This window comes from Uloborus diversus, chromosome 3 (assembly GCF_026930045.1).
Source record: "Uloborus diversus isolate 005 chromosome 3, Udiv.v.3.1, whole genome shotgun sequence".
NCBI lineage: Eukaryota > Metazoa > Arthropoda > Arachnida > Araneae > Uloboridae > Uloborus > Uloborus diversus.
Genome location: NC_072733.1, coordinates 139,253,085 through 139,325,173, shown reverse-complemented (window position 1 = coordinate 139,325,173; position 72,089 = coordinate 139,253,085). Strand labels below are relative to the sequence as shown.

Sequence of the window (72,089 nt, the reverse complement as noted above, 5' to 3'; positions counted from 1 at the left end):
TTTAACTCGATTACTTACTTTTGACAAAAGTTAATCCATTACTGTGTTCTTTAATCTTCAAAGAAACATCCAATTTTACAGAATTTTATGTATTCGAACGAAGAGAAGATTCCAAGGAAACTTCTAGCTCATTATACTATTCCGAGGTAAACACAGATAGAGGGCGCTCGAATTAGATGGCATTAGCACTAAAATTGAACGGTAAAATTAACACCGGTTTGATGCCGTGAAATATTACGTTATATTAGCACGGGAACGGCACCGTGATAATATTACTGTTTTTGTACGGCGACTATAGCACAAGTGACACTTAACACCGTCATTTGACCAATAACACGATTTCTGTACCGAATTTGAACGTTCTGGTGCTACTGGGGTAATAACATCTTGGTCTTGGAAGCAAAATGTATTTATTCAATTGCTTTTAACACATGATTTATTCATTTGTTCAATTATGATTTTTGCAAAAGGTTCGCCCCCCCTCCCCCAGACCTTTTTTTCAAAAAGAACCCAAACCCGCTGCGTTACCGACCCGATATTTAGTATATCCAATGATTGTTTTCATTCTGCTTCATTTCCAGATCCAGCAAAACTATTATGCAGCCTACAAACAGGATCAATATAAGGTTTTGAGAAAAATGTATTCAAAATTTTATACATCTATTCGCTTTTATTATATTAGTCCAAAGAAGTCCTTTCCTGCGTTTAGCATTTGGCGACATGACGTCATTACACCAAAAATTTAAGACATTAAATCAACACTAGTACACTTCCTTGGATAAGGTAAAAGGATCGTTTCTCGACGATATGTTTTGTTCCAGAATAATCCAACAATAATCAGATAAATTGTAAATTACCAGAGTAATAGCTTACTTGCAACTTTTGAGTGAAAATAAAAGATAATGTTGCAGTTATTTACCCAGAGAAGTACTTTTGACATGCTGAAGCTGTTTAGCGGAATATAATAGAAAAGGAAAAAATCTCCGATGCATGTTTTTTCTTTGATTACCCCGATACGTATCTGTCCCGATAACCAAATGACGACACCTTAGGTCTGACTGGTAATCACCACTACTGTAGTCCAGGACTATAGAAGTTTATAAGGGCTAGGTCATTGCTTTGTAGTAAGCGTTTCGCCGCCGATGTGGTGACAAGAAGGAGAAACTCGTTTTTGACGTCATCGGGTACACTTCGTCCAGAGATTTCTGCAGCTTTGAGTATTCAAGCTGAAATCTCTTGAGAATGTTTACTCTGCACAAGGGTTATTTTAAAGGGCAGTTAAAGGGACCTGGGCCCCTCCCAGATATGATTAAAATCCACTCATTATGAATAAGGATATTAATATTATTTTCAAGCTTTTATTTGGGAATGTCTCATAAAACTTGACTTGGGGCCTCTCCAGAAAAAAGTTCTTTTTCTTGTTGTACGTTATTTTTGCTTCTAGTTCTGCTTGCTGATGTAGACATAAAGGTCACATTTTTTTTAAATCGAAAAAAAAAATGTGTAATTATATTTGTAAGTATTAAAAATGCCATCGTGAGACGGAGGATTTTGAAACTGAAGAAGTTTTGGAAACTTGAGCTCCCCTTCAAGATTTTCAGGGGCCCAAAACACACCAAAAAATTAGGAATACAACCTTCTTTTCATTTTTTAAAAAATGGAACGCTAAATTTAAAGCCGGGCAGCAAACAATTTAGGAAAGAATTTAAAAAGTGAAGACAAAGAGAAAGAAAATTTTCTTAAAATGTGGTGCACGCAAGGTATTTTTTAATGTAGGATTTCTCTCTCAACTTTTTGCAACGTACTTTTATGATTTTTTTTTCAGTAAGGGCACTGTGAGACCTAAATAAATTTTATTCAACAACTAAACGTAGAATTACAATGCATCTAGATGTAATGCACGGAATTTCTGTGTAAATATTATTCAATACGTCTAATTAAAAAATTTCTTTAACACGCTATCCACTTGTGTGAAATAATTAAATAATTAATAAATCGCATTGATGTGACAATGACTTAAAGGTGGGGATAGGGGGATGGAAAATGAACACAATACATTTATAACTACCTTAAACTGTGATTATTTAAATCGGGTATCTTTTTTTTAATGGGGGTTATTGTTTTTAGGATTGTACAAAAGGAAGGCCGTTTAATCGTTCTTCTTAAACTGTTTTCTAGAATTCTCATTAGGGGCCCAGCATTTTTTACAAAGTAAATAAACTTACAAACACGGGTACATATTACTGTTGCAGGTTAATTTTATTGCGTGATTTTGTTTGAGTTAAAACTGTAACTACTTCAGAAAAAATGCATTTTTTTTTTCAATATCTTGTATCTAAGTCTTTTGTCCAAGTGCTTTACTGAAAACAATTCTTTGTTGATTTTAATTTAAATGTATCGTCAATTTGTGCAACAAAACTCACAATTTCCTTGAATCAAATAAAAAACGTTTAACACTGGTATCATTTAGAATTAAGGTAAAGATTCATAATTCAGAGATTTTCAATAATAATGTTTGCGATAAAACGTACTTCTTTGGCACTCTCACAACGATAGGAATATTTTCAAGTTTTAACGTGTGGGAGAAAAAATACATTATTTTCCCAAGCAGCACAAAGGAGCTCAAAGCTCGTTCTATAACACGTTCAGGGCACACCAACCGACACGTTCAAATTACGTTCTCTCAGAACGGTCTAAAAAGCGTCTATGTGTCTCGTCGATCGATGTCGTATAGCACGTCGAAATCTGGTGCTGTACCACCGCTTTTGCACCAATTTTGAACGTGGATTATTACGTTATATTAAAGTGGTAGGATGACGTTTCATTTTGGTGTTAACAAGACAATACTAAATATTTTGCTTTCACAGGTAAAAAAATTCGAAAAAATGAAGGGTGTACCCCATAAGGGGGTTTTCCACTTACAAATTCAGTTTTCGTCAGATCTCTGCTGAATCGTACTGAAAACTTTTGATGATCGAAAATTCCTCATAGAAAGACCCCCCCCCCCACCCTCAAAGAACACCACAGAGGATTTTTCTTTACAAAAAAATCCAGTTTATGTCGGATGTTTGACAAATTTGGCACACTCAATTTTGTCAAGTCATTTGATGATCAAGAAGTATCATAGGGGAGTCTTCGCCCCATTTCTATAGTGTGCAGATGCCCACATACAGGACTTTTCCTTTTACAAATCGAGTTTAACAAATCTGACCCGTAGATACTTTGATGCTCAAGAACTCCCTTGGGGTTTTCGTCCCTGCCGATGGTAAACAATATATAGAGGGTTTTTCTTTGTACACATTCAGTTTGCGTCGGATCTTTGTTAAATTTGGTTCATAGGTCTTTTGATGCTCAATAATTCACATAGAGGGTTTTCCTTCTTACAAAAATCTAGTTTACACTGGACCTTTGACAGATTTTGCACATTTCTTTGATGCTGAAAAATCCACATAGGGGAGTTTTCGCCTCCCTATGGAGGTGGAAATTCCCCCAAAGAAGATTTGCCCTTATGCAAAATTCAGTTTATGTTGGATCGTTTAAGAGGTCCTTTGATGTTCAGGAATTCACATAGGGGAGTTTTCTTCCCAACCTGAGGGAGGAAAAAGCCCATAGAGCGTTTTCCTTTTTACAAATCAAGTTTATATTTGCCAAATTTGGCACATAGTTCCTTTGATGCGCAAAAATTTACAAGAGGGGGGGGGGTTTGGCCTCCCTTCATAAAGAGTTTTTCCTCTGACAATTCTAGTTTATGACGGATCTTTTTCAAATTTAGTACAGAAGTGTTCTGATGCTCGAAAACTCAAGTAGAGGAGTTTTCGCCCCTCTAGTAAAATGCAAAAATATCTTCTACAAAAATCCAGGTAATATCAAAGCTTTGCCAAATTTGGAAAATATAAATTTAACGTTTTGCAAAATTTGGCACATTGAGGGGGGTCAGGGTCCTTCGACTCCTCCCGTAATTACTACCTTGAATTATAATACTCAGTGCACTTTTTCCTACACGTCGTTTTTTTTAACCTTTTGTTTACAATATCTGTTAAATGTGTACAATTTTTGTAAATTAGGGTTTTATTTTTTCTGTTCTGCAGATTTAAATAATAACACAAAATTTACAAAAATACCGATTAATTTACAGATTTTGATGAAATGACACTTGTAGAGGCTTTACTGTCTTTAAAATGCAACTCCCTAGAGCAGTTAATAACAGTGCGTCTTGCAGCCACACCACAATTTCGAGGTTCGACTCTTGGGCTTATTCAAGGTGTATTACAACATAACTTCAGAGGTAATTTCGGATGAATACATGAACAGGGTTTGAGGAAAAACCGGGGTAATTTAAAAAACCTTAGCTACCCTGGATTTTTTTTATCAAGTACCCTGGTCATTGTTGAAAATTGCGGACTTTTTTACAAAAAAAAAAAAAATCTTGATCACTATTTTAACATTGTTTAAACTGTACTACTTTGTTACTTTTTTTTCATAGAGATATGAATAATTTTAAATCCTGAATTTATTTCTACTCAAATTTATTACAAAAATCGTCAAAATTGAAGAAAAAAAATGAATTTGAAAACCGTGTAGCATTTACATAAAATACATAAAATACACCGCTAGCTAACTTCTAAAAAACCTACTGAAAATATTTAGCATTTAGGTGAAATATTATCAAATTTAATTTTCTGAAACATGACCACACCATAAATAGAAAACAGATTCATCCATACAGAAGCAAGTATGTCACATTTTGAGAAAAGCTTTCCTTTTAGTCCCAAAAGGCATTTAGTAGTATTTTATTTTTTCAGTTTGTTTAAAAAAAAAAAAAAACTCTGACTAAATTTTGCCTTAAAAAGAGCCGCATGAACCATAACCATGAATCATATCAAGTATTTTATATATCCTTCCACACGAGAAGTTGGAAATAAAAATTTGAACTGTATTAAAAAATATTAAAATTAGTAACTATAAAGTCACAAAATAATTTTGCACACAGTAATTCAGAATATGTGAGAAAATTTTCAGGCATGATTACAGTTTATGGAATCTGGAATAGTCATCACACAGGTTGGTTAATTTTATGTGATTATTGTAATCTACCTTTACACTTTGCAATCTTGCATTAAACATCTATTTAAAAAAGAGATTTCCTGATGTAGTTAATCAAATCATTTTTTTTTCAACAATACAAAAAAAAAAAAAAAAAAAGAAAGGAAATAAAATAAAATCTTCAAAAGTGATTGAAATAAATTAAGTAAATTGCTTAGTTTCGCTTCCCAGCAAAAATATATTTTTTAATTAGTCGTGGAATCCGTATGCAGTTTTAATTCCTAAAACTTAAGAAGTTGTTCAGAAAGGCAGATGCCAATTTTCATACTTGGTATTATTTATTTTAGATCTAATATGTAGTTTGTTTCTGAAGTAAATGTTTCAATATGCGGTAAATTTTGAAAAAAAAAATCCACTTTATCGAGATAGTTTATTTTTTTGAAATGGCCCGTGTTAACAAACCCACGGGTTTTTTTTTTTTTTTTTTTTCGTGCTGTGCCCAGTTTGAGGAATCCTGTACGTTAATAAGTTAAAATAATTCAATAAATAAAATATATATTTTAAGGGGAGTTAGTACCCCCTATACCGTCAATGTTAATTTCCACATGTTCATGTACCTTTTTCTGAAAATCTATTAAAGATACAATTATGATTTTTTTCTTTTCCTTAAGTAGACTTTTTTCTCTATACTGAAGTAAAATTTTGCAGAAAGAAAGCTTTTTTTAAAATATTCTAATTAGATGTATGGAATTGGTGGCAAAATTTTCAAAGCCTAACACAATCTAGGTTCTTAGAAAAGGAACATTTAGTTTCAAAAATACCATTTCTCGATAAAGCAATTTAAAGAAGAAAATCATACCTTATCAAAATATATTTACATTTTTTAAAGCTTATTTTAACATTCTTCTCATATGAGCACAATCAAAAAGTTTGTATCATTAAAAAGGTTTTTAAATGGAGTATTAAAATATATAGAAATCAAAAAATCGAATTTTTGAAAGTATTTAGGTTACTGACTCCCCTAAAATTTCTTACAATTTTCAAATGATGCACTATAATGGCTAAGATGTGTCTACTACATATATGGAGATATAAATTTTAAAAATAAAATACAGCGATATTAGTAAAACTATCACAAATGTAAAAATTTGCTAGGGATTTTTTTTTTTTGAAGTGCCTGCTTCTTTTTAGTTGGTCTGTGATGAATAATATTAGGATGATAAAAAAAAAAATACTTGAGTTGAATCATTTTATGATTCTACTTGAAAAGGGTCGCAAATTTTCAATGGACTTCCCTAGTAAAGCCATTTTACGGCATTAACTTTTTGATTGATTAAAGAGTTTTATGGTTAAAACCCTGAATTTCCTTTACTCCCTCTTTTCTCTTTCACTAAAATGCAAGATGTTTCTTAGCCCTCACAAAAACTCATGTGAATTACATTCTTATATTCCTTAGTTAATTGCAAAAGAATCACGTAAGTCACACAGAAAATCAATGAAGTAATACATACAAGTTAATAAAAAATTTAACCACAAAATACCCTTAATTTTACATGATAAACTCTTACACATGTTTTGATTTTAGGAACAACAAAAAAGGAATTAAAAAGAAAGGCGTTGATCGTTTTTTCCCATTAATGACCTTGGCTGCCTGAAATTAAAATACAAATAAAAATACAAAAATTGCAGCTTATAATAAGATTAAGTGCGTAAAAAATTTGAAGTACAGTCAGAAATCACCTGACGTAAACACTCTTATTTTTTGAATGATACAAATTAAACTAAATAAGTTGGAAAAAAATGTAACCCAAAGTGTTCAAATCCAATAGTACAATACAACCGTTGATCATACCTTGGGAGCCCAGTGTGTTCATCATTTTTTAGAAATAGAATAGTCATAGAGAGGCAATACATTCTTTTAACATTAGAGACAATTTGACTTTGATTTTCTTTAATGAAAAAAATTACATAATAATGTATGTGAAAAAAAACATAAAGGATGATTCTAATTTTAATCACGGAAAAACCATGCTGCTTTTAAAGGAATTTCAGAATCCAACTCGAGTATCCATGTTTGTGACTTGTGTGCTATATATCGAGCAAGACCCTTAATTTGTGCAAATGGGGAAAAAAATCACTAAGAAAGTTCTATGAGTTTTCTATGATAGTACTTTTTTTCCCACCATTTCATATTGCAAAAAACATATTTTCATTATTTTAAAAATAGATACTCTTTATTTCTGCATTTATGCATCATTTTCGCGTGTTTATTTGTTGTTTGATTGGGAACCTAAGTTGTTTAATATTTTTAGTCTAATTGGGCAATAATTTTAGGTGTCATAATTTGATTCTACTTCTACACAGTAAAACTAGTTTGCACACATATAAAACATGGCCTGCTGCTTTCAGGAGAAGATGCTAGTTGCATTACTTAAATTATCTATTTTGTGCACATCTCAGTAATAATGGAGAAAGGTAATGATAAAGAAATAATGAAGAAAGGTAAGAATCAATGTACCACACATATATTTAGAGATATTACTAGAATTATTTCAAGATATGAAAATATTCATTAATATTTTTCCAAAATCGCGTTTATTAAGACTTATAACAAAGGATGAAATGGAAGTTGTCGGACAAAGAAGAGATGTGCACTAATTTGTTTTTTGCATTGTAAAAAAACCCCCGAAATGTTCCTAGAAAATAACGGACAGCTAAAGTATCTTATTCCTGCCGGTAACATATAATGCGAAAAACAGAAAAGTTTTGTCCCTATCAGAATCTTCCCAAAATTAACCTGGTATTTTTTGGAAGAATTAAAAACCTTTCCACCTTTCCAAAACAGACAAACAAAGCCTCTTCACTAAAAATGTTCATGATTGGATGAAGTTTTTTCTCTTTCTGATACTATTCACTATTTTGAGGTTGTAGAAGACCCATTATGTATAGAAAAGCACATGCTGTATCTTTTATATTGAGAATACGTGGGGTTTAATGGGAAAATGTCATTTGATTATTTGGTGTGACATATAATTGTTTTGATTATTTTGTATGCATCTTACTTTCATGTTTTCAAGAAACAAAATTATATGCGAGGATCACATGTCTAATTTTAGTTGTTTTTTTCCCCAAATTTATACTATAAAGTATGTAATTTAACACGCTTGTCTTCCAATAATTTTATAATTACGTAACGAATTATAACAAGTGTATTAATGAGTGCTTAGATGCTTTTACCTGTTATTTATTTTGCAATACATGTACTTCCTTCAACTATTTTATTTTGTTTATAATTCGAAAGATGCAAAGATTTGTCATTGACTTTAATGTCTAGGAGTTGTAGACAATATAATTCAAAACATATTAATAAGCTTATTTCATTTGTTACTGTTTTAATTTCATTGTGTTCTATTTTGTATTGGGTGACTTCATGTAAAATCAGGTGGGCACTGAACCTGACCATTTCATACTAACATAAAACTTTCAGAAATTTTGCTCTTTTATATCATAAAGATACATATGGTTTTAAAAAAATCTTTCATAAATCATCCTACATAATTAAAATCTGAGCGTCTGTACCTATCAATCTATTATTAAGCTATATACATATGTCCGAGTAACTTCTCCCGAACGCCAGTAAACTGACCATGAAACCAGGTACAATTGGAATCGTAATTTTCCCGTCTTATGTTTGGCTGTTTAACATAATCCTCCAATAATAATTAGCAGAGATGTCAATTGAAAACTATTTATTACTAGAATGTCACCCATCACTGTATGACAGGTGAAAATTTGCTTCTACATTTGAACGCAGCCATTGCCTGTTTGGTGATATTTTGGTACATCAGTTTCCAATTCATTAGTTGATTTTTGTCAGTTTTTTTTGTTTGTTAAATCTGTGAAGAAATAATAAACGCAGAAAACTTTCAAGCACCAGGTGATGACAATCAACAGCTGGTAGCCGCTCGCCATTTTGTTTTGTTGCAATAAAATAAACAAGCAATACGCATTCTGCATGGAATAACTAAAACAACCCCTTTTACGGAAATAAATGTAGCAATCATTTCGGATTCAGATCAGAAATGAAAATTTCACAAAGAAATGTTAGCAAAAAATGTATCCGCGAAATAGTCATTGATAGTAAGTTATACAAATGGAACAATTAAGTTCTGCAGAATGTTCGAAGCTAAGAAAAAAACCCAATTAACTCAAAATTTAAATGAAATTCGACTTATAAGCAAAATTTACATGTGAAAGATTTAAAAATAATTATAATTAAATTAATCACTTACTTTTGATAAAAGAATATCCTTTGCTCCGATTGTTTTTGAGCAGTTGCTCCGAAAGCTGTTGAAGTTGGCAAGCAAAGAAAGTTTCTGAAACTATTCCAAGGTAAACAGATATAGACCCAAGCAGCACAAAGGAGTTCAAAGCTCGTTCTATAACACGTTCAGAGCACACCAGCCGACACGTTCAAATTACGTTCTCTCAGAACGGTCTAAAAAGCGTCTATGTGTCTCGTCGATCGATGTCGTATAGCACGTCGAAATATTATGTTGTACCACCGCTTTTGCACCAATTTTGAACGTGGAATATTACGTTATGTTAAAGTGGTAGGATGACGTTTCATTTTGGTGTTAGCAAAACAATACTGAATATTCTGCTTTCACAGGTAGAAAAAAATCGAAAAAAATACTTGTGTACCTCATAAGAGGATTTTCCATTGACAAATTCAGTTTTCGTCAGATCTCTGCCGAATTTCGAGCTGAAGCCTTTTGATGATCGAAAATTCCTCATAGAAAGACACCCCCCCCCTCCAAAGAACACCACAATGAGGATTTTTCTTTTAAAAAAAAATCCAGTTTATGTGGGATGTTTGACAAACTTGGCACAGTCAATTTTGTTAAATCATTTGATGGTCGAGAAGTGTCATAGGGGAGTCTTCGCCCCCCTTCTATGGTGTGCAGATGCTCACATTCAGGACTTTTCCTTTTACAAAGTGAGTTTACCAAATCTGACCCGTAGATACTTTGATGCTCAAGAATTCCCTTGGGGTTTTCGCCCCCTGCCGATGGGAAACGATGTATAGAGGGTTTTTCCTTGTACACATTCAGTTTACGTCGGATCTTTGCCAAATTTGGCTCATAGGTCTTTTGATGCTCAATAATTCACATTGAGGCTTTCGCCCCTCTCTATAGGGGCGAAACTCTCCATAGAGGGTTTTCCTTCTTACAAAAATCTAGTTTACACTGGGCCTTTGATAGAATTTGCACATAACTTTCTTTGATGCTAAAAAATCCACATAGGGGAGTTTTCGCCTCCCTATGGGGGTGGAAATTCCCCCAAAGAAGATTTGCCCTTATGCAAAATTCAGTTTATGTTGGATCGTTTAAGAGATCCTTTGATGTTCAGGAATTCACATAGGGGAGTTTTCTCCCCACCCCTGAGGGAAGAAAAACCCCATAGAGTGTTTTTCTTTTAATAAATCGAGTTTATGATCTTTGCCAAATTTGGCACACAGTTCCTTTGATGCGCAAAAATTTACAAAGGGGGGGGGGGAGTTTGGCCTTCCTTCATAAAGGGTTTTTCCTCTGACAATTCAAGTTCACGACGGATCTTTTCCAAATTTAGTACATAAGTGTTTTGATGCTCGAAAACTCAAGTAGAGGAGTTTTCGCTTCTCTAGTAAAATGCAAAAATATCTTATACAAAATCCAGGTAATATCAAAGCTTAGCCAAATTTAGCACACATAAATTTAACGTTTTGCAAAATTTTGGCACATTGAGAGGAGACACGGTTCTTCGATTCCTCCCGTAAATACTACCTTGAATTACAATACTCAAATTTTGTGCACTTTTTACTAAAAGTAGGTTTTTTTTAACCTTTTGCTTACAATATCTGCTAAATGTGTACAGTTTTTGTAAATTAGGGTTTTATATTTTTTGTTATGCAGACTAAAAAATAACACAAAATTTACAAAAATACCGATTAATTTACAGATTTTGATGAAATAAACACTTGTAGAGGCTTTACTGTCCTGAAATGCAACTCCATAGAGTAGTTTATAGCAGTGCGTCTTGCAGCCACACCACAATTTCGAGGTTCGACTCTTAGGCTTATTCAAGGTGTATTACAACATAACTTCAAAAGTAATTTCCCATGAATACATGAACAGGGTTTGAAGAAATACCGGGGTAATTTAAAAAACCTTAGTTACCCTGGATTTTTTTTTAATGAAGTACCCTGGTCATTGTTGATAATTACGGACTTTTGCGGACAAGAAAAAAAATTAATCTTGATCACTATTTTAACATTGTTTAAACTGTACTACTTTGTTACTTTTTTTTCATAGAGATATGAATAATTTTAAATCCTGAATTTATTTCTACTCAAATTTATTACAAAAATCGTCAAAATTGAAGAAAAAAATGAATTTGAAAACCATGTGCATTTACATAAAATACATAAAATACACCGCTAGCTAACTTCTGAAAAACTTACTGAAAATATTTAGCATTTAGGTGAAATATTAACAAAATTATTTTTTCTGAAACATGACCACACCATAAATAGAAAACAGATTCATCCATAGAGAAGCAAGTATGTCACATTTTGAGAAAAGCTTTCCTTTTAGTCCCAAAAGGCATTTAGTAGTATTTTATTTCTTCAGTTTGTTTAAAAATAAACCTCTGACTAAATTTTGCGTTAAAAAGAGCCGCATGAACCATAACTATGAATCATATCAAGTATTTTATATATCCTTCCACACAAGAAGTTGGAAATAAAAATTTGAACTGTATAAAATATTAAAATTAGTAACTATAAAGTCACAAAATAATTTTGCACACAATAATTCAGAATATGTGAGAAAATTTTCAGGTATGATTACAGTTTATGGAATCTGGAATAGTCATCACACAGGTTGGTTAATTTTATGTGATCATTGTAATCTACCTTTACACTTTGCAATCCTGCATTAAACATCTATTAAAAAAAGAGATTTCCTGTTGCAGTTAATCAAATCATTTTTTTTTCAACAATACAAAAAAAAAAAAAAAGGAAATAAAATAAAATCTTCAAAACTGATTGAAATAAATTAAGTAAATTGCTTAGTTTGGCTTCCCAGCAAAAATATATTTTTTTAATTAATCGTGAAATCCATATGCAGTTTAAATTCCTAAAACTTAAGAAATTGTTCAGAAAAGCAGATGCCAATTTTCATACTTGGTATTATTTATTTTAGATCTAATATGTAGTTTGTTTCTGAAGTAAATGCTTCAATATGCGGTAAATTTTGAAAAAAAAAATCCACTTTATCGAGATAGTTTATTTTTTTCAAGTGGCCCGTGTTAACAAACCCACGAGTTTTTTTTTTCGTGCTGTGCGCGGTTTGACGAATCCTGTACGTTAATAAATTTAAAAAATTCAATAAATAAAATACATATTTTAAGGGGAGTTAGTACCCCCTATACCGTCAATGTTAATTTCCACATGTTCATGTACCTTTTTCTGAAAATCTATTAAAGATACAATTATGAATTTTTTCTTTTCCTTAAGTAGACTTTTTTCTCTATACTGAAGTAAAATTTTACAGAAAGAAAGCTTTTTTAAAATATTCTTATTAGATGTATGGAATTGGTGGCAAAAATTTCAAAGCCTAACACAATCTAGGTTCTGAGAAAAGGAACATTTAGTTTCAAAAATACCATTTCTCGATATAGCAATTTAAAGAAGAAAATCATACCTTATCAAAATATATTTACATTTTTTTAAAGCTTATTTTAACTTACTTCTCATATGAGCACAATCAAAAAGTTTGTATCATTAAAAAGGTATTTAAATGGAGTATCAAAATATCTAGAAATAAAAAAAATCGAATTTTTGAAAGTATTTAGGGTATTGACTCCCCTAAAAGTTCTTACAATTTTCAAATAATGCACTATAATGGCTAAGATGTGTCTACTACATATATGGAGATATAAATTTTAAAAATGAAATACAGCGATATTAGTTAAACTATCACAAATGTAAAAATTTGCTAGGGAATTTTTTTTTTGAAGTGCCTGCTTTTTTTTAGTTGGTCTGTGATGAATAACATTTCGATGATAAAAAAATTACTTTAGTTGAATCATTTTATGATTCTACTTGAAAAGGGTCTCAAATTTTCAATGGACTTCCCTATTAAAGCTATTTTACGCCATTAACTTTTTGATTGATTAAAGAATTTTATGGTTAAAACTCTGAATTTCCTCTACTCCCCCTTTTCTCTCTCACTAAAATGCAAGATGTTCCTTAGACCTCAGAAAAACTCATGTGAATTATATTCTTCTATTCCTTAGTTAATTGCAAAAGAATCACGTAAGTCACTCAGAAAATCAATGAAGTAATACATACAAGTTAATAAAAAATTTAATCACAAAATACCCTTCATTTTACATGATAAACTCTTACACATATTTTGATTTTAGGAACAACCGAAAAGGAATTAAATGAAATGCGTTGATCGTTTCGTCCCATTAATGACCTTGGCTGCCTGAAATTAAAATACAAATAAAAAGACAAAAATTGCAGCTTATAATAAGATTAAGTGCGTAAAAAATTTGAAGTACAGTCAGAAATCACCTGACGTAAACATTCTTATTTTTTGAATGATAACAAATTAAACTAAATAAGTTGGAAAAAAATGTAACCCGAAATGTTCAAATCCAATAGTACAATACAACCGTTGATCATACCTTGGGAGCCCAGTATGTTTATCATTTTTTAGAAATAGTCATAGAGAGGCAATACATTATTTAACAAAAGAGACAATTTGACTTTGATTTTCTTTGATGAAAAAAATTACATAATAATGTATGTGAAAGAAAAAAAATAAAGGATGATTCTAATTTTAATCATGGAAAAACCATGCTGCTTTTAAAGGAATTTCAAAATCCAACTCGAGTATCCATGTTTGTGACTTGTGTGCTATATATCGGTCAAGACCCTTAATTTGTCCAAATGGGGAAAAAAATCACTAAGAAAGTTCGATGCGTTTCCTATGATAGTACTTTTTTCCCACCATTTCATACTGCAAAAAACATATTTTCATTATTTTAAAAATAGATACTCTTTATTTCTGCATTTATGCATCATTTTCGCGTGTTTATTTGTTGTTTGATTTGGAACCTAAGTTGGTTAGTATTTTTAGTCTGATTGGGTAAAAATTTTAGGTGTCATAACTTGATTCTACTTCTACACAGTAAAACTAGTTTGCACACATAAAAAACATGGCTTGCTGCTTTCAGGAGAAGATGCTAGTTGCATTACTTAAATTATCTATTTTGTGCACATCTCAGAGTAAATAATGAAGAAAGGTAAGAATAAATGTACCACACATATATTCAGAGATATTACTAGAATTATTTTCAAGATATGAAAATATTCATTGATATTTTTCCAAAATCGCGTTTATTAAGACTTATAACAAAGGATGAAATGGAAGTTGTCGGACAAAGAAGAGATGTGCACTAATTTGTTTTTTTCATTGTAAAAAAAACCCCGAAATGTTCCTAGAAAATAACGGACAGCTAAAGTATCTTATTCCTGCCGGTAACATATCCTGCGAAAAACAGAAAAGTTTTTGTCCCTATCAGAATCTTCCCAAAATTAAGCTGGTATATTTTGGAGGAATTAAAAACCTTTCCACCTTTCCAATACAGACAAACAAAGCCTCTTCACTAAAAATGTTCATGATTGGATGAAGTAATTTTCTCTTTCTGATACTATTCACTATTTTGAGGTTGTAGAAGACCCATTATGTATAGAAAAGCACATGCTGTATCTTTTATATTGAGAATACGTGGGGTTTAATGGGAAAATGTCATTTAATTATTTGGTGTGACATATAGTTGTTTTGATTATTTTGTATGCATCTTACTTTCATGTTTTCAAGAAACAAAATTATATGCGAGGATCACATGTCTAATTTTAGTTGTTTTTTTCCCCAAATTCATGCTATAAAGTATGTAATTTAACACACTTGTCTTCCAATAATTTTATAATTACGTAACGAATTATAACAAGTGTATTAATGAGTGCTTAGATGCTTTTACCTGTTATTTATTTTGCAATACATGTACTTCCTTCAACTATTTTATTTTGTTTATAATTCGAAAGATGCAAAGATTTGTCATTGACTTTAATGTCTAGGAGTTGTAGACAGTATAATTCAAAACGTATTAATAAGCTTATTTCATTTGTTACTGTATTAATTTCATTGTGTTCTATTTCGTATTGGGTGACTTCATGTTAAATCAGGTGGGCACTGAACCTGACCGTTTCATACTAACATAAAACTTTCAGAAATATTGCTCTTTTATATCATAAAGATACATATGGTTTTAAAAAAATCTTTCCTAAATCATCCTACATAATTAAAATCTGAGCGTCTGTACCTATCAATCTATTATTAATCTATATACATATGTCCGAGTAACTTCTCCCGAACGCCAGTAAACTGACCATCAAACCAGGTACAATTGGATTCGTAATTTTCCCGTCTTATGTTTGGCTGTTTAACATAATCCTCCGATAATAATTAGCAGAGATGTCAATTGAAAACTATTTATTACTAGAATGTCATCCGTCATGGTATGACAGGTGAAAATTTGCTTCTACATTTGAACGCAGCCATTGCCTCTTTGGTGATATTTTGGTACTTTTAAATTTTAACCCTAACTCCAGTGGATTAAACATTAACTCCAGTAGATAGTGGTCATTGTTGACCACTTTTACGTTTCTTTATTCTCCTAAAATGAGTCTTAGTACCAGTAAAACAGTTAAGTCATCGGATCGAGTTCAGCCTTGTCACGATTAAGCACTTCCCTGCATGTTAAACATTACCAAAACATTCTCAGAGTTTCATTGTTGAAACACGCGGGTTACTTGATCACCGACTATTATTTATATGAGGATAATACATAGGATAATACTTAGATTTCTCGACATGAAATCTCTATTTTTCGATGACTTTCATCCATTCAAGTTATCAGTGCTTCATCCCAACTTTCCTTAACAATGCTTTTATTGAAATTTATAGCGTGAAGAAAACCAAGGAAGATCTGTTGCCATTTTATTTCTTGAACATAAACAAATAAAATTCTGGGTTTTGCTTTGAGGCTTTTCCTGCAATCGGTAGACTTAAAACGTTTCCTTTTCGGTTATTTTTCCGGAATTTGTCGCAAAATTTTACTGTGTGTGTGTTTTTTTTTTGAGCAATCACGATTGCTTATTGTTCTCATTTGACTGTTTTTGATGTTCCGTGCCTTTTCAGCTTGGACCAGAAGCCTCTGCAGCACCACCGCCCACCCTCCTCTGCAGGCGGCGCGACGCGGCTGCTCCGGTCCTGAGCTATCCGCTTCTCCTGGTCGAAGGCGTCCATGTCTTACACACACACGTACACTCACACACACACGCCTACGTGCATACACACAGGTCTACGCACACACACACAAGCCTACACACTTACACACACAACTATGCACACGTAACCGCCCAGGAGGAGAGGCAGGCTTGGGGGGGGGGACGGAGCTGTTTCTAGAAACAATAACTCCAATGAGGAGGGTCCTGTCTCAGTTCGTGATTGCGAAAAACATAATTTGAATTCAAAATTTCAAAATTCAAATTAATTTTTTTTTTTTGTTTTGTTCAAACGTGATTGTTGAACACGCGTCACTTGTCACAACTTTCATTTTCGAGGTAGCCCGTGCAAAGCCGGGAGAGCAGCTAATGCGTAATGAAGTTTTGAGGTTTGTTAATGTACCTTCCTTCGGTGCTTTTGAAATCATATCTCAAAGCTATGGGAGCATCATGATTGTGTAATAGCTGACAATTACATGCACTTTTATTTGTGTGTGGTAGTCAGTAACTTAAATACTCTGCAAAAAAATTTTTTTCACATAATTTAATATTTAGAAAAAAAAAAAAAAATTCTCAATTTTAAGATATTGTCTTTTTGAGATTTTGAAAAAAAAAAAAGGATTTTCACTGGAACTATTGAGAGATTAGCACCAGGGGTGATGGTGGATTCAAGTAAAATTTTATGGAAACTGAAATTTTTGGAAGTTGCCCCCACCTTTACCCTCCCCCCCCCCCCGTGAAAAAAACTTGTCAAATATGCATAGAAAAATAATTTGAAATCATTTGAAAAGTACCACTTTAAAAGATTTTTTTAAAAGATTTTTTTAGTTTTAGAATCTGTCGGCCGAAATTTTTCGGAAATTAGAGTTCACAAACAACCCTGATTAGCACTCATTTTTTGAGATGAAAGACAATATCTCAAAAAATTTTGAAATTTTGTGAGAAGCATTTTTTGAAAAGGTTTTCAACTTACATATCGAATCAAAGAGCACGTAGTTGTCTTTTAAAAGGAGCTATTTTACAAGACTGAAGTTCCCAGAGAATTGAAGTTAAGCATGAAAGCACTGCCGACCAGCAAAACAAATACTTTTTCACGAATTTCAAAATCATAAGTTATGGATGATTGAATTCTTTTTTAAAATTATTTACAAATTTAAGATGTGAAAGAGTAAGATTTTTGAAAATTTCATGAATATATGAAAAGGTCAGGTTGGGGATTTTTTTGCCCCTTTATTCGACATAAATTTGATCCCATTTAAAAATTGCACACAAAACATACTCAACTCATAATTAAATACAATTTAATTCCACTTATAAGATGCCGATTGATTCAAGAGCAAGGCTGTTTTTTTCCCGTCAAAAAGATGTTACAAATTTAAAACCCGAATCTAAAACTGTAAATAAAGACTTAAAATAAAAAAAAAAATAAAAAAAAATCTGAGTTTAAACACTTTATTACACGGCGAATATTTGCGAATATTTTTCTAATGCAGACAAAAATAGCAGATAATTTTAACTCTTAAAGCCAACGCTTCTGTTCAATATTATTTTTCTTTCCCCATCAGTTTCCAATTTATTAGTTGATTTTTGCCAGTCTTTTTTGTTTGTTAAGTCTGTGAAGAAATAATAAACGCAGAAAACTTTCAAGCACCAGGTGATGACAATCAACAGCTGGTAGCCGCTCGCCATTTTGTTTTGTTGCGATAAAATAAACAAGAAATACGCATTCTGCATGGAATAACTAAAACAACCCCTTTTACGGAAATAAAGGTAGCAATCATTTCGGATTCAGATCAGAAATGAAAATTTCACAAAGAAATGTTAGCAAACAATGTATCCGCGAAATAGTCATTGATATTAAGTTATACAAATGGAACAATTAAGTTTTGCAGAATGTTCGAAGCTAAGGAAAAAAACCCCAATAAACTCAAAATTTAAATGAAATTCGACTTATAGACAAAATTTACATGTGAAAGATTTAAAAATAAATATAATTAAATTAATCACTTACTTTTAATAAAAGAATATCCTTCTGCTCCGATTGTTTTTGAGCAGTTGCTCCGAAAGCTGTTGAAGTTGGCAAGCAAAGAAAGTTTCTGGAACTATTCCAAGGTATACCCATGCATCCGAGCGCCCTCTATATCTGTATACAGATATAGAGGGCGCTCGGATGCAGTGATATCGGAACGTCAAATATTACGTTATTTTAGCACGGGAATAACACCGTGGCATTAGAACGTTTTTTGAACGTCTAATATGACATCACCTCAGAACTAAACTGGCACCGTGATAATATCACTGTTGCTGTACGTCTAATTTTACGTGCAAGTAACACTTAACACCGTCATTCGACAAATAACACGATTTCTGTACCAGATTTGAACGTTCTGGTGCTACTGGGGGAGGGCGCTCGGATGCAGTGATATCGGAACGTCAAATATTACGTTATTTTAGCACGGGAATAACACCGTGGCATTAGAACGTTTTTTGAACGTCAAATATGACGTCACCTCAGAACTAAACTAGCACCGTGATAATATCACTGTTGCTGTACGTCTAATTTTACGTGCAAGTAACACTTAACACCGTCATTCGACCAATAACACGATTTCTGTACCAGATTTGAACGTTCTGGTGCTACTGGGGTATTTATCACAGATTTCCTAAAGAGCCAGAGTTGGCAAAAGAATGGCTGCATAAATGCAAACGGAATGATACTGTGAACATTGTCAACGCTAGAATTTGTAGTGAACATTTTGCAGCAAATGACTACAAAGTAGACCTAAAAAATCAGCTACTTGGTCTTGATGCGATACCCAACCTAAATTTACCCAGTATTTCTGAGAGTGATGCTCCATCGGTAAATGAACGTAGACTAAGAAATGAAAAAAGAAATATTTTAAAAAACGCCTTAACTCGACTTGATGAAATTCCTCTGCAAACACAGGCAGATGAAGATATTTGTGAAGAAGAAAACAATTCATCTAATATTGATTGCTCTGAATGCAATGACTTAAAAATACAAAATGAAACTTTGGTTCTCAAAGTAGATTTTTTAGAGAAAGAGATAATAAAATTATCAGAAGAAAAAAAGGAGCTATTGAAGCACAAAATGAGAGTTACTAGAAAGAAACTTCAGCTGCAAATTCAAAAAAAGAATTTAATTTCGGAAGCTAAAGGTTTACGAAGAAAACTTAAAAAAACATCGAAAATGAAGAATTGCATGGAAAAAGTGCTAACGAAAACGCAACTGTCAGCAATAGTAGAAAAAAAGAAGCGTATAAATTGGACCCCCGAAGATATTTCCAGAAGTTTGGTGTTAAGGGCTATATCTCAAAAAAGTTATGAACACTGGCGGACAATTACTGGACTCCCGTTACCATCTGCAAGCACTCTTAAAAGGTGGTGTGCAAAGTTTTCCTGCAAGCCCGGCATTTTAGAAAAAGTCCTAATGGTATTTAAAAAAAACCTCTGAATCTATGTCTGAAGAGGAAAGAATGTGCACGCTTAGTTTCGACGAGATGCACATAGACAGTAGATATTGTTACGACGTGAGAGATGACTAAGTTCTAGGCTCTTTCTCAAAAGTTCAATTTGTTTTAGCAAGAGGAATTTTAAGATCTTGGAAGCAGCCTATCTTCTATGATTTTCAAAAACCTATGACGAAAGATCTTCTTTTCGATATAATCCTCAGAGCCGAGAGTTATGGTCTACTAATTTCAGCAATTGTATCTGATTTAGGTGGCGCATCGACTTTGTGGCGTCAATTAAACATTTCTCCTGAAAATTCATTCTTTGAACATCCGGGTAATAAAGATAAAAAAATTTGGGTGTTTGCTGATCCTCCCCACTTTTTAAAATTACTGAGAAACCACTTTTTGGACAGTGGCCAAATTCTGACAGGCGGAACGCTCCTCACAAAAAATATTCTGGAAGATGTTCTTGGGAAAGATGGAGGAGAAATCAAAATGTGCCCCAAACTCAAACCAGAATATTTGAATGTGAAGGGCAACAACCGACAGAAAGTTTTGCCAGCTAAAGCAGTGTTTTCTGCTACAACAGCTACAGCCATAGAGCATTTAACAAATAATAAAAAAGCTGCAGTTTTTTTCAAGCTTGTGGACAAATTTTTTGATGTATTCAACAGCACACATCCAAATCTCAAGAGTAACAAACCAATGCAGTCAGGTTTTGGAGAAGAAAAGCATTTTCCAGAGCAAAAAAAAAAAAAAAAAAAAAAGCGTTAGAAGAAATGCGGATTGCAATTCATGGAATGAGGGTTTCTGGTAAAAAAAGTTTACTTCCCTTTCAGAAAGGAATTCTCATATCCATAGCATCTCTTTTAGGCTTGTGGGAAAATTTAAAGGAAAAAAATTTCCGTTATATTTTGACTGCACGCTTGACACAAGATGCTTTAGAAAATTTATTTAGTCAAATTAGAGGTGCAGGTAATTTTTATGACCATCCTTCTCCGATTGAGGTGATGAACAGATTAAAAAAATTACTATTAGCCAATAAATTGCCTTCATTATCACCCAAAGCTAACACGGTGTTGGAAAAAAGTTCAGAACAAGCGCACTGCTATTTGACTGCGGATATTATAAAAAATGCATTTGAAGATGATGTAATAGTAGATCCACCTTCAACACCTCTGGATGAAAACGAAATATGCTCTCTTTTGTATGAAGAAGAAGTTCCAATGGAGTGGGAGTTAGAGAAAAGTACTTCAGACGTGTTGATGACTTTCTCGGAACACGAAGGACTAAAATATATTGCAGGCTACATGCATATCGTGTAAGAAAAATTGACCCAACTCTCGGAGATCTGACGTCCAGTCAAAGTGAAAAAAAAGCAGACGCTCCGTGGCCTTATCTGAAGGAGGATTGACGATTCCAACTGACGAATGGCTGGAAACAATCGAACAATTTGAAAAAATATTTTTAGCCATACACGGCAAAGAAGGAATTCGGACAACAAAAAACATAACGAAAGAACTGACTCGTGTATTGGAGGACCAATTTCCTGACACTTGTAAAGAAGCTGTTAAACTTTTTTCTCGAGTAAGGACATTTAGAAGAATCCGATTTTTGAATGAGAAACTGACTGAGGACAAAAGGAAAGCTAACAAAAAGATGAAAAAATGGATTTTATCACAACAGAAAACTTAGTAGAATATTCGGTAAGATTTTATTTAATTACTGTAACGTAATGTTTTTTAGTGTTTAGACATAAAAATATTTTTTAGTCTACAAAGTTAGCTTTATAAATTTGGTGATGATCACTGAAACTATAAATTCAGTTTACGTTGTAAGTAGTTAAATTTCAATTTTTATTTTTAAATTGAAGTGGTTGAAAACGTTGAATAATAATTACAGTAAGACTTTGCCTAATCCGGGAATCCATTTAAATGTACATGCGTATAAATAAAAGGCCCGTTAGCGCAATACTGTATTTTTGTAAGGCCGTATTTTTTTATTTTTGGATTTATTTTTTGCAATTTTCTCTAATGCAGTTATATATTTCATTCTCTTGAATTAAAAATTACAATTTTTACCGTGTTCAAGTATTTTTCTGATGTGCATTGGTTCAATTTATAGGTTATTTTGTTTTATCCGCTTTAATCAATCTGGATGACTTGGATCCCCAAAAGTCCGGGTTAATGAGGTTTTACTTTAATTTTCAAAAAGAACGTTCGTTAAAATTCTTGGTTAGAGCTTTGTTACTTAACGTAAAAAAAAAAAAAAAAAAAAAAAAAAAAAAAAAAAAAAAAAAAAAAAAAAAAAAAAAAACCTACTCTAAAAAATATGAGCAGTATTACATATTTAAGAAAGGCATCACGAAATTCAAATATTTTTTAGTTATTCCTTATTATCTTACCGCTTTCATTTCCTATAATGAAATACATTATTATTATTTTTTTAAGTTCAAAGTAACAAAATTAAAATGCACACAAGAGTAAACTTGACGAACACAGTAAATTATTTTCATTTCTTTATAAGCTCAGTTTTATTGTGCAAAATGACCGCTTTCTACCCCTTCAAAATACGCAGATCGGATCAAGTATTTCCGAAACTACACAAAAAGAACTAAAAATTTGTATTGTAGATTTTAATTACGTTTATTGTTTTTAGTATCGCCCTATCAACCTGTCGATGGAATTCAAAACATTCACCCTTGTATTTCATTACTTTTAGCAGCTTAACCCTGAAACTTTTAAAGATTAAAACAGGAAAAGTGGGTGTAAAGTTACGCACGCACTAAACAAATGTCCCAGATGGAGTGTACCCAGTGACGTCACTGACGTTTTCCCCCTCGTTCCTTCTTTCACGGCGCTAAGATCCAGCCCCCCTATTTCTATAGCTCTGACTGTAGTCAGGCAACAAACAGAAATTTCAAGGATGAGCCCCCTCCCCCCCCCCCCCGTAGCTCAATAGCTATCCCTTTTTTGTCCTCATCAGGACGACGTTTATAATGGACAAGGGCTAGATTGCAAGGTGGGTGGCCTCAAAAGGGACTGATTTATTGTTTACTTTTTTTTATTATATACAGTAAAACCTCGCTACAACGATATTTTGGGGACCAAAGAAATATATTGTTGTAGAGGATATATTCTTTTATCGAGGGCCTACGTATATTGGGAATACAATAGGGATTTTTTAATTTTAATATTATAGTATATGCACTACCCACAGGCATAAATGTATTCTCCAAAATCCTAACAATATTATATCCCCAGGAGAATAACTCAGGGATTGTTTGATCTAGTTTTTTTTTTTTTTTGATAGTTAAAAATAAGTTTTCTGATGTTATTTTATCCCTACTAAAACAATAGCTCATTTATTTTGTACTATTTTTTTTTTACTAACCAGAAAGTCACTCTTTTGGCTTGTCCCCATTGTTTCTCAAATATGCTTAAATTATTTAAAAATGTTATATCAACATTCCACAGATTTGATTTGTGGTACTAAAATAAGCATACGTAAAGGTGTAAAATAATATCTTTGAACTAAATTTATTTATTTAAAAAATCAAAGTCTTAGGAATGACTTCAATTATTATAGATTTGAAAATGGAATTTTTAATTTGTTGTACTACAACCCTGATTATTATCACCATCTTTAATAATTCTTACAGTGGTGAAAAGGAATAAGTATACAATAAGCAGTAAGTCTTCTCTTGTCGGAAAAAAATGCAAAAGTTGATAAAGTAGAATATTTTTCATTGTTTGAGAACCAAATTATCGCAATATAGATGGGTTGAAATTTAAAAAAAAAATCGTTTTACAGGAGTTTATTGCTGTAGAGAATATCGCAATATTGAGAGGAGAATAACATTAACTCCTTTGCGAGTTCACCGGGACCATGAAATATTATCGTAGTGGAGGGATTATCGTTGTATCGGATAGCGTTGTAGCGAGGTTTTACTGTGTAAGAAACTTCTACATTTTTGTACTAATTTTTTTTCGAGTTCACTGCCACATTTTTTTCCCTTTACGATAAATGCCAAAGCAAACAAATTCCCCGACGAAATACTAAATTTTCTCCGACGGGGGGGGGGGTGTCAAGACGTTTCCGACAGGGGGCAATTGCCCCCTGCCCCTCCCTTGGAGCCACCTCTGGTTTAAAATTATATCGTTGCCTCAGAGCAACAGTAGGATATCTCACTATTGTTTCTGGGATTAGATGTCTTATGGTTGCTGTGAGGCGACGATATGTGTACATTAGGGTATGTCATAAAAATGCATGTTTTATTTTCGATTCGAAACGTCTGTTTTCCTATAGTATTTACCAATTTTGAGATGACAGGGTCAAAAGAAAGTTTTGGGAAAGCAATTTTAGCTACCGGGAAAAAATAAAATCTCCATATAATTCCGGGTTTTCTTTTAAAAAGTCCAACTACAAATTATATATAAAATACAAATGTTTAAAATTTTGTTCTAATGCCATTCAAATGCTTCCTTATAACACACTTTTCACATGTTTTTATGATTAATTACATTCCTTTGCAGTTTTTTAGTTCGAGCGTAAGCCGCCAAGTTTCGTGAAATTAACCAAAATTCGATTTTCTTAAAGTTTTTTCTGCACATCGCAATATCTCTTTATTTACTGTCCAGTAAAAACAAATTGTGGCAATAAATGTGCAGTATACAGCTCTTTGTCGTAAAAGCAATCATATTTTATTACATTAACAACAGAGAACCCACCACAAAGAAGTGACTATTTCGTGTTCCACCTTGCCCTTCCCATTCACCCAGCCAAGTAATTTCCAATTACTATATGACTTCAAACACGTTTCTACTTCTGAAAACAAGTTTGAAACTGGGCTCTGACTGAGTTTTAGCCTTGATAATCACGAGTAATGTTTTTCTTATAAATCCATATCTTTTTTCTTCCCTAAATACCAATCTACCCACTCAATAGCCAGTTTCATATCCTTTTCAACAGCCGGAGTGTGAAAGGGAACATTTGTTGAATAATTGATAAAGCTTCAACTGTTTTTGGATTATCATCAACTGTACTTGTGGATGTTGTCAATGTAATACAGGAAGAAAATGTGACCCTGATCATGCTTGTCAAAAATCCATAACATTTCTCTCATTAGCGTTGGTGAACGTGAGCTAGTGAAGTTACAGAGCTTTATATTTTTCAAGCGAAACGAATAATGAGATGAATATATTATTAAGTCATACATTAAAAAAATATTCTTCGTATCGTTACAAATAATAGAAATTCAATAATAATAATAATAATGGAAAAAAAAAAAAAAAACGTCCATGAAACGTGGACCTGTACACTTATTGAAAGTTACACGATCTACAAGTCATTTATCTGATGATATCCTAAACATCGTGGATCTGAAGATACACAAAAATAGCTACTTTGTCAGTTTTGAGAACTTGTTATGGCCATGGCAGTGGACGATAGTCAAAATGTAAAGAAGTTCAATTAGAGATTGGAATACGAGACAAAAGATCAAGTAGACACAGGAGATGGATTTAGAAGAACAACTTTATACTTACGATCATAATGCCAAAACTGATTCATAAATCCTACTTCAAACCCTGATCCAAACGTTGAAATTCGTTTTAACTCATATAGTAATTGTAAATGTAAATTATATTACAAATTGAAAGTCCTGTAATGACATTCTTGGTTGGGTTGATGGGAAGGACAGAGAGGAACATGAAGTACAACCACCCTCCTTGTGATCGGTTCTCGGTTTTTAATGCAATAAAATATATTTGCATTTCTAACAAAGTGTTGCATAAAGCACATTAATTGCGAAAAAAATTACTGTACTACTACAAAAGAAGAAATACTGCAATGTACAAAAAAAAAAAAAAAAGCTTCAAAAAATCGATTTTTGGTTAATTTCACGATAGTGTGCGGTTTATTCGCGAACTAAAAACTGTAAAGGAATGTATTTAGTCACAAAGACAAATTAAAAGAGTGTTAAAAGGAAGCATTTGAGTGATATCAGACCAAAAATAAGCATTTGTATTTTCATAAAAAAAAATGGAAACTGAGCATTTTTTGCCCTTTTTTTTAAATTTTGAGACTCGTTTCCCGGTAGGTAATAATTTTTCAAAAATAATGCTAAAAATGAATTTCTCAGGTGCAAATACATTATATCTCAAAAGTGCAAGTCAATATTTAAATAAAAAATATTTTTTTCACGAACGCATATGACATACCCTAGTGTGCATAAAGTGTGTTCTTTCAAATTGTAGGAGCTTCTGTAGTGCGTATTTACGTATCATAGCATAACATTAGCATTAATTTTCCTATAGCAATGAAAATTATGAATGTTTTGTTTTTTTTACTTCTACAACTTGTCATTCATCTGCTAGGGCAATCTTCTGTGCGGTTCCTGAAAATTTGAACTGTAATATTTCCTTGAATTTTGGTCTCAAATGTTTAAATATTTTGTGTTGAAATTATTTTCCGATGGCGAGTATTTCCCTAAAGAACTTAGGGGACCTAGGATCCGTATGAAAAGTTAAATTTCGCATTTTTTCCCCCAACTTTCTCTTTTGTTTCAAACCGTCAATATTTTAACTCTGCGCCTTGTTTTGACCATTTTTGCAATTGGAAGTATGCGTCTGGGACTAACAGTTGCAAACCTAGTGGCAGGTTGAACGCCGACACACTGAATGCAAATTAATAGTCTAAGTTGAAAATTCTGGGTATAAAGTGCTAATTTCAGCGTAAAAATATCCACATTTTTACAAAAGGATGGAGCAAAAAACTGCTCCTCTAAACCATTTGTGCAAAAATAAATGTGTCAGTGAAATAACTGTAAGCTTATTTACTCATAACATTAAATAACATGAAATTAAAATTGGAACCAAAGTTTTGAATAAAGAAGAATTTAAGTTGCAACATTTTTTTCTTCCTGAACGTTTTCTACGAATACACCTAGTGGATTTTGGACATGCACTACAGTATATAATACCTAAATAGTGTGCTGTCATATTACTTCAACTGAGTTTCATTGAAAATTATCGTATAAGAATTTGTCCAACTAATTTAGTGATACATTATCCATTTAAAGAGAAGAAATTCTTTTAAGTTTGTCTTGTCATTAGTGTGCAGTTGAATTTTAAAATAATTAAAAGGGTACTGCTGACAAAAAAAAAAAAAAAAAAAAAAAAAAAAAAAAAAAAAAATGTTGAGAACCACTAGTTTATAACTTTGATTTTTTTCATTTACTCTGATTAAATATTTTAAAACTCAGTTTATATGTTAAATAACATAGGGTTTTTATTTTTATTGAGCTGGCGATTTGGTTTGAAATGTTAGTTAACTTCTTGTGGAATGACTTCAGTGCAGTGAGTCCGCTAAAAGGGTTGTCAATAGTCAATGATAAAAGATTTTAAGTTAAAGTATCTGCAAAGTTCAAAGCGTATGGGAACCTTAGAGACATTGTTTTTCAAATCACACTGGATTGAAAAACACATTTCACACATTGCAGCACACATTCCGCTTTACCATTAGCTTCTCCCTCCACATATCAAAAGGGGTGTTTCTCAGAGATTTTCGGAGAAAATGACTGAGATTGTATGAAGTTTTGTGAAAATACACATAGAGATTTTTTTAAAGGAGTGAAATATAGGAAAATCGTGAAGACTATAAGAAGAACTGCATTCAAAATATAAACTTTGTAAAGAAAGAAATAGAAGATGTCAGGGAAAAGAAGATATGTGCTAAATTTTGATTTAAACATTACGAATGCTTGAGATGTTTATTAAAGAATTTAAGAAGCAAGTTCACGTGTATTATTTTGAAAATTCAAATGATATTTTTTTCTCCATTTTCTACAATAATTTTTTATTTAAAATACAAAGCGCAAAAGTACTCTTGGAAAAAATTTTTAAGGCAAATTCCCGGTTACCTGTGTGTGAAATGTGTTAAAAATATCTCTGACTGATTCTCAAAACATTTGCATTCGTATATTTTATTTCTAAATTTTCAATTTTATTAATTACACCCCTTTTCTTCTAATAGTCTCAATTGCCTCCCCACTGCACTTCAGTAAAATCATCATTACACAAGTTTTTTTTTTTAAGGTTCATTCACATTTGAAATGAGTTTAAAAAGAAAAAAAAAAAAAATGCTGCATGGACTATTGAGGATAAACCAATCAGATGTCCTCTCACAACTGAAAAGAGTAAGCCAGTCAAATGTCTTCTCATGACGTGAATGGATAAGCCAATTAGAAATCTTCTCAAGACTTAATAAGATAAGCCAATTACGAGTCAGTACCATCAAATCCGAAATTTGTGCCTTATCCAATGTGGATTAAGATCAAGAAACACATGATATAGACTTCTTCAAATTCTTTTTTTACTCTGAAGAAGCCTAAGAGATGTCAGTCAGAAACATCCTGAATGGGCCACGGCCTAGAAGTGCGATGTTTCTATACTTTGATAAAGTACTTTTTTTTTGGCGACTGTTGTACATGGTTCATTGTGAAAATAACCGCGCATGATTTTATTGTGATGCGACGATCGATGGCAGCGCGTCAAAGCAGGGGGAAAATGTGGGGGGAGGGGGGGATCTGTTCTTTGGAACGCAACTGATCGTCAGTTTGCTCCGAACAGTGTGAGCGGAAGGGACGTGCCTCTGCGTGAAGTGTGTTTTCGACTTATGTAACACGGCGCGGGATGGAGCGTTTACTTGCGCAATGATAAGCCATAAAGTTTTGCGTGAAGCTTCGAAAGAATGCAACCGAAACATGCCAGATGCTTCGAAGGGAAGCATCTGGCATTGCATTTTAAAGTCACAGTCCGGGAGGTGGTACAAGGCGTTCAAGGAGGGCCGAGAGGAGGTCACTGACGAACCCCATTCTGGACGCCCAACAGTGGCCAGAGCCGACGAGAACCTGGATCGTGAGCACGAAGTTTTGCACTCCGATCGTCGATCAAGCATCCAGCACCCCCCTGCTGTCATTCTACACATGTCCCTATTCGTGGAACATGGAGTAGTGACCACTGAGAAGAGATAAAATGGAGGGAGTGAAGACTTTAATTCATGAAACCAAGACCCCGGGTCACGTGATAGATTTTACAGCAAAGCATTGGAAGGAATCAGGTTTCTTTCGCTTGTTGCACGCTGAACATGCCAACCACTTGTCGTTGTTGAGGCACGTGACTTGGGGGTCTTTGGGTCAGCTTTTGCTAAGCCAATGATTGAACTTGATCCCTCCATTTTAATTCCTGCTCTAAGATAATGACCAAGGATCTGCAAATGCGTAAGGTCTGCGCGAAGCTTATGCCGAAAGTGCTAACGGAAAACCAACTTCCTGGCCCGGAGCAACACCCCGGTGGTCCCCCAATCCTTTTACAGTCTCAACTTGGCTCCATGCGACTTTTTTTATTCCCCAGACTCATGAGAGTGCTGAAGGAAAACATTGGGATATCGTGGAAAGCATCCGAAACCATGTTACAACGATCCCATTACCATTACCCCCGAGGGTCCCCTATTCCTGTCACTGACGTGACATACAGTGGCGTACCGAAGGGGGGGCGGAGGGGGCGGTCCGCCCCAGGCCCCGCTTTGACATAGGCCCCCAAATCTCAATTTTTGGTTTTCACCAACATTGTCGCATATCTTGGTTTGAATGCTTAAACAAGTTGGCTTAATAAATCATAATTTTTCAAAGACCAAATATTTGTTCAGGGATACAATCAATACCTCTTCGGGATCAATGGAGGGTTTATGATACCCAGGCCCCGCTTTGACATAGGCCCCAAAATTTTAATTCGTTTTCTTTTTCGCCAGACGTGCCTTATGTCATGGTTTATATAAATAAAAAGTTGACTTTTCATGTAGAATGAATATTTTCTCAGTGACTCTTCCCTAAACAAAGAGAGGGCAAATTATGTCTCACAGGCCCCGCTTTGACATAAGCTCCGAAATTGTATCTTACTTTTTCCAGTAGATCTGTCATATACATCATGATTAGAAATATTTATCAGTTACCTATATATGCGAGTATATATCATAAATTTTGTTAAATATGACTTTTTTTCATAGTGACCCGTCCTAGTGTACAAAGGCACATGAGCGCTTGGGCCACGAATTTAATGGGGGCCCCAAATTTTTAAATTAACTAAACCTATAAAAATCATTTGCTTTTATTTTGTTAAGTGCTTTCAGCAAAGTTTTATGCATTTTTTTTCGAACAATTTATATAAAAAAACTAATGCATAACAGATGCACGTTTATAATTTTTAATCATTACAGTATACAGCTAAAATATCTGTTTTATGTTTTGTTTTGTGTATTAAGACTACGATGGTCTAGTCTTAATTCATACACTATTTTTGAAATTAAATTCAAACATATAACCAAGAAAATCCATTCCTAAATGAGAAGTTGTCTATCCTTTGTGGTGTTGGAAAAATCAGTCAGATAAATTTTTCTTTTTATCGGACCCCTTCTGACTCAAGCAAAGGGGACTTCCTTTTTGCTATGCCCCTTTCGACAGCGTAAAACTATTTAATTGGTCAATCCTTCGGGACTTTTGACCTTGACTGCATAATACCTCCTCCCATCCATTCTATACTCGATTGCAAGCTTACTTGATTATGGAGAAATGAGCTGCGGCCAAGCAAAAGAAATAGTTCCCAGCCCCATGGGCGGATTTATGGGTCGGCAAAGGGGGGCAATGCCTCCCCAGTTTGGGAGGACTTTATGTAGTAACAACATATCTTCCAAAAAATTTTTTAAAAAATATTACTTTTTTTTCTTTGTTGAATAGTTCAGAAGGGCATGGGTGGATTTATAGGGGGGGGCATAGAGGGCAATGCCCCCCAGTTTTGGGAGGACTTCATATAGTAACATTACATCTTCCAAAACCTTAAGACAAAAAAAATTTTTTTTTTGAATAGTCAATGAAAATGAAGAGGTTCGCGAATGTCCTTTTCTGATGGGAGAAATAAAAATATAAAAAAGAACATTAAATACAAACAGTACAGTTGTCACTGGGGTGCTGAAAATATGTCTTAATTCACCATTTGACTGAAAATCATTTGGGCAAGTATATAAATGGAACTATAGGCTAAACGAGCTATACATTCAGCTGCAACACTTATAATAATTGACGATTATTTTTACAAATTAGAACCTAAAACAAAGGAAACCCTCCTCCCCCATTTGCGCTAACAGAACGATCTACTCTTTATAATTCGTTTTCTTTCTTTTCAGAATGTTTATTTTCAATTTGCGTGATTTCAAAAACTAGATATTTTGTGTTGTTACAGACGAAAGATTTTGAAGAACCTTCTGAATTCACACGTTCAGATTGGTAAAACTGTAAAAACCCTTTAACTGTAAAAACTGACGAATTTTCGTAAAAATTACAAAAATCTGCAGGCAAGAGTGAATTACATACAGGGAAAGATTTGCCTATAAGATAAACAAGCTATAGCTTAGGGTCACTACTTTGAAGTGGGCAGGTAACTCGCAAAATGCATCATTCGCTCCTTAAAAAATGGAAAGTGCTTGAAAAGACTAATTTCATTTTCAAGAGCTTGAAAGCTTTGAATATTTGGAAACGTGTGGCTACAAACCTTAAATTTTAAAATTTCTAACAAATGGTAGGGGGAGGAATGCCAAAATATGTCAAATTCAGCTCCTTGCTACATCCTGCATCAAAAAAGTAAAAATCATGGTTCTTATGTTTGTAACATATTGCTTGAAATAAATTTTTCCGACTCACATGTTTCATATCTTGCTATTTATTTAATCCCGAATGCAGTATTTTGGAAATTCTTTTCTATTGATTGCTTTTATCTTGCTTCTACTGCATATTGTTAATCTGTTTAGCCCAGAAAAAAAATGATACACTACCTCCATTCCTTTTCGTTTTCTGCACTGCTTATAATTTAAAAAAAGGTTATTGTAATGAGAATTCTATAGTTTATTTTTTTCTTTTAGACTTAAAATAGCTGTTTTTTTTACGAAGTTTGAAAAAGACCGTACAACTGTATAACCTAGTACTCAATTTCAGAGACTGGAAAGTGCAAATGAGTTGCCTTAAATTATTAAATGTTCTAAAATCCTTGAAAAGAATTGGCGCAGTATAACCTACTAGGGCTCTTGTGCCAAAACACCCAATCTAAACAACCAAACCTTGAAAATAGACAAGTCTTTGAACTTTGAAACTCCTAAGCAAAGTGTGCTTCAATTTTATTTCTTATCAAGTGTATAAATTATGAATTGTTCAAATAAGTAGTATGTTACTCTCATGTCACTTATTTTCTAAATATGTACACCATTTCTTTTAAAGTATTAACTTACATCACAAAGCACATTTAAATCATAAAACTTTTTTTAAAAAAATTTGTCTATATTTTCCTGAGATTTTCGTCTATCCAATTAACTCTTATAAGGCTTCAAAATGCAGATTTTTATATCCATTTTACAAAATATCCTCCGGGGAAGAAACCCCCGGACCCCCTAAAATTGAAGATATTCTATATCCAACTTAAAAGAGAGCCCTGCGTCACTCTTGATACCAGTCACCCCTCTTAAGGTCAATTCAAAAAGGACAGCATGAAAACACACATTAATGAAAACGACACACACAAAAAAAGGTAAAGCATGGCCTTATTCATCACAGAAAAACAAACCAAAACATGGGGGGGGGCAATTAAAAATGTTGCTCAAAAAAGATTCTGCCCCCCCCCAGGAACTTAGTCCTAAATCCGCCTATGCCTAGCCCTTTGTCCGATAATCGGGGGGAAATTACGCTCTTCGCTTTAGAAATCGGATTAGTTAGTTAAACCCACGCATACGCAAAATTTTTTTGTCTTAATTTCTGTCGAACATTAAATATTTTTAATTCTACCAGCAAAGCCGCGCGGAGCGTTTTCTCCACTTCAATCAAACGCGCCAGGCAAGTATAGGGTCATACCAGAGTTTTTTTATCTAAAGAACATAAAGAGCGTTTTTTTTTTTTTTTTTTTTTTTTTTTTTTTTTTGTGAGTGAGACCTAACAGAAAAGTTTTATTTAGACTGTGAACGTGTGAATTTCATCCTTATTTAGGTAAGCATGTTTTAAAAATATTTTTCTCTGAGATTAGGTGATGTTATCAGGTAAAAAGTTCCCTGGGTGTGTCTTACTCAAAGGAATAGTAAAGGGTTTTTTTTTCTGTAAAAGCCAATTTTTATCCTAAAATTAATTAAATCTGGAATGCCTAAACGTTTCTGTTCACTGTACTTGGATGTTCAGATGCAAAAAACTTTTAAGATACTATATAATTTTAGGACTTTTTTCTGTTTTTGATATTTTCTGACAAAGCACAATTTTATTAAAAATATAGTATTTACTTAATTTTACTTAAAACCATGTGTTTTACTGTGGTATTTACAATAGTGTCCGAAATCAAACCAACACTACCTGAAATATGTAAAAATGTAACACTTAAAGTAATTACTGTAATATATGGTACGTACACACAGTTTGAGAAACTTAAGTTTTAATACCAGGTAGGCCCCCATTTTGAGTAGCGCCCCAGGCCCCCATCTGTCTCGGTACGCCACTGGTGACATATCAGATGGGAGTCCCTCGGGAAAATTTACAACGATACAACGATCCCGAGAGACATGCCCGTGTAGGTGTTTCAGGGTGTTTTTGAGGCTTGGCAAACACGTCTCTGCAAGTGTATTGATGCAGGACTCAGGAGGACAATATTTTGAAGAATTTTAAACGTTTGAAGAAGTACGATTAATAAATCTATTTTTCCCACGAAATGCGCATTACTTTCATATTGAACCAAGTATTTAAATACTATAAATTTGAAAAAATAAATAGAGTATTAATGCAGCGAAATTTCGATACAACGAATAGCAATACAAACCCGAAAAGTATTTATTTTAGATATATGCTCTCTAAATATCTGATATAACTACTTTTGTTAACCTCAGACATTGTATACCATTATTAGGAGCATGGTATAAGAATGCCATTTACATAGTATCCAAGATTCGAAAATTTGAAAAAGATTCTTCTCGGTTTTTGTTAGGATCTCAAGCTCATATTTTGTGCTTCAGATTCATGCTTACATTAATTTATCTCTTTTATATGTATGCATTATTTAAAAGAAAAATATTAGATTTAAAGAGATTAGATATAAGATTTTTTAAAAGTTGATGTTTTCATACTTTGCGTTTCTCTTTCTTATCTGTTTAAAATCATTTCCGTTATTTTATTGTTTCTCTGATACTGAAATGTACTTTTACTAAAACATTCAGAGATACACTTTCTGTGGACTCCATAGAGATTATCTTTTTCATAGAGTAATAAAATTTAGATTTGCGTTCTCACATACTTTGCGGTTCAGCAAAAAATATCATATGGTTTTTAGATGTTGAGACAGAATACCCTTGTGCATATATTTCTCAAAAATGATTTCATTTGTTTTAGGTACATTTACTATTTTTCTCACTGGTAAGTCACTGAATTCCATTTTATTGTTTTCAATGTCATGCTGGAGATTGCTCTGGCCACTACTAACACTTCATGCAAGCGTAACATGAAGTGTTATGTAATGCAGTGGAGTTGGTTTCAGGTTTTATTTCTATTATTATAATTCGCGCCTTAAGGACCGTGATTTTATATGCAAAATTGCACCCTTTCGCAAATTTAACTAAAATCATTACAATACTGGATTTTTGAATCATTTTTTATGAAACTTTAGGAAATTAAGAGGATAAATTTTAGGAATTATTGAACAAATATGTTTTTCGTACATTATATAATGTTTAAAATTAATAACAAAAAATAATGAAAAAAATAAAAAAAGACTTTTTTTACGCTTAGATCCTGAAATTTTTGCTCTAGCGTAGGGCAGTTCTTTTCGGGTTAAAAGAAGACTCTAAAAATTAGGCATTTGGGTTTTCAATTTACGGAAAGTACCATGTAAAAGTATAATGAAAGCGTTTTGAGCTATTTAAATTAGCACTTCAGTAAGAGTAAAATTATTTTTGAAAACCTATTGTACCAATCTATTTGTGTACAAAAAAAAAAAAAAAAAAAAAAATCCAAGTGCGTATTTTTTTTCAATTTTCAGCTTAAAGTGTGGAACATTAGTAGTTTCTTGAAAACAAAGGCTTTTAACAAATTTGAAGTCTCAATTAACTTTTTATTATGTTATTTGTCGGTTTGATTTATTTTCATAGAACCATCTAAAATTACTTTCAGAACTTACTGAAGAGCAATAACCTCCAAATTGCATTGTTAGTACTTGTTAGTACTCGCGCCGTGGACCTGAATTACAATTCAGGCATGTATGTTATGTAACACTTCTTCCGCCTATGTTTATGTGCTTAGGATTTTGCTTTTCTATAGGAACACTTAGTGCACGGCCCGTTCTGTCAAATGTAAGTGCACAAGATGATCGACGATGTAGGTTTATCGAAGTACTAGATATGAAAAATGCTGTGTTTTGCCCTGGAAGCGTTTAACTTCTTTCCTGTGTTTCTGCTTAAAGGTGTTACAACCAAGGTTGCGGAGTCGGAAGGAAACTGACCGACTCCGACTCGGGAACTTCAGAAACTCTGACTCTTTTACATCAAAACCGTCCGACTCCACGATTCCGATTGTGCACAGCCATGGCAGATTGCGGACTCGGAGGCAAAAATGACCAGCTTCGACTCTTGGAATTTTAGTGTTCGACTCCCGACTCCGAATCCTTTATCCCAAAATCCGTTTGACTCCACTATTCCAGATCTGCAGCCCCTGGTTACAACAGTTTTACCCTTCAATCTTCAAGAGCGTTTACCTACTTCAATTTTTGTACACCTGCTTTTCTTTACAATAATAATTCTAAAGGCAAGTTCAATGACATTTTGTTTTTGGATGACTCTCAGTGGCTCATCTTCAGGAAGTAACGTTATAAATTATGCGACATAATTTTGTGAAGAATTCAAATTCAAAATTAGATGTGTTAAACATTACAGATCAACCACGCAATGTGCTGTTAAAAAAGTGTTTTTCTGTTGCTTCTTGACAATTAGACAAATATATGTGTCAGTTTAAAATCTAATGTGAGTAAAAAATTTCTTGCTTTGTGACAATGCCCACCTCTGGTGAACAGGACACTTGGGGGGGGGGGGGGGGGGGGAAGAGCCACTAATAATTATGAAAAATATAACAAAACCTTATTTCCGTTTTTTTTAGGTATCAGAGTTGTTTTATGTCAAGTTGAAGCACCTTATGATTTCGGAACGAAAACGCAAGGAGAGAGAGGAGGTAAAATGATTATTCTTACTTAAAATTCAAGCTAAAATTGAGAGAAGGGAAGTTATGAATAATTATTTAATCCCATTCTGAGACCTAGAAACTGTTAAGGCCGTGTATGAAAAATATAAAAATGTTAATATCTAACAATTTTTTCAAAACCATTTAATATTAAGTTTTGTTTACTCATTATTTGCATTTCACAATTCTGATTAAAGCACATGCCCAGTTGTGTGGTAAAGATCACTTATCGATTAGGAGTTACGTGTGTGATGATATCAATTCGCTGACTCTGTCACCGTGATTACAGAGTATGAACTAGCAAAAAAGTAAATTATGAAATGCATTCGGTAAGCGTACATATAACTAGTGGATACATTTAAACTGAAAACAGGAAACGTTTAGTTCCGTTCAGAAGTTTGTCAAACAATATTTAGAGGGGGGGAGGGAAGAGAAACATTTACTCATCTCATCACACTGTCTTTAAAAAAATTTAGCTGTTACATTTACAGAAATAATTTATTTTGTTCATTGTAGGGGAATGTGGGGCAAAGTGAAATAGCAGGGCAAAGTGAAATGGTGAAATATTTACTCTGTTTCTAGCGCCACCTATCTGGTAATATTTTAACTATGTAGTAGCAGATGTAGACTATTCCAGTGAAGAAAAAATTACCTTTGAAAATCAAGGAATATGATAATACAAGCAATCTTCAAAAATTAATACTCATATTGTAATATTTTGTTAATTAGAACTTATTTTTGTTATTATTGAATGATAAAGTCCCCCCCCATTGTTATTAACATTATTTTAATATTAATTCAGACCTACTAATATTTAGTGCAATATTTATTTGTTTAATATTAGGCCCATTTGTATTTTAAATGCTATGTGCAGTTAGTCAAGTGCATGTGGGGCAAAATGGGTGGGGCAAAGTGAAATAGTTCATTTTGCTTACTTACTCAATATTTTATAAAATACTTATGAATTCATGTATTAATTGTTTCATTTTAATTCCTTCATTTAATAGCTCCCTTCTTTATTCATTCCTTCACTTCTTTTCTTATTCATTCCCTATGTTTTCAACTGATTTATTTTTTTCTCATTTATTAACTTTTAAATTTATTTATTTATTCGTTTACTGTTTCATTTCCCTTTCATTTATGCATTCTTTCTTTTATTTACTCATTTATTTGATAGAAAATATCTTTAACAATCGAATAGAAAATATTTCATTAGAAAAATATTTTATTTTTCACTTGACCCCATGAAAAAAAGTATGAACAATTTCCACCTTTTTTTGGCGGTATGAATTTATTGCCAAAAATTGAAAGTAATGCTTCAATGCAAGTTTTACTATAAAATATATTTTATTATTGTGAAGAAAAAAAGAATCTTACCTAAGATGGGGGGGGGGGGAGTCTTACATACCCTTACATAAGGGGAAGGGAAGGTCAAAAATTGCCAAAATTGTCCTTACGTAATTGATGAATGGCCTCGAAGAAACAAAATTGAATTCAAACGTATCTTGTCACAATTTATGAGTGACTTTTTAAATTAATTTGAACTGATGTAACTTTTAAAACATTATTAATGTTAAAAGGCACACCGAGAATATCAATAGAGAGTTTAAAATTTTTAAATATATTTATTTGGAACTGTGTGGGTTTTTTAGTTTTATTTCAATCTTTAGATTCGGAAATGTACGTAATATTGCACGTGGGTGATTTGTAACGATGTACCAGTAGTTCAAGAAATATTACCAGTTAAAGTTTTAATAAAAAAGAAAATTCTTCGTATTTGCCATACAGTTCTTGTGCAACCTCTTCGGAAACACTAAAAACATTTTTTTTTTTCATTTTTTAAATTAAAAAACTATTTTTTTTTCAAATGAAATAAGTTTTAAAAACAGTTTTAAATTCAAATACACAGCATAAGCACATGAAAACACGTTTAAAAAACAATTTCACCAAAGGAGAGTGAAATGATTTTACCTATTTTATTCTAAAAAAAAGAGTGAAATAGCGGCTTTCCAAAACAGAAAGCAGCCACTCATTTAGGATATTAATTTAGTCTTAAAAAGAGTGAAAAACACTTATCAAAAGGGAGTGAAATAAGCTTATCCAAAAGGAGTGAAAATAACCGCTCCGCAAAAGGAATGAAATTCACTCCTATAAGGAAAGTGCGTTTTCGACACTGGAAAAGAGTGAAAATTTACTCAGTCTGAGTTAAAATCGCTGGAATTTTTTAAGAGAGTAGTTTGAAAATCATGTATTTTTACCATTTTTCGGACAATGCTACTTGCTTTTAATGCACTAAAATTACAAAATGAATTTCATTAAAGCACAATTATAATTAATATGTTTGCATTCAGATTTTTCGGCTTTAAGAGAAAACTTGCAACACGAAAACACCTGTATAGAATCTTTTTGGAAATTTTTGCTCGATTGACATTTCGTTGTTGCTACTGCACAAAGATTTCTCACTAACATTTATTCTACTTAATTTAAATGTGAAGCTAAGACCATATGAGGGAGTGAGAAACAAAGGGATGTAAGTGCTAAAAGTAAAAAAAAAAAAAAAAAAGAGATAATTAGTACAAATGGTAGGAGAACCTGTCCTCTGTTTAGGGGCAAGAGATATACAAATGTCTCAAATAGGAGCTGCTACACAGCATGTTTTAGAAAAAAAAAAAAGTCTACCTAGGATCTGAACTTTTAACAAGTCTTACTCGAAACTTTAAAAAGTTCACATACATCCCATTGCTTCTCGCTGCCTCTGCCTCATATTTATCAATAACTATACCGTTTTTTATATAAGTTATATCATACAAATAATTGACTGAAACCAAATAATTTGTGGAAAACTTCTTTTTAAATTCATTTGTTTTAAAAAAAAATATGATTTAAAGTGTTGAAAGAAAGTATGTTTATTTTAATTTCAGATGAGCTTTCTCCTGCTGAAATAGCTGGTGTCAGTTTTGCCGCAATGGCTATTGTTGCAGCATTAGTGATAACAATTTTATTCTGTTACTACGTGTATAAGAAACAAGAGGAACAAGAATATGCGTCAAAATCATTTTTGGCAGCCAAGTCTCGTTATTGAGCGGTGATCTCATCTTCACTGCAAGACGTCTTCATTTTGCTCACCAGATTCCATGAAAATAAGCAAACTGGATTTCATTTCAAAGACTATGCTCAAGTTCTATTTCTCACTTTGCAAATCTGAATAGTGACCACATTTTTTATACAATTGCATAAAAACAAAGTCTCTCTGAAAATAAAATTGGCACTTAAACCGAAAGCTCAACAAACGCATTAAAGGTAATGATCTGCAATATTTCATTGACGAAACCAACGAAAAATTGTCACGAAATAACTTTCAGTCTACGCTATAAATATTACAACGGTTTACTTTCATAAATAAGTGTACAGGGTGATTCAAAAAAGATGGGCATAACTTTTAGAGGTTAAAGTAATCATCAAAGAATGCAGGGTTGGAAATAACGCGCAAAGGCGTTGGTGCCGTTGGAAACGTGGTCCATCCAAACGCCTTGTTCCTTGGCTTGCTTGCTCACCAGGTTTTTCATGCCTCGATTTCTTTTTGTGGGGACGACTGAAGCCTCTTATATCGTGACATGACTTTTTTCTTGTTGCTATAATTATTTATTTTTCTGTTTCATTAGCACCTTATTTAATTTGAGTTTGTATGTTGATAGGACAAACTCAAAATAAAGTAATGTGCTAATGAAACAGTAAATTAAGTAGTTATGGCAAAAAAGTGTCAGGTTATGGACTCATTTATCCAAAGTATACTGTAAAATGACCCTTTAACAAAGGAGATGTATGATTTTTGGACTCATCGATTCAATTTTAAATTACTTTTTTGTTATTTTTATGTTACACTATGTTGTCATAATTAAAGTCACTTGTAACCTCCATGTTCAGTAAAATTATAAAACTTTTTTTTCAGAAAAAATATTGTTCCTTAGTCTTTCTTTGAAATTGAAAACATATTAGTTTCGTTAATAACATCCCAAAAGTAAAGTCTAAATTTTGTTATTAACTTTTTTCTTCTTTTTTATCTCAGCATGAAACTTTACTTAATTTCATGATGTCCTAAAAATATTATATTGCTTCAAAGAGTGTCAGTAAAATCAAGTGTATATCCATCGATAGATCGTAGTGCAAACAACGCAGAGTTTCAAGTAGTTTGCGTTTTATCACAAATTAAAAAACAGTTATAAATGTTTAAAACGTAGCTCACTTGTTAGAGAACCTAAGTTTGAAAACATTGTTACTACGAAACAAATATTATCCGAAATACATTCACTTTGGTAGCGTTCAATATTATCTATTGATCTGAAGTCAGCACCGTAACGTATTCAATGGAGTACAAGTTTGCATAGACTTACTTAATTTATATTTTCTGACATTCAAATGAATAAGAGTCTCCAATCGGTTGAAACAGAGCGTTAGGCTGCTCTGCTGACAGTTAATTAATCACACGCATCCACGAAACATATATAATCAATTCTCAACAAATTTCGCCTCGCTCAGGAAGGCAAGAGCAGACACTGTAACTATTAGTCAATCAGCGGTTAAGAAATGAAAAGGATTCCAGAAACCATTTCTTAAGTAATCTTAAACGTAAAGACGTTTCATTACATTTATTCTGAGAAAATTCTCTGCATGAACTGAGAGTGAGATTTTAAGTAAATCTCCTTAGCTTATTAAACTTTGCTTAAAATTTTACCGAAAACTGTAAGTGAAACGCAAGCAGATGCACAGATATGATTTCTCTACGTGAAAATAAACTAAACCTGTCGCATTCTCAGTTAGTTTGAACCAAGAAAAAGATTTAGGACTCCCATCAGAGTGACTTATAGATTCTCTCGGGACATAATCTTCAATGTTAGGCGGCATTTTTCACGCAGTAAATCGTTTTAATCTCAGACGATGCCTAGTTTCGTAGCTAAGAGCTATTTTTCCTTTGCCATAATAACATTCCCTAAAGGTTTCCCTTAATTTGCGACGCTTTCAGACAAGAATGTTGGCGTAGAAAAGGGGAGCCAGCTCATTCCATATACTTAGCGGAGAAGAATGCGTCTCAATTTGGAGATGCGAAAAAGTATGCACGCTTACTTGAAAGGAAAAGATTTCAACCTAATTGCTTGTATTTTCCATCTGTAGTTTGTTATGCCTCTGTTTAACAGAATCCAATATTTTGGAATTTCAATCGTGCTTGAGAAAATTTGAAATAAATGAAAATTTGAAACTTCTTAACCTAGTTAGTTCTGTGATACTGAATTTCATTCCTGATGCTGCTTCTTATCCATTAAATATCATGCATGAAATTAATAAGAAAAATATTTTTTATTGCCTATGCATTGTATTGTCATTGGTTTTATGATTTATATGACTAAGTCATTCCAATATTACCAATAATCAGGATTTTTCATATTATACTACTTCCTGAATTATGCTACATAGAATGTAACACGGGTTCGTCAAAAGCATGAAATTGTTTTATATCCCATGTAGGAGAAATTCAAAGATGTTTAAGCAATCTCTTACTCTGCCTATATAAATTATCTTAAAACTAAAAATGTCTAAAAAATAACTAGAACTAGATCAGACTTTTAGTGTCAAAACGAACTTAGTCAATGAGTTCTCATCATACATGACATCGATGGAGCTGAACCATAGGTATTTTGATTTCTAGTTTGTGTTTCAGCTTCGTCATTAGCAATTATGGGAAATATAACCGTAAATGTTCTTCCTTTTCAGAATCCATCGTCTGAAAAGTGTCTGCTATAAAATTACATAACATTAATGTAAAATAATTATAATGTAAAATACAAATCGACTCATAAGTTTTTAACTTTTCAAAATTTGCTCTTTCTTTTCTGTGCATTTAAGTATGCATATGTGAAATGCTTCTTGTGTATTTTGTTGTAAAAACCAAAAATATGTGTTACAGTGGTTTTTTTTTTTTTTAATTTCCAGACTATATACACGATTATTTAAGAAATTATTATTATTATATCATTTAGATAGTTTTGGAACAATTTCATTAACTGATTTTCTGAGGAATATACTAAAATCATTTGTATTACATGGATATTGTTCAAGTCGTGAGCTTTAGTTTGAAAAAATATGTCAAAAAACTATTAAAAATCTCATAATGCTTGTTCAATTGCTTCTAAAACCCTTATTTACTGAAACAACAATTAGATTGTAGTAAAGTCGCTTATATGAATCACTTTCGTTCTAAACAGTTTTTTTTTCCATAAAGCGGCTGATTCAATAAAGCGGCTGATTCAATAAAGCGGCTAATTCAATAAAGCGGCTAATTCAATAAAGCGGCTAATTCAATAAAGCGGGATTTTATTCTGTTTTTGACGATTTGATTCATAAAAGTGGTTCATTCAATTAACCACTGATTCAATTAACCGGCGTCCTCTGAACAGGGGTGCGCAATCTACGACCCACGGGCCACATCCGGCCCATGAAGCTGATCCACGAGGCCCGTTGTTTCGTTTAATGTTACTAATCGAAAAGCACGATTACTTACAATGTCACAAATTTGGAGCAAAATATTCGGAAATTGATTTCTGAAAAGCATGCATTAAATATTAATCAAGTAATGATAATATGTGTCATTATTCAGTATTTTTCATTTGTGACCCATATTTTCACATGTTATGTAAAACAGAATGAAATATTTTGAAATTTTATATGTGTTCTGATCTGCTAGAATCATTTTAATATGGGGTCCGTCCCTCGAGAACCACTGTTTGGCCACCACTGCTCTATTACATTCCTTATATCAAAGTATGTAGTTCATTTTATAATTAGTTTCATTTGTTTTATACAAAATTTTGATCTCTAGCACGCTTAACACGTTGTTGAAAGTTTCCTCTAAAACAGCTTTGGTTTAACTTTTTTACAAATTTTTTCTTATTTATTCCTCAAAATACTGGTCTATTGCTTGTGTTTATTGCGGTTGAATCTGAAAAGTATATTATGATATTCTCTATAACAAATTTAAGAAAATTTTTCCTAAACGTCAATTCTGGATACCTTTAGTCGCGAAAAAAGAAATGTGAACGAAAAGGAAAACTTAAAAGATCTATGACCACTACAGAAAAACCTCAGAATTTGGGTTAAATTTATTTGATTTACATAGGCAAAATGACATGAAATAAAATATACGCAATCAACACACACACATATATAGCAGAGTTGAAATAGTAAATTTTCCAGTCCCGGAATGCCATTCACACCACGGATGATGTGGTGATGACGATGATGATGATGGAACGGTGTTCTGCCACCAATTCACCAATGGAAATTGAAATTCCAGAAAACGCTGCTAAAATTAAAAACAAGAAATTCCGGAAAGAATTTTTGCTTTCAATTTCGACAGTGAACTGTATATTGGAATCAATGAATGTGATTTTATTTTATATAATAATATATATTGAGATGTAATACAGTACCTTTTTCGATCTCCTGCGAAAGTGAAATGGCAGCTAGTGACTGTGATGAAGCGACATAAGCTCAGCTTTTGCGTTAAATATAACCATTATTCATTTTCTATTCAACTTAAAAGTTTCAAACGAATTTCATCTCACGCAGAAAAATTTGCTCTTTCGATTAGTAGAGGTACCTGTGTCGATCTCTAACTCCGTTCTCGAAGAGATAGTGGGAATATACATATAAACACATGCATGCATGTGTGCTTAAAGGACGGTTTTCGAATGAAAAAAAAAAGAGTAGATTGCTGCTCGTAGTGCAAAGAAAACGAAAAACAATCTTTGACTGCTCAACAAAACATTTAAAATAAAAAATTCAAAAATAATGTTTATGCACTCTCCTTAATTAATTTAATCATTATTTATAAAACTTCAAATTCTTCCTCATATTAAAATTACTTAGATGAAATTTAATTACTAACGCAGTGCGTTTAGAAATTGATTTGCAATGCAGCAGTTTCTTTCAAGCAAAATATTTAAAATTTAATTACTGAAATTTCATAGCAGAACTTACACTAACACAGTTTGATCTGTGTCATAAATTTGATTGAGGCTCCGGTTTCGCTTTCTCAAACACTTATCTTTGCGATAAAACATTCTCCATAAAGAAATATACAAACTGTATTTAAGAATTAAGTTTACTAATGAGCATTAGAAGTCGATGCTGGTAATTTTCAGCATAATTAAATTAATCCACAGCAGTAAATAATTGTCTGTGGGATTATAGCTTCATAATTCTCATTAGATTTAATTATAATAGTTAGTTTTATTATGTAAACTGCCTGTCTACGTCAGTTATTGTAAGTTTTTAGAATAAATATCATACTAATTATAGTGAAAACGTTTAATTTCATTATTTACCTGATCTATTATGTTGTATAATTATTGATTGGTGAGACTAGATTTTATAATTCCAGCCAAACGATACTCTTTAAAGCAAATATTTCGTATGATTCTTAAGAATTATCATCATTATTATTTTTAAATTTGCCGTTAAAGATCAGATTAAAAATTAACATTATTGTTTAATAGACGTTGTATTCTATACGTTGTATACTGTTAAGTCTTTCATTATTTTTTTTTCACATGAGATAAAACTGAATGAAACCTTTTTCAAAAAAAAAAAAAAAAAATCTTTAGAACTAGAGTACGGCATTTGTTAAAACTCAAAAGTGATAAAATCAAATTGTGTATTATTTTTATGAATGGGGATGAAAAAAAAAAAGAAAAACATTCGTTACGGATTATATCTTAACAAAACTTAACGTTTAAGAGCTATATAATCGGTAATATATGCGAGTTCTAATTCAGATTTCACAATAATATAGAACAACCTCTCCAGTAATCTTGCATCCTAGTTTGCTGGGATCAAAAAAGCAACGATATACCTGTGCTTTTGTGTTCTTATCATGCCTAAGAGAAATCCTACCCATAAAGCGCGATTATCAGTAGAAAACATTAATGCCTGATAACGATGAAAACTTCAACCGTTGGCTTCTACAGCATGAGTAAATATACGTTCTTTGTTAGAATCTATTTTTGATGTGGATATTTTTGAGTTTAAACATTAATTATTGAAAATTGCATTTCATTTTTGCTAACGAAACACCATGAAGACTTCGAGGAGTATGCTTTTAGTGACGGCTATACTAGGTAAGACCTTTGGTTTGTTCTTCTAACAACATGTTCTAGAAACAAAAATGTAATCTCGATTGCAAAACAGGAAGCTATAAAAGTAAAGTTTTGTAATCGTTATTCTAGTGTTTTATCTGAAAGAATTGTACTGTTTAAGCGTGAGCTTTAATTTCTTAACTTCAAAAACTCGCATGCGCTTCATTTGTAGCTATAGCAGGGGCATGCGGGGTGAAATGAAATAGCGGGGCTAAGTGAAATGGTGAAATATTTCACAGTTTGAAGCACTAACTATCTAACAATATTTTTACTAACTTCTCAAACACATTGTTGATTCTAGTAAACAAATTAATAGCTCTAAAGATCAAGGAAAATAATAATATAAGTTGATTCACATATTATAATATTTTGTCATTTATCAAAAATAATTTTTGTTAAAATAAAATGATAAAGTTTTTGTAATTGGCCATTTTAAGTATTATATTGAGATCTACTGATGTCCAGTGCAGTACTTGTTTAATTAATGATAGGTATATTTTCATTTTAAATCTGTAATACAATTTGTCAAGTACACGCAGGATAAAAACATAGGCGGATTTAGGACTGAGTTCCTGGGGGGGGGGGGCAGGATATTTTTTTTGGAGCTACATTTTTAATTGCCCCCCCCCCCCTCTCCCATGTTTTTATCTGTTTTCTGTGATGCATAAGGCCATTCTTTACTTTTTTATGTGTTGTTTTCATTACTGTGTGTAATCATGCTATCCTTTTTGAATTGACCTTAAAAGAGGGGGCTGGTATTAAGAGAGTGACGCAGGGCTCCCTTTTAAGTGGGATATAGAATATCTCCAATTTTAGTGGGCCCGAGGGTTACTCCAATGGAGGAAGTTATGTAAAATGGATATAAAATTCTGCATTTTGAAGTCTTATAAGGGTTAATGAGAAATAATAGGCAAATAATTTCTTTTTTTAAGTTTTACGCTTTAAAAGTGCTTTGTGATACAAGTTTTAATACTTTAAAAGAAATTGTGCACAGATTTAGAGAATAGGTATCAAGAGAGTAACATACTACCCGTTTGAACAATTCTTAATTTATACCCTTGATATGAAATAAAATTGAAGCACACTTTGCTTAGGAGTTTCAAAGACTTGTATAATTTTTTTCAAGGTTTGGTTGGTTAGATTGGGTTTTTGACTCTAGAGCCCTAGTAGGTTATAACTGCGCCAATTCTTTTCAGGGATTTTAGAACCTATCAATAATTTACTTTCCAGTCTCTGAAATTGAGTAGTAGATTATACAGTTGTACAGTATTGTTCAAATTTTGTAAGAAACAGCTATTTTAAGTATAAAAGAAAAAATAAACTTTAGATTTCTCATGCAACAATCTTTTTTTAATTAAAAGTAGTGCAGAAAGCGAAAAGGAATAGGAGTACTGTATCAATTTTTTTCCGGGGTAAACAGATTAACAGTATGCAGTAGAAGTAAGATAAAAGCAATCAATACAAAATAATTTCCAAATTTCTGCATTCGGGATTAAATAAATAGCAAGAAATGAAGCATGTGAGTCATAAGAATTTATTTTAAGTAATATGTTACAAACGTGAGAACCATGATTTTTACATTTTTGATGCAGGATGTAGCAAGGAGTTGAATTTGACATATTTTGGCATTACGATTTGTTAAAAATTTTAAAATTTGAGGTTTGTAGCAACACGTTTCCAAATATTCAAGGTTTTCAAAGTACTTGAAAGTGAAATTAGTTTTTCAGGCACTTTCCATTTTTTTAAGGAACGAATCGCAATTTTTTGGGAGTTTGGGGCCCACTTCAAAGCAGGGGCCCAAAGCTATAGCTTGTTTATCTTATAATAGGCAAATCCGGCCCTGTTTGTAATTTATTCTTACCTGCAGATTTTTCTTCGATTGTTTGTAATTTTTACGAAATATTCCTCAGCTTTTAAGGTTTTATAAAGCATTTTTGCGATTCTACTAAATTGTGTAGGTTTTTATGGATTTTTATTTAATTTCAGCAATTTTTTCAAAAGCTTTTACTGATAGAATTATTTAATTTAGATTTCAATAATGACAATGATTTAGACTTAGATAATTATGACTTACTTGACTTTTTAAGCATTATTTAGAAAGTAAGTAAAATGGTACTTTCCCTCTAATTAAAAAAAAATCAATTAATCAAAACGCTTAAGTCACTGAAATTTATTCAGTTAGCGATATTATTTTCTCTTTCTCTCTCTCTCTCTCAAAAAAAAAAAAAAGAAAAGAAAGAAAGAAACCAAAGCTGAAAATTTATCCTGCAGATTTTTGTTTGATTTTTTGTAATTTTAACGAAAATTCGTAAGCTTTTACGGTTAAAGGATTTTTACGATTTTACCAATCTGTGTAAGGTTTTTTTTATTTTTATGAAATTTCAGCAAATTTTTCCAAAACTTTTGATGACTAAATTACTCAGGTTTCAATAATGACAATAACTGTCTCATTTAGACTTAGATGATTATCTCTTACCTTAATTTTTAAACAGTATTTAGAAAGTAAGTAAAATGGTATTTTCCCTCTCAATAAAAAGATTCAATTAATCAGAAAGCTTAGATAACTGAAATTTATTCAGTTTGCGATAATATTTACTTTTCTTTCTCAAAAAAAAAAAAGACAAAAATTTTCCAAGCACATGAAGTACAGTTCTAACTATTAGTTTCATATACAAATTTTTTCCTTTAAAAATAAAAAAAACACAGTTATAAAAACATTTCATCAGGTAATAATGCGATCTTACAAGAATTGTGCAAAACTTTCGTGCCAGAAATACATCTCCCTCACTTTTTCTTTTATTCAGACGTTTTCCTTACAATGTATGATTCTGGAAAATCAGAAATTTAGTTTTGAACTGCTAGGGATTGAGATTCCTATTTTTTCCCCCTAAGAAATCAACGCATTGTTTACAGCGATTTTACGTTGTTTGTTCAATTGTTGGACAATTTTTCTAGATTTCGTTGTTAAATACATTCGTTGAGTATGGTGTTAACTGTTACATTTGATAGTATTTTGCTGTACAAAAACCTTTTAGCTATGTACTTCTTTTGCAATAGAATATATTTCAAATGAGCGAATTTGATTTGAACGTGAGAATCCAAAAGGTTCTTCAAAATCTTTCGTCTGTAACAACTTAAAATATCTAGTTTTTGAAATCACGCAAATTGAAAATAAACATTCTGAAAAGAGAGAAAACAAATCGTAACGAGTAGATCGTTCTGTTAGCGCAAATTGGGGAGGGGGAGGGAGGATCCCAAACGTCGATTGTTATAAGTGTTGCAGCTGAATGCATAATGTGTTGTTACTACATAAAGTTCTCCCAAAACTGGGGGGGGGGGCATTGCCCCCCTCTGCCCCCCCATAAATCCGCCCATGGATAAAAAGAAATACAGTCGACTACTGCTGCAACGCGATTCAACTTACGCGAAATGGCTATAACGCGAATTTTTCACGAGTAACGAATTTTAGAGCTAACGCGAATTTTTCTCCCATAACACGAGTTGTTTATAAGGAAGTATTAGCTTCGTTATTCGCTACTAAATATTGATTTCGTGAATGTTATTACATCCTTTTAAACATCTCTGACAGTCAAAGTTCCCACACCAAACTAGTCTACGCATCGCGTTTTTAGTGCATCAAATAACCACTCATCACCATTCATTTATTTATTTTTTTCATTCTAAATATTGAAGTTGATGAAATATGTTGGCACCTTAGTGCCACCTTAATCTAAAGTTTGTGAAGATACGAAGAAAAAGTTTGATTAAAAAAAAAGGCTAAGATTTACGATATGCTTGAACAACTACAAAACGTCAACGGTAGCGCGACAATAAGTATGAGTGAATCTTCCGTACGTACAATTTAAGGTCAAAAAAAAAAAAAAAAAATCATAAAAGTTCAGAATTAAGTTTCAATATTGAAGCTTGCAGAGCCGTCTAGCAAAGATAATATTATGAAAATGGATGCTGCTCTTATATTGTGGATAAGTAAAGAGATCAGGAAGAGGAGATGTTGCCACAAATTGAAAAATTGTAAAAGAGGAAGCGAGGCAACCGTATTTTAAAATGTATAGGATTAGAATAACGATCTAATCATGGAGCATAAGTCATCACTATCTTCATTTTTAACTCTTGAATATTTTTATTGTATCTACTGTAAAGTACTATTATAGTGCATCGTTTTATTACTACATGCTGTACGTACCGTGTTGTTTTATTTTATGTCTTTCCCACCCATTGGTCATTCTTCATTTTGTGCATCTTAAAGTTTTTCATGTTGAATAAAACAGTTTTTTTATTTTTAAATACAGTAAAAGTTCAGTTCTTTATGCAAGAAACTGTAGTGTATAGTTGAGGAATGATTTAGAGCCTTTTGAGGGGTGTTTCTAAGTGTTTAGAAGAATTTTGTATGCTTTAAAAATTTATATGCATATATTTTTTCACAACGCGAAATTTCGACTTACGCGAAGAGTGTTGGAACGCATCCCTCGCGTAAGTCGGGACTCGACTGTACAGTTCATTTCTCTTATTCATTCATTTATTAAATCACCTACGTATTCAATCAAAATTAGCTCATTTGCATTCTTGCATTCCTTAATTTACTTATTTATTCATTCATTTACTTACTTTCTTATTCATTCCCTGTTTTATTCACTCATTTTTTTTATTTAGTAATTTATTTAGTTATTGTATCATTGTGTCATTTTTTACTCAGTTTTTCGTTTATTCATAAATTCATTCATATGATGATGAATGTTTTTACGGAAAAGATAAAAATATTTCATTCGAAAAGTATTTCCTTTTTCATTCTGCCCCATGCAAACAAAAAGTGCAAATTTTCCAATTTTTTTGAAGATACAAATTTGCTGAGAAGAAATGCTTCCTCCAAGAAAATTCTTTTTACTTAGGTATGTATTATTGCTAAACTTTCCAGCCGAGAAAGTTAGCTATAGTCTCTTTCATAACGTGTGGTATTACATTTACACTCAATTTCAATATTGATATCAAAAATGCAAAGAGAGAGAGAGAGAGATCATGAGAACTAGCAGTTTTAAGATTAAGATCATTCCGGTAATAGATTTGCTAAATGAGGAAAACATATTGTAGGTAGATGACTATTGATGTTGTCACCTAAGTAATAGGTAACGGGTGCTTTGGATCAAAAACATAATACTGTTGCGAAGGAGTAATTTTTACAAGATATTTTAAGGATTAGAGCTAAAATTAGATCGCATTGCAATACATATTGTACAAAGGAAGGAGAGATTAATTGAAGAATGATAATTAAAAAAAACGAAAACTAACTACAGGCTTTCTTTAAGGTTGAAATTTGTAGTTAGTGGCAGAGATAAGTTTATTTTTATTGTAGTGCCGTAAAGTGTTTTTCAGCAAATTGACTGATATATTGCACAAAGAAATGAGAAAGTTGAATCTTTAATAATGATAACTTTTAAAAATGAAAACTAGCAACAGGATTTAAGAAAATGATACCTTCTTTAAGGCTGATATTTTCGTAAGTAGTGGCAATGATAATTTCATTTTTTTATTGGAGTGGCTTAAACTGTTTTTGTAAAAAAAAAATGAGTAATTGGTGCTGACACTATCAACAAACAAATTTTTAGAACCATTAAGCAAGTTTAGGTAAAACAAAATTTTGAAAGAGAGGGACTTTTATTAACGAAAGTTTTGAAAGAAGATTTAATATAACGAAGAAAATGAAGTCAGTTTCAGAGAAAGGACTGACTGGAGCATTAAACTTGTAACAAAAATTAATCAAATTCATGAGAAAAGTGGAGGCATTCTTGAAATTAATTAAATAGTTACAATGGAATTTAGAACCTAAGTTGAAAATAAGAGTTAAAATTACGATTTTGGATGAAATTTCAGATAGCAGTAATAAAATGAAACATAATTAAAATATTCCATTCTCAAGAGATTTTGTGTCAACAAATTTGCTATAGAGGTTCATGTAAAATCTGAATTTTTTAAAAAATCCTTAGTTACTACTTTATAGTTACGATTTTTTTTTATAGAAAAAAGTATTAAACTCAAACTAAAATGAACTGTAGTCTTATGGATAGGATATATTTCGAGAAAATCTAATGCAGTTTATGAAAATTGAAAAAGTTTAAAAACTTTATTGAAAAAAATAAAAGTGCAAAAAAGTTTCATTGTCTTATCAACAAATTTTACAGTTAAGTAAATCAATGATTGTTTTTTTAAAGAAATTATTTATAAAGTTGTAATATGGAGAGAAGTTTCAAAGCATTTCTAGAAATTTTACTGTAAGGTTAAAGTTACTTTTTAAAAATTATTTTCAATATGTAAAACCGTGCACGAAATTTTGAAGAAATTAAATTAAGGGAGACATCATAAAAAGCGTTAAAGAAATTATAAGGCTTACGTATAAGACGTGTAATGCTGTTGTTTCTACCGAACCTGAATAGTGAAGGCAAGGCACAACATTTATTAGATAGTAGTGTGCTATCAAGCAGTAGCTCACTGATGTCTGATGAAATTTGTAGTAAAAATTTGTTTATTTAACTTAGCACTGAACGAAGAGTTAAACGTATAAGCAGTGATTTACAGCATTAAATGAGGTTCTACGGTTAGCCATATCACAAAGAATTGCTCAAAACTTAGAAATCGAATTGAGATCTTATCATGGTCAAAATATTAAAAATATTGGGTTTCCCAATCCTTTTTGTTCTTAGAAGAATAAATGCTATGACGGAGGTTATTGGTTCGAAGGTTAAGGTTCTTGTTTATGTCTTGTAATCTTTGCTGTTTATTTGACGACAGCAGACAAGATTACAAGAATTAGAATTAATAATATACAAGATGGTTTTGTTGTAAGAAAATACCATAAAAATTATCCTTAATATTAACCAACATACTATTTTTTTATCTACCATCTTAACATAATAAACTTTAAAAATCATATAAAAAAATATAAAGAAGGTGCGCCTTCAATCAACGCATTTAGTTAAAAATTTCAGGGCGAAACACTCAAAAGTTTGAAAAATTCTGGAAGAACTAGTAAACAAAGGGACATAATTAAAAACAAAAGAAAAACTGTTGGCAACATTCATGGCTTAATTGCTTAATTTACATAGGAGCTCAACTACTGAACTAATTTTCATGTGAATTTTTGCATATTGGACGGAATTCAGACTATTTGATTATGAAAATAAGTTCTAAGGATTGTTATAGAGCAATTACATTTTGTTTGTTAGAAATTAAGCTCGGATAACATTGCTATTAATTTCATTCACTTAAATTAAATTTTATCATCATATTTTCAAAAAAAAAAAAAAAAAAGATTCCAGTATTTACTTAATTATTTGTTAGTTCAAATAATATTGCGCTGTGAGTGAGGATTTTGGTTTTAGTGCAAAAACATATAAAAAACATTTGGAATAAGCAGTTTCATGAGATATGCCAGTGACCAACATGGTTCAAAGAAAAGAGAGAACTAAATAGTGTACATCTATTTATACAAAAAAAAAAAAAAAAAATACATTTATAAAATAGAAGAATATACTTGCACGTCATTATATTCCCAGCAATTATCTTCTGCAGGGGCGTAGCTAAGGGGGGGGGGACAAACCCCCCCCCCCCGAAATGTTTGTCTCAAAAAAAGGAGAGAGAGAGAAAGAAAGAAAAGAGAAGAGAAAGAAAGGAGAAGAGAAAAAAAAAGAGAAGAAAAAGAAAAAAAAATCAAAACGACTTTTTTCTGAATAACAATGGTCAAAAATTTACTTTGTTCCCCCCCCCCCCCCAGTGTCATTGAAAATCAGCTCCATGAGTGACCCTCAAGCGTAAAGACGCCTCACTCCTCACTCTGCTGCGACATTTTTTTGATAATTGAGTGAAATTTCACTCTTCGCTTTAGAAAGGAGATTGATTTGTTAAATCCACGTATATGTAACCTTTTTTTATCATAGATTCTGCAAATTGTTAAATATGTTTAATTTTATGAGCGGCGCAGTGGGAATATTACATACAGTTGAATCTGTATATTTCGAATTTCACAGGAAGGAAAAAAATCGAGATAGAGGTTTTAAGATACGGGGGCTTTAAGAAACTTTATAGAAATTTGGAATATGATGGTGAAAATTTGAAATTGATACTAAAGACAATATTGGGCTCATGATCAAAATTCCTCTGTATTAGTTTTGTTAGGTCTTTATTCTATTATTACATTATTAAATGATTTATTGCGAGTTTAAGGAATCATTTTGACAGTAAAAGAAACTTTAAGCATATCTTTTTCAGGAAAAAGTCTTTTATTGCTTTTTGGTGCCTGATTTTTCTTTTTTTTTCTTTTTCTTTTTTTGATTAATTATTTATCCTCTTGAGGTTAACAATTGCTGCAAATCTAACCTGCCCAATATTCTAGGATTTTCCTTTTTTCTTTACTTGAAAAAATCTTAAACTTTATTTTCACTCCTATCATCTCGGTTTTCTATAAGGAATCATAATTTGTAGAAAGAGAGCGATCAAAGAACAGTACTAAACCAGATAACAGAGCAAAATGGCTTTTAACTTGAATAACCTTTAACCATGAACTTGAAATACTCATCCATAATGCAATTAATACTCAACCTGTGAATTTCACCCCTTTACTCTTCTTCCAACAAATTGCTCGAAACGATTGTCCTTTTGTTAATCTTCCTAGAAAACCTATTCGTGGAACGCATTTCTCCCTGTTTTGCCCCCTCAACCATTTCTGTTTCGAGTTGAAGAAAATGCTTTTGCTTGCTGCTTTAAAGATCATTGGGCTCCAAATCCGAAAACGATAGCATAGCCGGAATCCGAGACATAAGGTTTTTGTTGGCGTTGTGCTGTCATAGTTCAAACGACCTTTACTAACCAGGAGTATCCACCGCAATCACATCGATTTGTCGAAAATGTCAGCCAGTATTTACTGCGTATTCTTTTAAAAACGTGCGGTCTGAACTATTTAGAATAGTATATTCTAAGTGAACGTTGTTGTATAATGAAACGAGCAAAACCGATAACAAGCTTTTTAAAACCCAAAGAAAAAAATTTAAATGACGAAAATGGGTTGCTCTAAAAAGAGAAAGTTAACGTCGCCTGAAGAAAACGAAGTACAGTCTGCTGAAGCAGCATTAATCCCATCGAACCCTTCTGAAGGAAATTTTATTTTAATTTAAAAGAAAAATTGCATAGCATTACAGGAATAAAATACTTAAAAACGAAATGAATCTAGTCTAGACTGTTCTGTACTATTTCTGTTACCTTGGTTCGCATAAAAAAGTAGAAAATAAACAAGACTTCTGTTTATAACACTCGAAAATTGCTGTTGCTCTCTCAAATAGATATTTATGTAAATTCTAAAGCAGCTAATAAAATTTAAAATAAAAACTTGAGAGAACAGATGGTATGCAGCTTTGTGCAAATAACTTTCTACAGCCTATATTTCTTCCCTTTTTTTTAATTCAAATTTTATTAACTGCTTTAGAATTAGCATAAATGTAAATACATATAAAAAGCAACATATAAATATAACGATATGAAAAGCAATTTCATTTTTTGCAGGTTATAATCAAGAAATCTTTTTCTATTTTATTTCATGCTCTCAGTGCGAACCAAGTAAGTAAAAAAACTCTGACCACCGATGAGATTGAAAGTCAAACATGCAGTTTACAGGCGGAAATGGGTGCATCTATTAGCTTTCAGGGATGCCAGCTTTTATAGATGTGTGTTAGCCTCTAAATTAAGCAGTTACACTGAAATGAACGGAACACGCTCATCAAATATTTGATTTTCCCCCTGATTTGGATAGACTGGCTCCTACTACACCCGTTGCTAGAAAGTTTCACTTTAAATTAAATGGAGGAAAAGAAAAAAAAGTTAAATTTTCCAAAACATTAAAAAAATAAATAAATAAATAAAAATTTTTTGCTTTTTTTTTTTTTTTTTTTTGACACAAGTATCGAACTTGGAGCACCCCATTCCAAAGTATGTAAGATTCACCTCCCTCTTATTATTTTTTTAATACTAAAAAAAGTTTACACACACATATATTATCTCTCTCTCTCTCTCTCTCTCTCTCTCTCTCTCTCTCTATATATATATATATATATATATATATATATATATATAAAAGAAGTAACCCCCCCCCCCCGAAAGTCGGGTCTAGCTACGCCTCTGATCTTCTGAAACATAATAAACTATTTATCAATTATTTTCGACATTTTTAAATATACTTTAAGCTAAAACTTAAAATATTATTTTCGCATCGGTATATTTTGGTGTTGAAAAAATTATATGCAGAGACTGAAATATAGATATTAAGTCTACAATGAGTTTAAATTCTGATGCACTATTTCAACATTCTTTTGATTGCTTAAAAAAACTAGCGAATATATAAGTAAAAGGAAATAAACGTGACTACAGAACTGAATTATTCATCCTTGTTTAAAACTGCTGTAATCATTATAATGGGATATCCTTCTACGATGACAGGTATGAATGGTGATATTTTATTTTAAATATTATTTTGACATATAAATGAAACACAATAATTAATTTTCATGTTCATTAGACATTGGTTTTGGGATTGTTTCTTAAATGCTAGGTTGACTGGGAGCGAAACCTTGTCACTAAACTCAACGACTGGAAATACCACCACACTTGGTTAATTTTCATTGTTTTCTCTTAAGATTGAAGTTTAAATTTGAGGTATGATATTACTCTACTACTGAATAAAGGTTCGTTTTTTTTTTTCAATGACTAGCCCCATAGAAAATAGTTATTCGGCATTTAGTAGTAAAAGGAAAACGAACTTTAGTATTATATTTTTCTATCAAATTTACTTTCATGTTAATCATTCAATTAAAACAAGTTTTAAGTTTTGTTAAAATTTAATAAAGAATGATTTTAAATAATTTACCATCGTACTTCAAATAAAAATAAAAGCATTACCGAGTTCTAATGATTTCCTTTCTTATTTTTCTCCGAACATTTCCGATTACATCTTCATTTGCATTTACGTGAAGGCAACTCATTAAATAATTTCTCATTTCTAAGAATACTAAATGAATATGGTTTATAAGTTTGATTAAAAGGAAAGTATTCTTCCCTTTATGTTACACATTTTCAACTTTTAAAAAGCCGAACTGAACTCCACTTCATTAATTAGAAACACGATCACGAAATTTTCTATAATGTGGAATGCAAAAGAAATCGCGTGTAGAAAAATTTTAAAACAAATATGAAGCCAAGCAAAAGGAAATTTGCTTTCCCTACCATCTTAAGTCAGGAAATCATTCATTTTGGCTACTTTAAATAAATGTTCTCTATTATGAAACTCTTTAATGCGATAAGCAATTCGAAAAAGTGCTGCCATAAAATAAATTTGTTTCGTATTTAAATATTCACTCAAAAAGAATGCTGCAAACATTTTTCATTTGTTGCCTCTGAAGGGCAGTATTCTAGAAAAGAACTTTTAAGCATTGAATTTATTGAACTGGAAAATAAAATTAGCGGTTAATTCAAGTAAAATATTTTCGCCTTTCTTTTGCGTAACATTGATTGCTCAGGAGATCTCTTTGAATACATAATTTCTCTACCTTGGATATCAGAAAAGATGATCGGCTTATCTATTTCATTTTTTCTGTTACTACCGAAATGATGAAGCAGATTCAAAATGTTGATGAGCAAACAGCGGATTTGTTAGCACAATTTAAGTTTATTTTCTGTTTCAGTATTCAGGTAGCGTCTTATTGTTTTTTTTTTTTTTGTCTTACTTTGTATATTTACATGAAATTAATGCATTCTTGAGTAAAAAGTGTATTTAGTTTACTGAAAGTGAAAAATTTACTATCGACTCACATACTTTGTATAACTGTACCTAAGGATACAAAATTAAACATCAAGTTTTTTGAGAAAAACTCAGGGACTTATTTTACTCTGCAACAGGGGTTCTCAACCTATTTTGGCTTGTGAGTCCCTTGTGGGTATTGAACTTCTCTGTGCCCACCCTCCCCCCTTGTACATGCCCAGGCAGTACATATCTGTTTAAAAAACGTAACCGCACTCCGTTGAAAAGACGTTAGGTACTGTCAAACATATTTTTATCGCTACCCAAGCAGCACAGAGGCGTTCAAAGCTCGTTCTACAACACGTTCTAAGCACACCATCCGACACGTTCAAATTACGTTCTCTCAGAACGGTCTAAAAAGCGTCTATGTGTCTCGTCGATCGATGTCGTATAGCACGTCGAAATATGGTGTTGTACCACCACTTTTGCACCAATTTTGAACGCGGAATATTACGTTATGTTAAAGTGGTAGGATGACGTTTCATTTTGGTGTTAGCAAAACAATACTGAATATTCTGCTTTCAGAGGTTAAAAAAAAATTGGAAAAAAATAATTGTGTACCTCATAAGGGGGTTTTCCATTGACAAATTCCGTTTTCGTCAGATCTCTGCCGAATTTCGTGCTGAAGTCTTTGGATGATCGAAAATTCCTCATAGAAAGACCCCCCCCCCTTCAAAGAACACCACAATGAGGATTTTTCTTACAAAAAAAAAAATCCAGTTTATGTGGGATGTTTGACAAACTTGGCACAGTCAATTTTGTTAAATCATTTGATGGTCGAGAAGTGTCATAAGGGAGTCTTCGCCCCCCTTTCTATGGTGTGCAGATGCTCACATTGAGGACTTTTCCTTTTACAAATTGAGTTTACCAAATCTGGCCTGTAGATACTTTGATGCTCAAGAATTCCCTTGGGGTTTTCTCCCCCCTGTCGATGGGAAACGATGTATAGAGGGTTTTTCCTTGTACACATTCAATTTACGTCGGATCTTTGCCAAATTTGGCCCATAGGTCTTTTGATGATCAATAATTCACATAGAGGCTTTCGCCCCTCTCTATAGGGGCGAAACTCTCCATAGAGGGTTATCCTTCTTACAAAAATCTAGTTTACACTGGGCCTTTGATAGCATTTGCATATAGCTTTCTTTGATGCTGAAAAATCCATATAGGGGAGTTTTCGCCTCCCTATGGGGGTGGAAATCCCCCCAAAGAAGATTTGCCCTTATGCAAAATTCAGTTTATGTTGGATCGTTTAAGAGATCCTTTGATGTTCAGGAATTCACATAGGGGAGTTTTCTCCCCTCTTTTTCTTTTAATAAATCGTGTTTATGATCTTTGCCAAATTTGGCACACAGTTCCTTTGATGCGCAAAAATTTACAATGGGGAGGGGGGAGGGAAGGAGTTTGGCCTCCCTTCATAAAGGGTTTTTCCTCTGACAATTCTATTTTACGACGGATCTTTTCCAAATTTAGTACAGAAGTGTTTTGATGCTCGAAAACTCAAGTAGAGGAGTTTTCGCTTCTCTAGTAAAATGCAAAAATATATTGTACAGAAATCCAGCTAATATCAAAGCTTAGCCAAATTTAGCAATAGCACACATAAATTTAACGTTTTACAAAATTTTGGCACATTGAGAGGAGACAAGGTCCTTCGATTCCTCCCGTAAATACTACCTTGAATTATAATACTCAGATTTTGTGCACTTTTTCCTAAAAGTAGTTTTTTTTTAACCTTTTGTTTACAATATCTGTTAAATGTGTACAGTTTTTGTAAATTAGGGTTTTATATTTTGTGTTCTGCAGACTAAATAACACAAAATTTTCAAAAATACCGATTAATTCACTGATTTTAATGAAATGACTTGTAGAGGCTTTATTGTCCTGAAATGCAACTGCCTAGAGCAGTTTATAGCAGTGCGTCTTGCAGCCACACCACAATTTCGAGGTTCGACTCTTGGTCTTATTCAAGGTGTATTACAAGATAACTTCAAAAGTAATTTCCCATGAATACATGAACAGGGTTTGAAGAAAAACCGGGTAATTTAAAAAACCTTAGTTACCTTGGATTTTTTTTTATCAAGTACCCTGGTCATTGTTGAAAATTGCGGACTTTTTTACAAGAAAACAAAATAATCTTGATCACTATTTTAACATTGTTTAAACTACTACTTTGTTACTTTTTTTTTCATAGACATATGAATAATTTTAAATCCTGAATTTATTTCTACTCAAATTTATTACAAAAATCGTCAAAATTGAAGAAAAAAATGAATTTGAAAACAATGTAGCATTTACATAAAATACATAAAATACACCGCTAGCTAACTTCTGAAAAACTTACTGAAAATATTTAGCATTTAGGTGAAATATTATCAAAATTAATTTTTCTGAAATATGACCACACCATAAATAGAAAACAGATTCATCCATACAGAAGCAAGTATGTCACATTTTGAGAAAAACTTTCCTTTTAGTCTCAAAAGGCATTTAGTAGTATTTTATTTCTGTTCTTATAGTTTGTTTAAAAAAAAAACCTCTGACTAAATTTTGCGTTAAAAAGAGCCGCATGAACCATAACCATGAATCATATCGAGTATTTTATATATCCTTCCACACGAGAAGTTGGAAATAAAAATTTGAACTGTATTAAAAAATATTAAAATTAGTAACTATAAAGTCACAAAATAATTTTGCACACAATAATTCAGAGTATGTGAAAAAATTTTCAGGTATGATTACAGTTTATAGAATCTGGAATAGTCATCACACAGGTTGGTTAATTTTATGTGATTATTGTAATCTACCTTTACACTTTGCAATCTTGCATTAAACATCTGGTGTTTCCTGGTATAGTTAATCAAATCATTTTTTTTTTCAACAATACAAAAAAAAAAAAAAAAAAAGAAAAGAAAAGAAAGAAGGAAAGGAAATAAAATAAAATCTTCAAAAGTGATTGAAATAAATTAAGTAAATTGCTTAGTTTGGCTTCCCAGCAAAAATATTTTTTAATTAATCGTGAAATCCATATGCAGTTCTAATTCCTAAAACTTAAGAAGTTGTTCAGAAAGGCAGTTGCCAATTTTCATACTTGGTATCATTTATTTTAGATCGAATATGTAGTTTGTTTCTGAAGTAAATGTTTCAATATGCGGTAAATTTTGAAAAGAAAAATCCACTTTATCGAGATGGTTTATTCTTTTCAAGTGGCCCGTGTTAACCCACGAGTTTTTTTTTTTTTTTCGTGCTGTGCCCGGTTTGACGAATCCTGTACGTTAATAAATTAAAATAATTCAATAAATAAAATACATATTTTAAGGGGAGTTAGTACCCCCTATGCCGTCAATCTTAATTTTCACATGTTCATGTACCTTTTTCTGAAAATGTTTTAAACATACAATTATGAATTTTTTCTGTACCTTAAGTAGACTTTTTTCTCGATACTGAAGTAAAATTTTACAGAAAGAAAGCTTTTTTAAAATATTCTAATTAGATGTATGGAATTGGTGGCAAAAATTTCAAAGCCTAACACAATCTAGGTTCTGGGAAAATTAACATTTAGTTTCAAAAATACCATTTCTCGATATAGCAATTTAAAGAAGAAAATCATACCTTATCAAAATATATTTACATTTTTTTAAAGCTTATTTTAACTTACTTCTCATATGAGCACAATCAAAAAGTCTGTATCATTAAAAAGGTATTTGAATAGAGTATCAAAATATATAGAAATCAAAAAATCGAATTTTTGAAAGTATTTACGGTATTGACTCCCCTAAAAGTTCTTACAATTTTCAAATGATGCACTATAAGGGCTAAGATGTGTCTACTACATATATGGAGATATAAATTTTAAAAATAAAATACAGCGACATTAGTAAAACTGTCACAAATATAAAAATTTCCTGCGGATTTTTTTTTTTTTTTAAGTGCCTGCTTCTTTTTAGTTGGTCTGTGACGAATAATATTTGGAAGATAAAAAAAAAAATTACTTTGGTTGAATCATTTTATGATTCTACTTGAAAAGGGTCTCAAATTTTCAATGGACTTCCCTATTAAAGCTATTTTACGGCATTAACTTTTTGATTGAATAAAGAATTTTATGGTTAAAATCCTGAATTTCCTCTACTCCCCCTTTTCTCTCTCTCTAAAATGCAAGATGTTTCTTAGCCCTCAGAAAAACTCATGTGAATTATATTCTTCTATTCCTTAGCTAATTGCAAAAGAATCACGTAATTCACACAGAAAATCAATGAAGTAATACATACAAGTTAATAAAACATTTAATCACAAAATACTCTTCATTTTACATGATAAACTCTTACACATATTTTGATTTTAGGAACAACCAAAAAGGAATTAAAAAGAAAGGCGTTGATCGTTTTGTCCCATTAATGACCTTGGCTGCCTGAAATTAAAATACAAATAAAAAGACAAAAATTGCAGTTTATAATAAGGTTAAGTGCGTAAAAAATTTGAAGTACAGTCAGAAATCACCTGACGTAAACATTCTTATTTTTTGAATGATACAAATTAAACTAAATAAGTTGGAAAAAAATGTAACCCGAAGTGTTCAACTCCAATAATACAATACCCAACCGTTGATAAATATCATACCTTGGGAGCCCAATATGTTTATCATTTTTAGAAATAGTTATATAGAGAGGCAATACATTTTTTTAAACATAAATGATAATTTGACTTCTGCTAGGATTTTCTTTAATGAAAAAAATAATATAATGATGCATGTAAAAAAAAACATAAAAGAGGATTCTAGTTTTTTAGTATTAATCACAGAAATACCATGCTGCTTTTAAAAGAATTTCAAAAATCAACTCAAGTACCCATGTTTGTGACTTGTGTGCTATATATCGAGTAAGACCCTTAATTTGTCCAAAAGGGAAAAAAATCACTAAGAAAGTTCTATGCATTTTCTATGATATTACTTTTTTTCCACCATTAGGCACTGCAAAAAAACATGTTTTCATTATTTTGAAATTACATTGATCTGAAGACTTTATTTCTGCAGTTACGCTGCATTTTTGCGTGTTTATTTGTCGTTTGATATGGAATTTGAATTGGTTAGCATTTTAAATCTAATTGGGTAATAATTTTAAGTGTGATAATTTGATTCTAATTCTACATAGGAAAACTAGTTTGCACACATATAAAACATGGCCTGCTGCTTTCGGGAGAAGATGCTAGTTGCATTCCTTTAATTATTATCCATTTTGTGCACATTTCATAGTGAGTAATGAAGAAACGTAAGAATCAATGTACCACACATATATTCAGAGATATTACTAGAATTATTTTCAAAATATGAAAATATTCATTGATATTTTTCCAATATCGCGTTTATTAAGACTTCTAACAAAGGATGAAATGGAAGTTGTCGGACAAAGAAGAGATGTGCAATAATTTGGTTTTTTCATAGTAAAAAAAAAATCCGAAATGTTTCTGGAAAATAACGGACAGCTAATGTATCTAATTACCGCCGGAAACATATCCTGAAAAAAACAGAAAAGTTTTTGTCTCTATAGAAGTCAGCTATCTTTCCGAAATTAATCTGGAATTTTTCTGAAGAATTAAAAACCATTCCCAATAAAACACAGACAAATAAAACCTTTTAAACTCTTTACTAAAAAATTTCATGATTGTAGGGAGTAATTTTCTCTTTTTGATATTATTCACTATTTTGAAGTTGTAGAAGACCCATTATCTATAGAGAAGCACATGCTGTATTTTTTATATTGAGAATACGCGGGGTTTAATGAGAAAATGTCATTTTGATTATTTGGTATGACATATGATTGTTTTGATTATTTTGTATGCATCTTACTTTCATATTTTCAAGAAAGAAAATTATATACGAGGATCACACATGTCTAATATTAGTTTTTTCTTTTTTGTTCAAATTCACGCTATAAAGTACTTTAACACATTTGTCTTCCAATTATTTTATAATCAAGTAACGAATTATAGCAAGTGTTCTATTTCGTATTGGGTCACTTCATATTAAAGCAACTAGGCACTGAACCTGACCATTTCATACTAACGTGAAACTTTCAGAAATTTTGCTCTTTTATATCATCAGATATATATGGTTTTTAAAAATAATCTATCTTTCATAATTCCTCTTACATAAATAAAAACTGAGCGTATGTACCTATCTATCTATGTATTAATCTATTTATCTATCTGCGTTCGAGTTACTTCTCCCGAACGCCAGTAAACTGACCATCGTACCAGGTATCGATGGATTCGTAATTTTCCCGTTTTTATGTTTGGCTATTTAACTCTCTTCGGGGCTTATTAACTCTCTTTTGGCTATTTAACTCTCTTCGGTTTGGCTCTCCTTCGATAATGATTAGCGAAGATATCAATTAAAAACTATTAATTATGATACTTAGATTTCTACATAAAATCCCTATTTTTCGAAGGCTTTCTTGCATTCAAATAATTAGTGCTTCATCTCAACTTTCCGTAACAATGTGTTTATTGAAATTTGTGGTGAAGAAAATCATTGAAAAGAAAGATCTGTTGCCGTTTTTTTTCTCGAACATGAACAAATAAAATTCTGGGTTTTGCTTTGAGGCTTTTCTGTCATCATGAGACTTAAAACGTTTCCTCTTTGGTTCGTTTTCCCGAATTTGCCGCAAAACTTTACTGTTTTTTTTTTTTTTTTTTTTTTTCCAGTGTGATTGTTGAACACGCGTCACTTGACATATCTTTTATTTTCGAAGTAGACCGTGCAAAGCCGGGTGACGCAGCTAGTGAGTAATGAAATTTTAAGGTTTATTAATGTGCTTTCCTGCAGTGCTTTGAAATGATATCTTAACCCTTACAGGCGCAGGTCATTAAAATTTTAGAAATATAATAAAAAACACAATGGATGGGATAAATTGGTTATTTGGACATAGATTTCACAGTCAAATTTTTTTTTAATTCACCCCCTCTAGCTGGGGGGTGGTGTCCCCGTTTGTGACCACTGCCCGCCTAGAGCCGAAATTGTTTTCTGAAGAGGTTATGTTTACCTCGTATGATAATTGGAGTAATTTCAAATATTTTAGGCTCTTAAGCATTTTTACTAATTATTTCAATAATTTATGCCATTAAGAATATTTAGAACACAAAATCCAATATTTTTACTATTAAAATTCCAAGATACAGATGAAGTAAAATTCCAAAAAGTTTATATAAATTATAATAAAATTATCTAAATAAGCAACTTAAAATGTTAAAAATATTTTTGGCACATTGTTTTTGCTTTATGGTGCATTCTTTTTGTGCTATAAAATATTAAATGAAAAAATACTACTGTATAATACTATTTACATAAAAAATATTATCAAAGCTGAGAATAAAAAAGTATACAACTGTCTGGCAGGAAAAGCAGATCTCAAATGTGTGCTGTCATGGGCCTTCAAATTCACCTATTCTGGGTCAAGAACCCAAAATAAATAAACAAAAGCCCATTGGAAACTATTCTTTTGGGTCCCCCATCTCTGAAATGTATCAAATTACATCTTTCACCCACAACAGTGAGATCAATGCTCTAGAAGGACGGTGTCCACATTTGGGGACACCTGGAAAGAAACTTTGTTTATGCATTCAAAAATGAACTCGAATCTTTTGCAAAATTATGATTGATTAGCTCAGGATTCCTGAGGGAAAATGGTTGACTAATTTAGATTATGGTGTAAATTTTAAAATATTGAAAAAAATATTTTATTTGAGCATGAAAATCGAGGTATTTTAAACAAGAAATTAAGCCTTAGCTCTTGGACTAGTTCTAAATTCTCATTAACTGTTCGATCCGGTGATGGTGCTGCCATCTATCGGTATATAAAATAATGGAGGCAAGGCACTTAGTATGCAGTCCTCGAAATAAATACAGTTGTAGTCAGTTGTGACTCTTGAATAGAATAGAATAGAAATTAAGCCAACAAAAAAGTCATATTTAATAGTGCTGCCATCTGTGTGCATTAAAGAGAAATAAAAGCAACTAATGCAGCGATTTTTGGAATTTTAAAGAAAAAACTTTTTTTTAAAGAAATTTTTAAAATTGGTGTCCCTTTTTGTGACCACCGCGCCGGAAAGCGTTAAAGCTATGGGACCATCAGGATTGTGTAATAGCTGACAATTACATGCACTGTAATTTGATCAGTAAATTAAATACTCTTCGAAAATATTTTTTTTTTTTTTTTCGCATAGTTCAATATTTAGAAAAAAATTCTCAATTTTTTGAGATATTGTCTTTTAGAGATTTTGAAAAAAAAAAGATTTTCAGAGTGGAACCGTTAAGGGATTCGCACCAGGGGTGATGGCAGACTCAAGTAAAATTTTCTGGAGACTGTGACATTTTGGAAGTTGCCCCCTTTACCCACACCCTCCCCGTGAAAAAAAATTCGTTAAATATGCATAGAAAAATCATTTGAAATCATTTGAAAAGTACCACTTTAAAAGGTTTTTTTTTTTTTTTTTAATATTTTTTTAGTTTTAGAATGCGTCAGCCCAAAATTTTCGGAAATTTGAGATCACAAGCACCTCCTGATTAGCACTCATTTTTTGAGATGAAAGACTCTATCTCAAATATTTTTGAAATTTTGTGAGAAACATTTTTTGAAAAGGTTTTCAATTTACATATCGAATTAACGAGCATGTAATTGTCTTTTAAAATGAGCTATTTTACAAGACTGAAGTTCCCATAGAATTGAAGTTAAGCATGAAAGCACTGCCGACCAGCAAAACAAATGCTTTTTAACGAATTTCAAAATCCTAAGTTATGAATGATTAATTTCTTTTTCAGAATTATTTACAAATTTAAGATGTGGAAGAGTAAGATTTTTGAAAGTTTCATGAAAATATGAAAAGGTCAGGTTCAGGATTTTTTTGCTCCTTGATTCGACATACATTCGATCCCATTTAAAAATGACACAAAACATACTCTACTCATAGTTAAATACAATTTAATTCCACTTATAATATGCCGATTGATGCAAGAGCAAGGCTGGGTTTTTTTCGTGAAAAAGATATTAAAAATTCAAAACTTGAACCTAAAACTCGAAATAAAGACTTGAAAAAAAAAAAAAAAAAAATCTGAGTTCAAACAATTCGTTAAAGGGCGAATATTTCTGTAATACTGACAACACTGGGAGATAATTTTAACTCTTAAAGCCAACTATTTCATATTATTTTTCTTTCCCATCCGTTTTCAATTCATTAGTTGTTTTTTTGCCAACATTTTTTGTTTGTTAAATCTGTGCGGGAATATTAAACGCAGAAAACTTTCAAGCACCAGGTGATGACAATTAACAGCTGGTAGTCGCTCGCCATTTTGTTTTGCTGCGATAAAATAAACAAGCAATACGCATTCTACTCGTATTTTTGAAAACCGAAAACATAACCTAGCAATTTATTTCAAGTTGCTTCTCAAAAAAAAAAAAAAAAAAAAAAAAAAAAACAAATTTTGTTTTTATAATCTTGACTATTTTCAACGATATAAATTTTTTAGATACAATTTTGATTGAGACCTTTTCTGTTGATAAAATTGATTCTTTATCATGAATACTTTCAATTGAAAAAATCTTTAAATAATTACTCATTTTCTGTCTCAATATTTAAGAATACTAATTTTCTGATTTCTGTGCAGTATGTAACTCATTTTACAGCAGCAACATATTTTTAGTAAAAATTTTGGAGGTTTATTTTTGCAATAATAGAATCATTATGTGAGCCGTCTACTTCCTTAAAAGTATATTCATTTTAAATACATCAAAAACTGAGATTCAGCGAAAACAAAATGTATACATACTCCATTGCAACTTAACATTCATAGTCGAAAACAAGAATAACTAAAACAACCACTTTAAGGAAAATAAATGTAGCAGTCAATTCGAATTCAGATCAGAAATGAAAATTGCACGAAGAAACGTTAGCGAAATACTCATTGATATTAAGTTATACAAATGGAACAATTAAGTTTTGCAAAATGTTTGAAGCTAAGAAAAAAAAAACAATTAACTCAAAATTTAAATGAAATTCGACTTATAAACAAAATTTACATGTGAAAGATTTAAAAGTAATTATGATTAAATTAATCACTTACTTTTGATAAAAGAATAATCCTTTGCTCGGATTGTTTTTCAGCAGTTGCTCCGAAAATGGTTGACGTTGGCAAGCAAAGAAAGTTTCTGTAATTATTCCACGGTAAACAGAAATAGAGGGCGCTCGGATACGATGACATCTGAACGTCAAATATTACGTCATTTTAGCACGGGAATAACACCGTGGCATTAGAACGTGTTTTGAACGTCTAATATGACGTCCCCTCAGAACTAGACTGGCACCGTGATAATGTCACTGTGACTGTACGTCTAATTTTACGTGCAAGTAACACTTAACACCGTCATTTGACCAATAACACGATTTCTGAACCAGATTTGAACGTTCTGGTGCTACTGGGGTAATATGTCTAGTCGTTTCTAATATTTTTCCAACGTTGAAAATACATTGTAATGAAAGTGAAAAATTGATTAAAAAGATGTCCCAAGCAGCACAAAGGAGTTCAAAGCTCGTTCTATAACACGTTCAGAGCACACCAGCCAACACGTTCAAATTACGTTCTCTCAGAACGGTCTATAAAGCGTCTATGTGTCTCGTCGATCGATGTCGTATAGCACGTCGAAATATCGTGTTGTACCACCACTTTTGCACCAATTTTGAACGTGGAATATTACGTTATGTTAAAGTGGTAGGATGACGTTTCATTTTGGTGTTAGCAAAACAATACTGAATAATCTGCTTTCACAGGTTAAAAAAAAATCGAAAAAAATACTTGTGTAAGTCATAAGAGGATTTTCCATCGACAAATTCAGTTTTCGTCAGATCTCTGCCGAATTTCGAGCTGAAGTCTTTTGATGATCGAAAATTCCTCATAGAAAGACCCCCCCCCCCCACCCCTTCAAAGAACACCACAATGAGGATTTTTCTTTACAAAAAAAAAATCCAGTTTATGTGAGATGTTTGACAAACTTGGCACAGTCAATTTTGTTAAATCATTTGATGGTCGAAAAGTGTCATAGGGGAGTCTTCGCCCCCCTTCTATGGTGTGCAGATGCTCACATTCAGGACTTTTCCTTTTACAAAGTGAGTTTACCAAATCTGACCCGTAGATACTTTGATGCTCAAGAATTCATTTGGGGTTTTCGCCCCCTGCCAATGGGAAACGATGTATAGAGGGTTTTTCCTTGTACACATTCAGTTTACGTCGGATCTTTGCCAAATTTGGCTCATAGGTCTTTTGATGCTCAATAATTCACATAGAGGCTTTCGCCCCTCTCTATAGGGGCGAAACTCTCCATAGAGGGTTTTCCTTCTTACAAAAATCTAGTTTACACTGGCCTTTGATAGAATTTGCACATAGCTTTCTTTGATGCTGAAAAATCCACATAGGGGAGTTTTCGCCTCCCTATGGGGGTGGAAATTTCCCCAAAGAAGATTTGCCCTTATGCAAAATTCAGTTTATGTTGGAGCGTTTAAGAGATCCTTTGATGTTGAGGAATTCACATAGAGGAGTTTTCTTCCCAAGTGTTTTTCTTTTAATAAATCGAGTTTATGATCTTTGCCAAATTTGGCACACAGTTCCTTTGATGCGCAAAAATTTACAAAGGGTGGGGAGAGGAGTTTGGCCTCCCTTCATAAAGGGTTTTTCCTCTGACAATTCAAGTTTACGACGGATCTTTTCCAAATTTAGTACAGAAGTGTTTTGATGTTCGAAAACTCAAGTAGAGGAGTTTTCGGTTTTCTAGTAAAATGCAAAAATATTTTATACAAAATCCAGGTAATATCAAAGCTTAGCCAAATTTAGCACACATAAATTTAACGTTTTGCAAAATTTTGGCACATTGAGAGGAGACAAGGTACTTAGATTCCTCCCGTAAATACTACCTTGAATTACAATACTCAGATTTTGTGCACTTTTTACTAAAAGTAGTTTTTTTTTAACCTTTTGTTTACAACATCTGCTAAATGTGTACAGTTTTTGTAAATTAGGGTTTTATATTTTCTGTTCTGCAGACTAAATAATAACACAAAATTTACAAAAATACCGATTAATTTACAGATTTTGATGAAATGAACACTTGTAGAGGCTTTACTGTCCTGAAATGCAACTCCCTAGAGCAGTTTATAGCAGTGCGTCTTGCAGCCACACCACAATTTCGAGGTTAGACTCTTGGGCTTATTCAAGGTGTATTACAACATAACTTCAAAAGTAATTTCCCATGAGTACATGAATAGGGTTTGAAGAAAAACCGGGTAATTTAAAAAACCTTAGTTACCCTGGATTTTTTTTATCAAGTACCCTGGTCATTGTTGAAAATTGCGGACTTTTTTTACAAGAAAAAAAATTAATCTTGATCACTATTTTAACATTGTTTAAACTGTACTACTTTGTTACTTTTTTTTCATAGATATATGAATAATTTTAAATCCTGAATTTATTTCTACTCAAATTTATTACAAAAATCGTCAAAATTGAAGAAAAAAATGAATTTGAAAACCATGTGCATTTACATAAAATACATAAAATACACCGCTAGCTAACTTCTGAAAAACTTACTGAAAATATTTAGCATTTAGGTGAAATATTATCAAAATTAATTTTTCTGAAACATAACCACACCATAAATAGAAAACAGATTCATCCATAGAGAAGCAAGTATGTCACATTTTGAGAAAAGCTTTCCTTTTAGTCCCAAAAGGCATTTAGTAGTATTTTATTTCTTCAGTTTGTTTAAAAAAAAAATCTCTGACTAAATTTTGCGTTAAAAAGAGCCGCATGAACCATAACCATGAATCATATCAAGTATTTTATATATCCTTCCACACAAGAAGTTGGAAATAAAAATTTGAACTGTATTAAAAAATATTAAAATTAGTAACTATAAAGTTACAAAATAATTTTGCACACAATAATTTAGAATATGTGAGAAAATTTTTAGGTATTATTACAGTTTATGGAATCTGGAATAGTCATCACACTGGTTGGTTAATTTTATGTGATTATTGTAATCTACCTTTACACTTTGCAATCTTGCATTAAACATCTATTAAAAAAAGAGATTTCCTGATGAAGTTAATCAAATCATTTTTTTTTCCAACAATACAAAAAAAAAAAAAAAAAAGAAAGGAAATAAAATAAAATCTTCAAAAGTGATTGAAATAAATTAAGTAAATTGCTTAGTTTGGCTTCCCAGCAAAAATAGATTTTTTTTTAATTAATCGTGAAATCCATATGCAGTTTTAATTCCTAAAACTTAAGAAATTGTTCAGAAAGACAGATGCCAATTTTCATACTTGGTATTATTTATTTTAGATCTAATATGTAGTTTGTTTCTGAAGTAAACGTTTCAATATGCGGTAAATTTTGAAAAAAAAATCCACTTCATCGAGATAGTTTATTTTTTTCAAGTGGCCCGTGTTAACAAACCCACGAGTTTTTTTTTTTTTTTTTTTTTCGTGCTGTGCCCGGTTTGACGAATCCTGTACGTTAATAAATTAAAATAATTTAATAAATAAAATACATATTTTAATTGGAGTTAGTACCCCTTATACCGTCAATGTTAATTTCCACATGTTCATGTACCTTTTTCTGAAAATTTATTAAAGATACAATTATGAATTTTTTCTTTTCCTTAAGTAGACTTTTTTCTCTATACTGAAGTAAAATTTTACAGAAAGAAAGCTTTTTTTAAATATTCTAATTAGATGTATGGAATTGGTGGCAAAAATTTCAAAGCCTAACACAATCTAGGTTCTGAGAAAAGGAACATTTAGTTTTAAAAATACCATTTCTCGATATAGCAATTTAAAGAAGAAAATCATACCTTATCAAAATATATTTACATTTTTTTAAAGCTTATTTTAACTTACTTCTCATATGAGCACAATCAAAAAGTTTGTATCATTAAAAAGGTATTTAAATGGAGTATCAAAATATCTAGAAATCAAAAAATCGAATTTTTGAAAGTATTTAGGGTATTGACTCCCCTAAAAGTTCTTACAATTTTCAAATGATGCACTATAATGGCTAAGATGTGTCTATTACATATATGGAGATATAAATTTTAAAAATAAAATGCAACGATATTAGTAAAACTATCACAAATGTAAAAATTTGCTAGGGATTTTTTTTTTTTGAAGTGCCTGCTTCTTTTTAGTTGGTCTGTGATGAATAACATTTGGATGATAAAAAAATTACTTTAGTTGAATCATTTTATGATTCTACTTGAAAAGGGTTTTAAATTTTCAATGGACTTCCCTATTAAAGCTATTTTACGGCATTAACTTTTTGATTGATTAAAGAATTTTATGGTTAAAACTCTGAATTTCCTCTACTCACCCTTTTCTCTCTCACTAAAATGCAAGATGTTCCTTAGACCTTAGAAAAACTCATGTGAATTATATTCTTCTATTCCTTAGTTAATTGCAAAAGAATCACATAAGTCACACAGAAAATCAATGAAGTAATACATACAAGTTAATAAAAAATTTAATCACAAAATACCCTTCATTTTACATGATAAACTCTTACACATATTTTGATTTTAGGAACAACCAAAAAGGAATTAAAAAGAAAGGCGTTGATCGTTTCGTCCCATTAATGACCTTGGCTGCCTGAAATTAAAATACAAATAAAAAGACAAAAATTGCAGCTTATAATAAGATTAAGTGCGTAAAAAATTTGAAGTACAGTCAGAAATCACCTGACGTAAACATTCTTATTTTTTGAATGATACAAATTAAACTAAATAAGTTGGAAAAAAATGTAACCCGA

At 31.9% G+C, this 72,089-nt stretch overlaps 1 long non-coding RNA gene across 1 annotated transcript; it reads left to right on the top strand.

Moving 5' to 3' along the window:
* Nucleotides 1-34,321: 34,321 nt before the first annotated feature.
* On the top strand, nt 34,322-42,100 carry LOC129219231 (uncharacterized). Its single transcript, XR_008580382.1, has 3 exons — nt 34,322-34,402; nt 36,134-36,205; nt 39,136-42,100. It is a non-coding gene; the product is annotated as an uncharacterized LOC129219231 (long non-coding RNA).
* Nucleotides 42,101-72,089: the final 29,989 nt, after the last annotated feature.